The 70,064-nt window shown below is 43.3% G+C and overlaps 6 protein-coding genes across 8 annotated transcripts; 3 read left to right on the top strand and 3 right to left on the bottom strand.

The window, feature by feature from the left end:
* The first annotated feature begins 8,126 nt into the window (after positions 1-8,126).
* On the top strand, positions 8,127-22,261 carry LOC307070665 (RING finger protein 122-like). 3 transcript variants are annotated; one of them, XM_079729235.1, is made up of 6 exons: positions 8,127-8,435; positions 19,294-19,447; positions 20,242-20,284; positions 20,577-20,618; positions 20,918-21,000; positions 21,516-22,261. In XM_079729235.1, exons 2-6 carry the CDS (start codon positions 19,314-19,316, stop codon positions 21,637-21,639), a joined length of 426 nt encoding a protein of 141 aa, XP_079585361.1. In that variant the 5' UTR covers positions 8,127-8,435; positions 19,294-19,313; the 3' UTR covers positions 21,640-22,261. The 3 variants fall into 3 exon arrangements, with proteins under 3 accessions (XP_079585361.1, XP_079585360.1, XP_079585362.1); XM_079729234.1 differs by lacking the exon at positions 8,127-8,435 and adding an exon at positions 17,645-18,061; XM_079729236.1 differs by lacking the exon at positions 8,127-8,435 and adding an exon at positions 17,664-17,735.
* Positions 22,262-31,237: 8,976 nt separating this feature from the next.
* Positions 31,238-37,556, top strand: pcgf6 (polycomb group ring finger 6). The gene is made up of 11 exons (XM_079729233.1): positions 31,238-31,665; positions 31,779-31,879; positions 32,169-32,268; positions 32,493-32,589; positions 33,069-33,124; positions 33,758-33,817; positions 34,119-34,236; positions 34,853-34,880; positions 35,590-35,688; positions 36,568-36,654; positions 36,831-37,556. The coding sequence occupies exons 2-11, from the start codon at positions 31,793-31,795 to the stop codon at positions 36,879-36,881; spliced, it is 783 nt and encodes a 260-aa protein (XP_079585359.1). The 5' UTR covers positions 31,238-31,665; positions 31,779-31,792; the 3' UTR covers positions 36,882-37,556.
* Positions 37,557-38,182: 626 nt separating this feature from the next.
* LOC307070660 (alpha-internexin-like) lies at positions 38,183-40,837 on the bottom strand (the record flags this gene model as incomplete). The annotated part of the gene is made up of 3 exons (XM_079729229.1): positions 38,183-38,408; positions 38,948-39,072; positions 39,761-40,837. The coding sequence occupies 3 exons, from the start codon at positions 40,835-40,837 to the stop codon at positions 38,183-38,185; spliced, it is 1,428 nt and encodes a 475-aa protein (XP_079585355.1).
* Positions 40,838-44,399: 3,562 nt separating this feature from the next.
* Positions 44,400-46,555, bottom strand: LOC307071061 (glutathione S-transferase omega-1-like). Its single transcript, XM_079729928.1, has 6 exons — positions 46,421-46,555; positions 45,875-45,983; positions 45,560-45,782; positions 45,157-45,258; positions 44,907-45,013; positions 44,400-44,657 (listed from the first exon to the last, which is right to left on the bottom strand). The coding sequence occupies exons 1-6, from the start codon at positions 46,446-46,448 to the stop codon at positions 44,507-44,509; spliced, it is 720 nt and encodes a 239-aa protein (XP_079586054.1). The 5' UTR covers positions 46,449-46,555; the 3' UTR covers positions 44,400-44,506.
* Positions 46,556-46,709: 154 nt separating this feature from the next.
* On the top strand, positions 46,710-67,683 carry cfap43 (cilia and flagella associated protein 43; the record flags this gene model as incomplete). Its single annotated transcript, XM_079729085.1, has 38 exons — positions 46,710-46,738; positions 46,930-47,183; positions 47,507-47,603; positions 47,692-47,859; positions 49,790-49,940; positions 50,057-50,195; positions 50,481-50,563; positions 50,896-51,027; positions 51,261-51,371; positions 51,693-51,770; positions 52,174-52,322; positions 52,678-52,778; positions 53,090-53,212; positions 53,618-53,778; positions 54,401-54,529; positions 54,870-55,000; positions 55,661-55,832; positions 56,446-56,547; positions 57,297-57,374; positions 57,878-58,003; positions 58,375-58,479; positions 58,790-58,906; positions 59,592-59,780; positions 60,429-60,635; positions 60,925-61,014; positions 61,311-61,391; positions 61,766-61,894; positions 61,997-62,116; positions 62,258-62,365; positions 62,629-62,715; positions 62,818-62,906; positions 63,167-63,371; positions 63,767-63,879; positions 64,957-65,122; positions 65,864-66,028; positions 66,209-66,283; positions 66,407-66,539; positions 67,520-67,683. The coding sequence occupies 38 exons, from the start codon at positions 46,710-46,712 to the stop codon at positions 67,681-67,683; spliced, it is 4,857 nt and encodes a 1,618-aa protein (XP_079585211.1).
* Positions 67,684-67,768: 85 nt separating this feature from the next.
* On the bottom strand, positions 67,769-69,512 carry sfr1 (SWI5-dependent homologous recombination repair protein 1). The gene is made up of 3 exons (XM_079731117.1): positions 69,272-69,512; positions 68,514-68,876; positions 67,769-68,036 (listed from the first exon to the last, which is right to left on the bottom strand). The coding sequence occupies exons 1-3, from the start codon at positions 69,365-69,367 to the stop codon at positions 67,848-67,850; spliced, it is 648 nt and encodes a 215-aa protein (XP_079587243.1). The 5' UTR covers positions 69,368-69,512; the 3' UTR covers positions 67,769-67,847.
* Positions 69,513-70,064: the final 552 nt, after the last annotated feature.

The raw sequence follows: 70,064 nt of genomic DNA, 5'->3' as shown, positions 1-70,064 counted from the left end.
GGTATATTTTTGAAAGCGATATGTAGTTGAGACAATATCGCCATACCCGTATATTATATATTATTTTGATGTTGCCTTGCGAGCGCTATTTTATAAAGCCGACCGCTGCTCTCTGAGCCTACAAGCCATGTTCAGCTGCTCAATCCCGCCCCTTACATGTACGTAGTGTTCTCCCAACCACGTTACGCACATGGACCTATCAAAAAGGTTACGCATCACAAACTTTGAACCAAAACATGGCGGACACGGTGGTAGAGAGTGAGCAGTTGGTTACAAAAAAAAGAGTTTTTGTAACCAAAGGAGTTATTTGGAGTTATTTCGGGTTTAGGATTCAAGACAAACAGCAAAGCGACGTGATTTGTAAAGCGTGCAGGAAACAGGTTACGCAAAAGGTGGAAACACTACAAATCTCTTCAGTCACCTGCAGCAAAGCCACCGACTGCTCTATGAAGAGAATGTAAAGCTACGTGGTGCGGCTGCTGCGGCCAAAGGCTCGCAGTCCCAGAATGTCTCTCTCCTGAAGCAAAGTTGCAAGCTTCATTAATCAGTGCCGTGCCTTATGACCGTAAAAGTAAGCAGTGGCGGATATAACTAATTTGCTGGCATTCCATATTGCCAAGGACATGGTCCCTATAGCCGTGGTCGAGAAAAAGGGTTTCATCAATTTGTTGAAAGCAATTGTGCCACGGTACCAATTGCCCAGCCGCAATCATTTTGCTCGGGAGGTTCTGCCAGAGATGTATGCTAAACTTGGCGGAAAGACTAGCTAAAGTGACGCATTTCGGGCTAACAACCGACATGTGGACAAGCCGCACATGCAAGCCGTATATGTGTATAACCGTGCACTTTATTGAAGATTGGGAGATGAAAACAGCGTGCCTCCAAACAAGCTATTTTCCAGACAACCACACGGGTGAACACATTGCAGAGGCTCTTCAACATGCCCTTGTTAACTGGGGGCTTGAATAAAAGGGACTCGTAGCTATAACGACAGATAACGGGAGCAACATCATCAAGGCGGTGGAGCTGAATGAGTGGCTGAGGATGCAGTGCTTTGGTCACCAACTTCATTTGGCTATTGGTAAGTGTCTCTACAGTATTATTAAAGAAATTGTTTTGAAAAACTATTATTTGCAAGCGCGTATAGACTAGGGCTTTGACTTTTGCCCAAAAATCCTATTCGAAGTTTGTTTGTTTATTAATATTAATATTCAAATATATTCAAATATTTATTAATAATATTTTGACCATTAAATGCCTTCAGTAAGACCTGGATTGGGCTTTGCAGGGTTTGTTTACCGGCGTTGCTATGGTTACCGGTCGTGCACGTTCCAACGGTTTATTAGGTATCTAATAAATCGCTGTCTAATCAATATTCACTGCCTCTTCCGTGGTCATTACAATATTGTGAATAGACTGATGTCTCTCCCTCTTGGCCTGCCCATAACAGGTTCGAATATTAAGGGCTGCCTAATATTCGTTTGAATTTTGATTTATTTTTTGATATTCTAATTATATTCGAATAACGAAGTTCGGAGTCGACGCATTCTTAAGTTGGCTGTCTTTAGCTGATTCTACCAAAGCGCTATAAACTTGGAATGGTAAATAATCTCATGGTAAAAACTAAATCACTATTTTAAACCACTTACAAGGCTAGAAGTAGCTTGACACTTCTTTGGTAGTATAATAAAGGGTCTTAACATATAAAACGAGGCATTGATAACTTTGTAAGTGTACAGATTGTTTATTAAAGAGGACATTTTATACACACAATACCATCAGTAGTTCACCCGTCTACGCCATCTGTGTTAGAGCTTGCGGGTTGACTGAAAAGCAGATCAACCATATTTATATTTTTAAGAAAGCACTCTGCTGATAAAGTTATGATTCTGATTCTCACAGGTCATGGGATGGATGACAGCCGCATCACAAGAGCCATTTCCCTGTGCAAAAAGATTGTCAGCAGCTTTTCCTACAGCTGGCTGAGGAGGAGGGTGCTCTCTGAAGTCCAGCAACAGCTTGGCCTCCCAACTCATCAGCTCATTACAGAATCTGCCACACGTTGGGGATCAAGGCAGCTGATGATCGAAAGGATCCTGGAACAAGAGGCGGCTATCACCAAGGTCCTCTCCTCTGACAAAAAGAGCCGGCACCTAGTCCTCACATGGCAGGACATTGAGGTACTGGAGACGGTCCAGAAGGCTCTAAAACCCCTCCAGGAGTTCACGAACGCTTTGTCAGGGGAGGACTATGTGACCCTTTCCTATGTCAAACCTGTCCTTCATCTTTTCAGAACGAGTACCCTGGCAGTGGAGGAAGGTGACACTGAGCTGTGCAGGTCAATAAAGTCCACCATTGTGGACTACCTTACTGATAAGCAGGGACGGCTGGTATCAATGGGCTATTGGGGCTAAGCCGTCCCTATCTTTTAGAATAAACATGAGAACATTATTAAATTAATGAAAATATTAAAATATAATAATTACTACAACTTAGAATTGGTTGATTTTGGTGCAACGGAGAAGCAACAGCACCAAATAATCACAAAAACGCAGGAGATACATATAGATATGTTGTGTGGGCTTAGAAAAGTCAGCCCAGACGATCTGTCTGGGCAAATTTTTCTAAGCCCACGCTTAAGAAAATCAGTATCCAATCGGTGTCGTCCAATCGTGATTGACAGGTGTTATGACATACCCCCTTGATTTAGAGACCATTTGGGCTAAATTAATATAGCCCAGACCAACAGTGACATTGACTCTCACTGGTGACGGTCACTGTTAGAGGCGGGAGAAAAAAGTGAAAAAAAAACCTGACCAAAATGGAGAGCGCTAATCAACCTAACGAAGTGGGCTATCTACTGACTCATCCGTTTTCGTTGATGTCTTTAGAAGAATAAAAAGAAATAAAGAGACTGGGGGCACATCGGCCAAACGATGTTCAGATAAAACAAAAGGACACGCGACAAAATCGTTCAGTTTGCACCTCTTAGTTCGAAAGGAAAGACGGCTAACGGCTAGCTTAGCTAGGAGCGCTCTCTTCCGTTTCCCTTTGCGTGCTGTTCGGAGGAGACACAGGCTTGGACCCAACAAGGGGTTGCGGATTTAAAACATGTGTCCTGTAAAATAAAGAAACATGAATGCAGTGCAACTCTACTTGGAAACTGTGTGAAGCTTTCAAGGTTGGGCAAAGTAAATATTGCCTGTCAGCTGGATGACGGCCACCGCATTTCCGTACACAGAGACACAACGAGCAGGTGAAGAAAAACTAGACATTCGCTGTCACGGATTGTTGACTGCATTAGGTTCTGTGGGGCGCACAAGCTAGCTCTCAGGGGCTCTGAGGAACCGGCAACTTCACTCCAGCGGGCCGTATTTTTGGATCTCGTTGACCAGTTCTCTCTTTTTTAAGACAGCCAGTTAGCAGATCACCTGTCAAACGCACATGTTGCCAAGTACATGTCTAAGACAAGCCCAAACGAGTTGCAACCCCTATGACATCGGCAGAGTCAAGAGAGGTGCTCCAATACACTGAAGAGGATCGAAACATTTCTCCCAAGTGCCACGGGACAAGATGGGCTTAACGCCCTAGCGATGCTGTCTGTTGAGCGGGACCTCATCCAAAAATCACCGGACTTCAATGACATGGTGATTAACCTGGTTGCGACTCAAAAAGGCCGTCGATGTGAGCTTCTCTTCAAACAAGGTGGGCCCAAGCTGCCCTGATATTGATTGTATTCGGGACATGATGCTTGCTTCATAATGTTTGTGATAAAAACAGTGCAGTTGGCAATCGTTACAGTGCGAACACGTTTTGTTTGTTTGTGTGTGTGCGTGTGTGTGTGTGAGAAACTTTTGCCATCAGAACATGTTTGTAGCGTACTTATCTAATTGTTTATAGAGCATTATTAATTGCTGTAACTTGGTGCTGTATCTCTGGACTGTACCTCGGATGTGATTTTGGAAAATCATTTTGTTTCTCCATTACCTGTATCTATCTAAAAAAATCTTCGGGGGAAGGATGCCCCCAGTCCCCCCTACAGGGGGTTTGGTTTACAAACTTTTAGCCCCCCCCTAAAATAAAATTCACCAGCCGCCGCTGCTGATAAGTACTCTGATCCAGCCACAAGTGACCTCTTGGACATGGCCATATTTGTGGATCCGCGCTTCAAAGATGTATACATTCCAAGAGACAGGGTTGATGCCTTGAAACAAAAAGTTGTTGAGGAGGCAAAGCCTCTTTTGGCTGAAGGCAGTCAGCTGCCTCTGTCTGAGCCTGTAGAGCAAGAAGTGTCAATGGCACCATCCGCAGCAAAGAAGAAAAAGTCACTAGCCAGCTTCTTCAAACGAAGCACAGTGACCAGCAGTGGCAACACACCGACACAGCAGGAGAGAATTGAAAATGAACTTTCAAGCTACTTGCTGTCAGCTAGGATTGAGAGTGATACAGATCCTCTTTAATGGTGGAGGGAATTTGAAATGATCTATCCAGCGCTTAGCAAGGTAGCAAATAAGTATCTTTTAGTACCAGCAACCAGTTCTCCTTCAGAGCGAGTTTTCAGCTGCAGTGGTAACATTGTAAGCCGTTACAGGGCATCCCTGAAGCCTGAAACAGTTGACGGGCTTGTTTTCCTAGCACAGAACCTGTAAGAAACAAGTTTACATAGGAAGGCTTAAGACTAAATATTCTGGTTAAAGTTTTGGTTCAAAGACTAAATATTCTCAGTCTACTTCAGTGAATATTTACAATATAGCTAGCCATTTGAGTTTATTATGGCTTATTTATTTTCTATACATTTTATTTTCATAGTTGACTAATTATGCAGCTGTATATTTTCAAACAGGTGAGGCCTGCACTACTGTTTACAATTTTGTTATTTGCAGGGGTATGCCTGCCTATTAGTTCAGAATATTGGCTTATGTATGCCTGTGTTTTATTATATTTCTCTGTTTTGAATGTAATACTGTGAAGCCATAACACCACTTACATGTAGTATTTAACATATTTTAGTAACCTAATTATAATGTTTGAAATTAAAATTTCTAAATGCAATAATTTGATAGAATATTGATCTTAAGTTTACAGTAGGCTACAGCTTAACTTTTTATTTATTCTTTTATACATTTTCAGAGATAAGGGCAGAGTCAGCATACATAGATGCAGCTGCCAGTGATGCTGCTGACCAGAGTGAGGACAGTGCAAGTGCAAGTGCAGGTACCTGTAGGCTATGTGAGGAGTATCTATACCAATATCTCTAGTCCAGAATTGTATAATATTCAGCAGTGTATCCCAGTATACATCCTTGCCAGTGCCCATTAATTGCAAGTTGTGGATAGCAGAGTTTTATTTAATCATGTTTAAAAAAGGGGGGAGAAGGAGGCCATAGCTTTATTTCGCTTTTTTCCCCTTTTTGGAAATACAGGTGGATCAGGGTCAGGGAGCACAGGGAACCTGTTAGGAAAGAATGATTTAGGGACACGAGAAACAGGCCCAAAGCAACCCAGACGGGACCAGCACTCCTCCACTAGTTTTGGAAAGCAGCAACGGTCTTTCCAGTACAAATGGTTTGAATCTTTTGACTGGCTGGAGTATTCTTTGAGCAGAAACTCTTCACACTGTTTCTCATGCAAGCTCTTTGGAAAACACAACCCTAGAGCCAGCAAAGATGCCCTCCTCAGCACTGAGGGCTTTAATAACTGGAAAAGGGCCTTGGATAGCTACTGAGAGCATGAGGCAAGTGCTGTCCACAAGTCATCTATCCTGGTCTGGAAGAATTACAGAGCTACGCTAACAGAAGGCGATGTTGTCGACCAAATGAATGTTGGAAATTCCAGTCAGATTAGTGAAAGGAGAGAATACCTGCGGCGCATTGTGGCCGTCACTAGCCTTTTAGGGAAACAAGGCATTGCTTTCCGTGGTCATGATGAAACCAGCTCCTCCCTGAATCAGGGAAACTTTTTAGAAGTAATGAAGCTCCTTGAAACCTTTGACCCCTTCCTCCAGAACTACCAGGCCCCTTCTCATTCAACATATCTATGTCCTGCCTCGCAGAACAGCATGATCGAATGTTGTGCTGATGAAGTGACTGCAACCATCGTAGAAGAGATTAAGGCATCGAAAATGTATGCAGTGATGGCTGATGAGGCAAGAGATGGCCACGTTGAACAGCTTGCTGTTTGTGTGCGCTATGTTACAGCTGATGGCGGAGTCAAAGAGCGTCTCCTTGAACTTGTCACCCCTAAGGGATTGAATGCACAGTGCATCACTGACGCAATTGAAAATGTATTGGAGTCGAATGGCCTTAATGATCTCCTGTGTGTCGCTCAGGCTTATGATGGAGCTTCCGTTATGAGTGGTTCAGTAAGTGGAGTTCAAGCTCGCTTTCGTGAGAAACACCCAGAAGCAGTGTACGTACACTGCTATGCTCATGAGCTGAACCTGGTTCTCTGCCATACGTGCAGGGCTGTTCCAGAAGCCAGTGACCTGTTTGAGACATTGGAGAGTGTCTACTGTTTCTTCAGTGTATCAATCGTAAACCATCAGAGATTCTCTGATGTCCAGATGCTCCTGGGCTTGAAGAAGAGTGAGCTTGTCCAGCTGTCAAAAACCCGATGGGCATGTTAGGTGAAGTCTGTGAGAGCAATGCTCAACAATCTGCCAGCTGTTTTAAAGTGCCTGGAAGAGAGTGCAACACCTCTGGCAGTCGGATTACTGTCAAAGCTGTCCAGGTTTTCAAATGTCTACCTGCTGGTCATGTTCCGGAGTAGCTGTCAACTACAGAGGGGCTGCACCTGTACCTTCAGAAGGATTCTGTGGACTTGGCCCAAGCAACACTCTTTAAAGATGCAGTCCTTGACACACTGAAATCCATCCGAACCAATGAAATGGCAGACAAGCTTTACAATGAAGCAAAACACATCTATGATGCCAACAACATTTGTGAGAGTCACAGTGGTCGCAGGCACAAGCAGAGGGTGATGGAGGACTTTACAATAGAGTCCACCTTGGGTACAAGGGCTCATCTGGGCACAGAAGACCAGCTGAAACAAACTCTGTTGTACCCATGTCTTGACCGTATGGTAACTGAGCTAAACAGCAGATTTTCTGATGTGGGGGCAGAGCTAATGCGAGGCATTCAAGCTTGCAACCCAGCGGCCGTTGATTTCTTCTGTGAGGATTCCCTAGAGCTGATTGCAACACATTATAAAATGTCATTGAAAAAAGAGGAGATCCTGGTGGCAAAGCAGTTCCTTTCTAGAAGAAAGAGAGAAGGTGCCGTTTCTGACATGGGCAGTGTTTACAAGCTACTTCACCCAGACATGTTCCCAACCTTGAGCTCAGTTGTCCAAGCAGCCTTGACAATACCTGTCAGCAGTTGCACGTGTGAGCGGTCATTCAGTGTACTGCGCCGTGTCCACACCTGGCTGAGGAGAACCATGGGCCAGGAGAGGCTACATCATTTGGCTATTATGGCAGTGGAGATGGATGCGCTTTGTGGCTTAGACCATGGTGAAGTCATTGACCGGTTCGCCCAAGTCAAACCGAGGAGATACCCACTTGTGCTCAAAGGACAAAGGTCCAAAGAAAGGAGCAAGAAACAGTGAAACGAGTGAAAATAAAAAGTTCACTACAAACAAGAAATGAACAAAGAAAGACAATACATGTAGAGTAACAGTTAATAATACACAGACAAATGTACAAGTATACACAATATGGAAAGTGTAAAGTAAAGACAGATATACTGTAGAAGAAAAGAAATGAACTAAGACAAACGCATGACTACAGAAAGATAAGATGTTTAAAAGGCTCTTGCCTTTTAAACATCTTATCTTTCTGCATTTCTGCATTGTATACTTTTTCAGACATTGTTTACTATTGTGAAACTAATAAAAATATGTGAAGAATACATATATGACTATGTGACTCATTTATTATCTAAATGTTTAATGTTGGTGCTTATGAATGAGGCACTTTTTTGTTAAGACAAAGGGAAGTTTGTGAAAATCTATATTTTTACCATTGGTATTAATAAACTGCATACATTGTTTATTTTGTTATTTGTTATTATTTTCAAAGATTGCATGCGCAGTTACGTTTTGGCCCTGGGCTAAGCCCCGGATCTTTCAGAAACCTAGAAACGCCCCTGGGTGAGGAAAACTGATCGTGGAGTGGATGCCCAGATACTGAAAAGAGCAGCAGAGGAAGTTATTCATGGAACATCTGTCAGAGCAGTGGCAAAAAAGCATGGTATCTGCCGTGTTACGCTTAATAGTTATTGGAAGAAGTTTAAACTTCTTAAAGATCAGGGATCCCGGGACCTTCCTCGGATAGGATACGTCAGTCCAAACCAAGTCTTCAGCAGAGAGCAGGAGGATCTATTGGTAGAGTACATTAGCCAGGCAGCTGATAAATACTTTGGACTAACTCCACGCAAGGTAAGCATGATAGCCGAGAACAGTGTAACAAAGGTAATTTTTCAATGTTTGTGAATGATAAATAAATTACACATAAGCAGTTAAAAGTTAAATAAATACCAACATATGAATTTAGACAATCAACAGAAATGTGTGTCCTAACTCAGACATCCTGTTATGCTTTTGCATATGTAGCGGACGGGACCTACGTCCGCTTAGTAGGGGTAAATCACTCTTCCCTGAATGGCTGGAAGTCAGAGGATCTAGGTCCCTTACACCCAGACCTATTAGTCTTGTGTCTACTCTACCTGCTAGGTTGAAGTACAATAGCTTAGGCTTTAGGATTTGGACCTGTCACGGTGAAGACCTAAAGAACAGAATATCAGTAAGTATCGGTGTGTGTGTCTTACCCTGTATTCCCCCTAACCACTATACTTCAGAGAAGATGGAAAATCTCCACAATAAAAGCAATAGTGTAACAGTTGAAAAATTAGTGGTTATTTATTATACTAAATACTAGTCTTCTTATACTAGATAAAATAGAAAAGTAAATGAAAAATAAAAGATATATGTATAAATCAAATGTAAAGCATATAGGAATAGTTTCCCTATCAACCTGTAACCACCAACGTGTCCACTCTCAAGTTCAATGTCCCTTTTGGTTCGGATTGTCAACGTTACGTATGTGCCGACTATTCACCAATTGAACATGTTCATCACGAGCGCGTTGCTGTCCGTTGAAAATGGTAGAGTCATGTGTGGCAGGGTAGCCTATTTACTCACCCACCGCACCGTGTATCAATGGCGTGAGAGAGGGAGGGAGAGCAGGTGAGATGAGCCACAGATACGTCCCGGGCTGTAGCAGTGAACTGGCTGGCTCTTCGTTCTCTGGCGTGACAAGCTTCCAACGTTGGCGACGGGCTAGTATGTATGAGGCTGAATAGACACTCTGCACTACCAAGCGAGGACGGTCGTCTCGCACTATGCGAACTATATTTGTTAATGATATGACACCGGATGAATCTTCAGCGCTGATGGCATGGAGTCTTCCGCTCTTCCACTCGCCACTCAAGCCGTAACTATTCTGTAGCTCAGATTAAAACATGTAGTGCACGCAATAACTAAGAGCTAAACTGTTCTTTAACTGATCTATCATACCGAAATCTCCTTCCGCATAGGTCCTCTCTGACCCGCAATCCACTCCCTAGTTTCCCGCCAACCTTCTCTTGTCTCGCCCTCTCCTCTCCTCCCATTCGCCAGTGCACATGCATGCAAGTCATTGATTGGCCGAGCCTATGGCCAAGTTCATGGGTGCAATTGGGTGAGGCTATTATGAGGGAAAGGTTATCGTAGGGGCTACATATCATAGCGATTTTCTCATTCAACAATGTAACATCAATAGAACAAGAACAGATGTACACATGCATTCATTTCTTTTAGATTTTCGTTAGTGTTGAACAAAATCACATAATAAAACAAAAGATAACAAAGGAAAAGGAGCTCACTTCAGAACATACCCCTCCCGATACGTCACAGGTAACTGACCCCTAGTCTTCCTCTGTGGGCGTCTCATTATTACAGACTCATTATCTGACTGAGTTATCCGCATCTTCAGATAAACTCTCAATTACAGTCCCCTCCCCAGAGCTACCATTATAGGTAGCTATAGATCATACACTTTTATGATCAGATACCTCCCCCAGGCTGCCACCCAAGACTGCCCCTGGCTCAACATCCCGCAACTCCCCTTGACCAGCCCCCCTACCCTCGCCTGGTGTTAGTGTGTTGTGAAGGGTGTAAGGAATGCAAACTAACCCTACAGAGTTAGCGTCTGAACCAGATGCAGCTCTCTTGCGCCTGGGAGCAACTGCTTCTCTAATAGGTGTCTGAAAGGTGCAATGTTTCATCTGATTTCAATGCACTACTTTTGACGGCCCCCCAGTTTCGGGCCTGACTGTGAAGACAGGTAAGTCGGGGTGGTTCTGCTTGACAACTAAATATGGATCTTGCTCCCACTTGTCCTGGATCTTGTTCCTTCCCCTTGGTCGATGATTCTTTAGTAGTACTCGATCACCCGATCTGACGAGTGCAGCGCGTGACTTCCGGTCGTAGAGACGTTTGCGTCGCTGTGACGCATCCTGAGCGGCGTCCCCAGCAGCCTCCGCTGCCACTCTCAGCCTCTCGTGGTGGTCGAGGATCCAATCATCGAGGTTGTCAATGTCACTGGGCTCCAAGTCTCTTCCCCCCAGAATGTTCTGAGGCAGTTGTGCATCTCGACCGAAGAGGAGATAAAACGGGGAGTATCCCGTCGAGGAGTGAACATGACTGTTATAAGCCATCACAAGCTCAGGAAGATACTCCTTCCAATTGCGCTTCCTCTCTGGTGTCAAAGTTCTAAGCATATCATACATCGATCTATTGAATCGCTTACATTGAGCGTTGCCCTGGGGGAGATATGGGCTTGAACGACTCTTGGAGATGCCATAGATACGACAAAGTTCTTTGATAACACTAGATTCAAAGCTGCGCCCCTGGTCTGAGTGAAGCCTAGAGGGGCAGCCATAATACACAAACCAGTGCTTGACAATGGCCCTGGCTGTAGTTTTAGCAGACTGGTCTTTCGTGGGCACAGCCATTGTAAATCGTGTGAACATGTCAGTCATGACTAAAACATTCTCATAGCCACCCACAGACATCTCTAATTTGGTGTAATCCATGGCCACATTAGTGCATGTCAATGGGGCTCGGATAGTTGTAAATATGTCTTTGGCAAGTGCACAACACTTACAATGTTTCACCCACTCCTGTACATCTCGGCTCATTGAGGGCCAGTAAAAACTGCGCGTCATCTGTGCAAGTGTACCCTTCTGACTAAAATGACCCCCGTGCTCATGCTCCATACTGAACACAAGTTTCCACATGGACTCCGGTCAAGGGCGTAGGAACCGGGGGGGACGTGTCCCCTCCAATATTGGAGACAGGCGCATTTGTCCCACCTAAAATTATACCTAGAGGAGAAAAATATTTTATTTTATTTTGAAAGTGCAACACAGCGTCTTGTCACCGCTTCTTATTCTACAAAAACTGGAAGATTGAGCGTGCAATTAAAGAATTGATTTGATATTCATCAGTTCATTACTGCCATTCAAAATGTGTTTTCCTTTACATTTATAAATTTATCTTTTTAATATGTGGCAACCCGACCCCAACCCCCCGGGCTGGACGGCCCAGGGGAGAGGTTGTAGAGGGCGTGTACCGCCTATATCCAGCAGGTGGAGCCAGAGCACGCCCCCTCCACCCCAATAATCGGCGAAACAGGGAACACCTGCGGCGGGGAGCGAGGAGGGAGAGGTAATCCTTAAAAGAGATTGTCACCTGTCCCACAAACAGAGTTGGAGCCGGGTGAAAGCGGACTAAACCCAGAGCTGCGGATGCACGAGGATCAGGAAGGTGAACCGAGACGGCCCGACAGGCTCCCAGCCCCCGTCCAAGGACAAAGCCGCCGTGCACCGGAGGCCGGCCCGACCGACCCCCCCCCCCCCCGAGAGGATAGAACATTGGCCCCTTTTTCCCCTGACTCACGGAGTAGGAGTTTCATTTTTCGTTTCTCCCGTTGGGTCCTGTGCCACGGGAACCCCTTGATTTTCCCCGAATAATTGCCCTCCAGGGCTGTAAACCAATTGTGACGTGTGGTATTTCCCGTTAGACAGAGACATTCCTGGGTCCAGGTTGCCACAAGTAGAATAAAATATATTTGTGAATTTTTTCAGTGTAGTTCATTTATGACATATTTCTGTACAAACCATTAACGGATCTGTCAGGTTTCCGATATGTGTCCCCCTCAATGTTAAACTCATTCCTATGCCCCTGACTCCGGTAATACCAACTGGTGCACTTCTTTGCCGTCTCTGGGATCATAAATGCTACGAAATAGGACACCCTGACGGATGCTCAGTCAATCCCATTGCGAGGCCAGCTTTTTTAGTTGGGTTTTTTTTTGTATTTCCTGTAACTGGTTCAACGAAATGCCGAGTGTTACATTTTGTTGCCCTTGCTATAGGGCCCACGACAGGATCATCTGCCTGAAGTTGCTGAACCTCCTCCCAGCTATACCCAGAAACCTTTGCTGTAACAGCAGCTTGGGAAGTCACCTGCACACTGGGCTTTCTTTCATTTGCTTTCGGTCCAGGCCATAGACAGGCACGCACTTCCTCAGCCTGAATGACGAGAAAGTCTTTATCAGTGTCACTGACCTCAGGCTCCTGTGCTCGAGGGAGCCGAGACAGTACATCCACATTTGTGTTCTCCCTCCCCGGCTTATAATGCACTTCAAAATCATACTCGGCTAACTGGGCGACCCACCTCTAGTCCACCGCCCCGAGGTTAGCTGTCTCGAGATTATGATCAGTCACTACAACAAATCTAGACTACATTGAGAAGTCCCGGAATTTTTCTGCTATTCCCCATTTAAGGGCTAGTAATTCGAGCTTAAATGCACTATAGTTCTTGTAATTTCGCTCGGAACCCCGAAAGGTCTCGACTAGCAAAGGCGACAACGCGCTCCCCCTCTTGCCGCTGGCTGAGCACTGCCCCCAACCCAAGAAGGCTTCCATCAGTGGTAGGGGTGAAAGGGAGTGAAAAGTCAGGGTACCAAGCACCGGAGATGACATAAGGTGCTTCCTTTGTGGGGCGAGGGGACCCAAGTGCTGGACACAGGGAGGCAGAGACGGGGTAAAAGGAAAGAGGGTTTATTAGGACACAGGGTAGATGACAAGCTGGGGCGAAGCAAGCGGTAGTCAGGCAGGCGAGGGTTCGGCAACAGGGAGTGAGTCAGGCAGGCAAGGACATGGCGACAGGCGGGTAGTCAGGCAGGCGGGGGGTTCAGCGTCAGGCAGGCAGTCAGACAGGCAAGGACTCGACGATAGGCGGGTAGTCAGGCAGGCAGGGGTTCGGCAACAGGTAGGCAGAGTGACGGACAGAGAACTAGGGAAGAGGAAAGAGGGTTAGCAAGAGAACGGGAACACCGAACTGGGTCTAGAGAATGCTGGTAGGACTGATACGAACTAGGTAGTTATAACGACGAACTGGTGCCGGATGGATGGAGATCCCCGGCTGAAGTTGGAAGTGGAGATTGCTGATTGAAGACAGGTGTGACGGAAGAATGGGGTACAGTGGCGGCAAGTGGCCACTAGATGGGGGTGTTGGACTGCGTAGCAGGACGCGGCATGACACCCTTAGCTTATCAAAAGCCTCTTGACACTCTCTACCCCACACAAAGAGAACAGACTGTCCTCCACTCTCCTTCTTGCCCTTTCCCATTAGAGAATGTAACAACTTTGCTAGCTGGGCGAATTTCGGGACGAAACGCCTGACATAAACCCGACCACTTGCCGCACATCTTTTGTACTCCTGGGCACCGGCCAATCACGGAGTGCTTTGATCTTTTGTATGTCTACTTGAACACCCTCCGCAGAAACAATATGGCCCAAGAATTTGACCTCTGATTTTAGCAGGAAGCACTTGCTTGGTTTTAGCTTAAGCCCATGTACCTTCAGACGACTGTCCAGGTATATCAGTAACACGTCAAATGCCAGATCGCCTAGGACTACCTCAATTAGCCTCTGAAATGTGGCAGGGGCATTGCAGAGACCAAATGGCATTCTAGTCCACTGGTATAAGCCAAATGGGGTGGTAACAACCGTTTTCTCCTGATCGTCTTCATGAACAGCCACCTGAAAATAGCCTGCTGTCAAATCTAGCATCAAGAAGAGCTTTGCCTTTCCAAGGGCATCCAATGACTCCTCAACCCTTGGGAGCGTGTAGGCGTCCTTCAACGTGACACCGTTTAGCTTACGGCAATCACAACAGAACCGTACAGATTGGTCTGGCTTAATGGCAATTACCGCAGAGGAGGCCCACAAGCTGCAGCTTTCTTTGAATACCCCCTGTGCAACCAAGACCTGCACGTGTTTCTTAAACTCTTGAAATATGTGTGGAGGTATACGCCGATGCCTTTGCTTAATTGGCCTTGCATCTCCAGTCTGAATACGGTGGGTCACCGTGGTGGTGTACCCAAAATCACTTTTATGCTCTGAGAACACATCCCTGTGTTTCTTGAGAAGGTTGTCCAGCTTCTGCACCCTCGAGATTGGCGTGTACCGGAACAGACAGTAGTTCATCCCCCTCTACTGACTTGACCTCTCCACGGCTGACCTTCCTCACGTACACTTCTCCATTCTCCTCCTCTACGGACACTACTTCCCTTGGTACGATCACATCGGGTTTACTCAACTCTGCCACTCTGCATCTTGGGAACAATTTGATGGGCTTCTCACTTGAGTATGTGCACTGGGACCTTCCTGCATGCACCATGTGGCCTTTCTGATTGATAAACTTTCACTAAATATTAACATGATTCATAGCCATGAGCAAATTACCAACAACTATTCCATTCATAACAGATGTGTTGACCATTGTTCCACCCATCTGCTTCCAGTGTGGTACCGTTCTGTTACAAACCTGTCTCTCATTCTGGATTCAAGGCAGGCCTCTCAATGGATACTGCCCTCCTTGCCGTCAAGGATAAGCCACACAGCATTGGGACAGCCTCCCTCTCCTTCTTTGTCATTGTGCTAGACTTTTCAGCAGTCTACTGGGTAACTCAGGGTTCTATTGTGGGTCCTATCCTCTTCCCACCAAGATCATCCTTTTTACCCTCCAAGAACTTGGAGTTTCAGGCACTGCACTCTACTTGTTTTCATCCTACCTCAAGGATCACACTTGAAGCTGTGTCTCTTCCTTATAGCCTCTCTGCTGGGGTCCCTCAGGGTTATATTGGAGGTCCCATCCTCTTCTCCCTGTAAACTTAGTCACCGGATCCTGTCATTTGGCTTTTTCCGATCTCTTGAGTGTCAAGTCTGGACAAGACTGAACTTTTTTTATTCCAGGGAAGGCTTCTCCCATCCATGAGCTCTCTATCATTATTGAGAATTCTGTGGTGTTTGTGGCTTGACGGCAAGGCACTAGGGGGCAACACTGGATGACCAGCTGCCCTTTGCTGCTAACATGCAGATTCAGGTAGAATGAAACATCCGTTTCTCACCCTGAGAAACGGATGTTGACCAAACCCAAGACCACGCTGGGTTTGGTCCAGGCTCTTGTCATCTCTCTCTTAGATTCATGCATATCTCCTCTAGCTGGTCCGCCTGCATGTCTCATTCAAACTCCGCTACTCATCCAGAATACAGCAGCCCTGCTTGTCCATCACCAAGTTCTCCCACAGCATATAAATCCTACGCACCATGCAGTGGTTACCGGTGGCTGCTCGAATCTGATTAAAGCCTCGGGTACTCGGCTGCCCTGCTGCACATGGCTCAGGCCCATCGTATGTCGAGGAATGGTCAAACCTTAGCCCGTCAACTTCGCTCTGCGACTGCCAAACAGCTTGATACTTCCTAACTGCGAGAAGGCCCCAGCTGCCGCTCAGCAAAATCTGGATTATTTGCTGTCCTGCCTCCACAATGGTGGAACCAGCTCCCTACTGACATCATGACAGCAAAAAGCCCTGAACATCTTCCGTTTCGGACAAAAATCTTGGCCGCGGAAAAATAATGAAGATCTTCGCTATCTATATGAAGAATGTTAAGCATTAATCTTGCAATTTGTGGGTTGTATCTTCATGGTTAAATCCACTTATTGTAGGTCAATTTTGGATAAGAGTGTCAGCAAAATATTTGTAATGCAATGTAGCTGCACACTACTTAAGTGTATCATTTTGGATAAGCCATATGGATATTTACAACATATACTATTTAACATTTTAGGATACGATTTAAAAGCATGCATGATCCTCCTGTTCACTTTTCCTGTTCTTCACTTCAGATAGCAGTATTAGCAGTCCAAATTAAAACATTTAGCTGCCAAAACAAGATACCCTCCATCTGGAAGACTAGTGACTCTAAATTCTATTTTATCAGATTTGAGGTTTAGTGAAGATTTCTGACCACATAATGTGTAATTTCAAAGATATAAAGGTCATCACGGGCTCAAATTAAAGCTTATGAATGTTTCTGGAAAAGTACTGATTATTTTTTGGTTGAGAATTTGTCAAGCGATTAGGGGATTTAGGGAAGTGCTTAAGATATACTCTCTCTTCATGTATGTCTCTCTCTCTTTCCCTCTTGCTCTCTTTCTTTTGCATTGAAATGGTGGTTCAAGAGATTTAACAAAGGAAGAATAAATAGGTACAAGTATAACATTTGGACAGAGTCTGCATAGGAGGGAGTTAATCAAAATGTTACTCTCTCTGTCAACCTTTTCCCAGTCATCCTATATCATCCATATATCATTTTATCATCCTAACCTCATAATACCTATACATAATACATCCTATCAAACATTTTTACATTTAGGTGAAACCATTATCAATAAGATGTATGCCCTCACTACAATCACTGTGCTGGACCTGCCCTCCTTATATCAGCACTTTGAATTGGTTAATTAACAATAAGAACAACAAAAACAAGCTTGGCGAGCGAGACCGAGGGATAGAGCGAGGGAGAGAAAGAGTGAGAGAGGAGAGGGACAGACAGTATATCACACGTAATTTGCTATTTATGCCCTAGATTTAGTTACACTCTATCCTCTCTGTGATATAACTTCCACAACATTTTGATACAATGAATGTGTGTGTGTGTGTGTGTGTGTGTGTGTGTGTGTGTGTGTGTGTGTGTGTGTGTGTGTGTGTGTGTTGGTTGGGGGGAGTGTAGCTAAGACAGATGATCATATGAGATCTGTTTACAAAACTGAGGCTGCTCAAGTGAATTTGGCACCACAGAGAGGTAGGGAGAGAGACACATACGGATAGAGGTGGAGAGGGAGGGGAGAGGCAGAGAGAAAACGAGTGAGTGAGAACGGGGATGAATCGATTTAGGCCTTTGAACTGAACGCACTCTCATGAGAAATACTGGAAAATCTAAACCTTGTGTGTGCGTGCGTTGTGGATACGACGGCAACTCCAGGGTCGTTGAGGGCAACGCGGGAGTCTGTAAATGACGTAAATGAGAGAGCGTGAAGGGTGTGTGTGTGTTTGTGTGTGCGTGCGTGCCTGTGTGCGTGCGTGTGTGCGCGCGCGTGTGTGTGTGTGTGTTGTAATTAGAGAGCAAGGAGATAACCCCCACCCCCCATCCAAACCACCTTTCCGCTTCTCCGCCTTGTTTGCTGTCATGGAGTGTACCGTGTTCTCTTAAGCACAGTGTGCCCTCGGCGAGACAGGACACGAGCAGCAGGCTGCAGTATTTTACAAAACCCACAGCACTTCTGGTGAGGAGACGGAAATACAATGACACAGAGAGAGGGACAGATGTCGTCTTGGCCGCATCGCATGTCTTGTAAAATCGAAACCTTGCTTTTGGTTTTGGATCGTCACAATCATCGTCACACCTCGAAAGTTGCGCTGTAAATAGTACAATTAGCAGGACATTCATAAAGTATTCTTGAGGAATTGCAGGTGACGACTCCAGGACTATTTTTCCCCCGGCATATTAAAAGTTGAATCGCTGAAAACCGTTTCTTGGCAGGAGTAGTGTTTACTCTCGTCTCCCCGGGACTACTTGCTAGTTTCATGCATCCTGTCAAGTGGTGCAGTGGTGAGTAGTCTACTCTAGACGCTTAGACTAGTAATCACACTGAACTGTATTTAGTTATAGATATTGTGTACCACAGTAAGGCCGTTCAAAGCGTTGGGAAAGGGCAGGGGACAGGGTTTGGACTGCAATTTGAGTTGTTATGGTTATTGTTGTTGTTGTTTGTACTGTTAATATGTGCTCAACATTGCCTCGCTCTCATAAAATCACAGTGGTAGTCCAAGAGGCATCGCTTTGTGGCCACTGGCCAAGTGTTCCACTATCAATGATTTACCCGTTACCTGCTTCTGACACTACAGCTCCCCCCGAGCCAAACACAAATAACTAACAAAACAACAACACCTTACAGTTCACACGACGACACACAGCAATGTGTCGTATGATTGTTTTATCATAGAAGTTTGACCATGCTTGCATATACTCTGTGTAGGTGACGTCTTGTACCCTCTGCTCGACCCCTGCTCAGGGCGGGGGAACGTAACATTTGAAGGAGAAATAGACACTAGGACCTGGAATTTGGTGGGGCAGCGACTCTGGTTACTATGAGAGAGAGAGAGAGAGAGAGAGAGAGAGAGAGAGAGAGAGAGAGAGAGAGAGAGAGAGAGAGAGAGAGAGAGAGAGAGAGAGAGAGAGAGAGAGAGAGAGAGAGAGAGAGAGAGAGAGAGAGAGAGAGAGAGAGAGAGAGAGAGAGAGAGAGAGAGAGAGAGAGAGAGAGAGAGAGAGAAAAAATCTACATCTACTTTCGCACGTACGCACACACAGACAAAAAAAAGCTTAGAGCAAAACAAACCACTAGAACTGGTTATTCAGTAGAAATTAAGAACAACATTTACAAACTATGCTAAACCATGTATGCAAATTCAACCTTGAGGTTCTGCAAATTATCTGTGAATAACAAAAGCACTGGAATTCTCACTCAAAATTCAGCTATTCAAAGTTCACCTCACCTTTGACATGAAATACTGAGACTGATTATAATAATGCTTAAGGACTGCTATATGTCATCCTTTTCCGTCATCTTTATACCTGTCATTTCAGGTACCATTCTAGTATACATGCATATACTATATGTGACAGTTTAAGGAACCCGCCTGTAAGAAACTGTTCACCTCCATCACAGAAACGACCTTAGTACGCCTTTCGTTTAGTTAACAATAATTCATATTAGTGTATAAATTGGCAATATCAGGAAACAAGTTATTAATGTTGTGTCGACGTGATCCTCTCCCAACCAGGGTGTCTGTGTGGATCTGGAATGCAAAGCTCAGACTTCAAATGCAACATGACTACAGAAGACTACCACCTGCCCCTCAACATCTATGTCATTATCCTGGGCATAGCCCTCTTCGTCTTCATGCTCAGCCTCATCATCTGCTGCTACATGTTCAGGTATAAAACAGGCCAAACCTCTGCATGAGATTCTCCAAACTTCCACCCTGCTTTGAACGCCTCGCCCTATTAAACGTGTTTTCTCATGTTTTCATCCAAGCATATGTATCCTGGATAACTATCAGCATCAGCATTTTCATCTGCTACAGGCAATTTTAGGAATTCAGTTTTACTATTTACTATAGTTATCAAAATCAACGTAAAGTGAAGACAGATACAGGACATTGAGGAGCGGGTTGGAGTAAGGGCCTTTTGCTTAAGGATCCCTACAGGTTAGACGATGGGTATTTGGGGATCAAATCCAGTATTTTCAAGCATCTCCAACCACTACACATTCACCTGCCGCATACTTTGTTTTCTATTAGTAAAGGATACTTTTTTCTATGCTCTTCAAAAAAAAGGTATTATTAGTAAGTAATGATTCAGAGTCTGAGGGAAAACCTAATGTGTGTTTCTGATGAACCTCTGTTGGTCGTTCTTTAGTGTTTTGGAATCCTCCAGTTCTCATCCTGAAAAAATAAAACCAAAACATCTGTTGGGTTTTGGTTGTTGTTACTTAATACCAGTGTGGCGGCAATTTTTCCTGAAGTTGCTTGCAAACTGGGAGTCTTGGTTCAAACCTTTATACCTAAAGTAGGTAGACCTGTAGGCATCCGGCCCATGAGAGTACATGTTTCTGCTTCTTATGTACATGTATCCGGAAGTTTACGACAAGTTGCTTGTATAACTTATTAGTGAATAGAAATTTAACATGGGAAAAAACTAATGTTGATCTTTTTTTTTATATACTACAGACTACGGCGACAAAGCTCTAGAGAACAGTATGGATATAATCAGGTAAGATGTGAGCTTTGCCTTAGCCTAACTTACTTCCCTTTTAAAGACTATAACACAATAGAACAAAGACACATCCCTCTGAGGAAAATGAGGAAGTTAGTGCTATCATTGCTTGTTTGCTAAATCTGGTACCCGATGAATGTGTCTTACGATGACAAATGAGACCTGACACTAATTCAAAACAAATGCACCCATACACTTTACACAAATATTATACAAATCATATAATTATCCGCAGACATATTATTTACATTTAAATGTTCAAATATGGTATACATTTTTGTATTAACAGGTCGTTTTGAAAGAAGCAGGAAATAAACTCCAGCTCATTGGTGTAAGTTGAATGTGATACATAAATATCCAAATGAATGTTAAGTCATAGGCCATATTTCAAAGCATGATATAAAAGTGGTGATTTTTGTAGTTGCACCTAAATTAGGTAATTCAGAATTATTATCCTAATATTATGCATCATGTCTTCCTAGTAAATTCCAAATGTAATAGTCATAATACATCAACATACATGCATTTTGAGTCGTGACCACCAAAACGATCGGGTCATAATTAGTGAAATCATGAATTGTGATTTTCGAGATTACCTTCTTGATACTCGTTCTTTTTCCAACATTGCAGCAAATGTGCGCCGTATGCTTGGAAGAATTCCGCAGCTGTGATGAACTCGGAGTGTGTCCCTGTTCCCACGCCTTCCACAAGAAGTGAGTACTCAGCTCTGGGTGGACACGAAACAACAACACAGTTTGAACATAGAGCAGTGTTTCTTAAACTACAATTTGAGAAAATCCTTTGCGATACAGTTGGTGGTGGGTTGTGCGTCCTGAACATAATTATGTTCAGGATGATTATTTAATTTAATTCCAGGTTTTATTAAAAAGTTAATAACACCAGAGATAGAGGATAGGAAGCAAATTTTCTAGGGTTCTCAACCTCAAAAAACATTTAGCTTTCCATATATATTTCCGAAATTTGGACAGGAATGTTCATCAGCTTCTGAAACATGTTATTCAGAACTGCCGTCTGTTATTGTCCTATGTATTCCCCTCCAGCGAGTGACGCCAGGCTTGAGAAGCTAGCTGACCAACTGACGAGTAAACGTATTACAGGCTGTTAAACCCCCAGGCCCTGTAGCCAAGTGGTGTTGTTGACTAATGTTGCAGGAACACGACGTATGAAGTCAGCGTATCGAGTCACCACTTCTCCTTCCTCTCCTCAGGTGTCTGCTGAAGTGGTTCGAGATCCGCAGCGTCTGCCCAATGTGCAACAAGCCCATCTCCCGCCTTCTGCCTGAGGCCTCAGTGCAGGGAACCCAGGCGCCCCAAGACCCCCCCGAGGTCTGATTGGAAGGAAAACAAATTTTTATTGCCACACAGCTAGGCCAGTGAAAGCCTAGCCGTGTTTTTTTGGTGTTCACCACATCCGTAGGACTCCAGTGTAATCGAGTAGGGAAAGAACTCTTATGTGCGATGATCCACATAAGACAATCATTCAGAGGGTGCATATGATGACATGTTGAACTTTAAGGAGTTGGAAAGAAGTGTGTTCAAGTTTGAAGCGCTTGCTCGTGGATAGAACGGTCTTTCAAGGCAATCTCTGTCTTGTCCCTGAAGTAATCTTTCTCTACTCCCTGAAGTCAGGAGCTGGAATAGTGATGATCCGGGTGGAGAGGCTGGGGTTTGGGCAATCGCCCTCCTTCACCCAGAGACTCAGAGACTCCAGCCATGTGTGGGAATGGTGTATTCCCAATTGAATTCCCTCCCCTCCTGATTCTCACTCCTCTAACATCACTGACAGGGCCCGGAGAGGGTGGCTCTGCCCAAAAGAGCCCAACCAAAGACCAAAGGAGAAGAGGAGGCCTATAGGGAATGTGAATGTGAATGCGATAGAGGAGGCTGCAATTTAAGAACTACTTTCTTTCAAGGTAGTACTTATAGTTTCCAAACCACTTATAGTTTATTCAATATTCTACTGAAACTGCAGCTTCCTCTATCGCAGAAACATACTGCTCGTGTTGGTTCTGTCTCACAAGATGGCGCCTGGCACTAACTAGACATTCCCTATACAGACATTTACCGGACATAGGAAACACTGATCATGGCTTCACAAGGAGCGATGGGGACTATATTGTGTCTGCAATATGTCTCGGCTTCATTGGCAGGTTCCCTCCAATAAGCAACAAAGAGTCACGGTTTACACAAACTATCCCTTAAGGCAGCATAAAGACTCAACAAGGTTACAAGGATGGATGTAATGGTGTTTCATTGGATTGTCATGAACGGTCAGGTGAAAACTTCTTCAAAAACCCAACACCAGCTATTCAAAAGAAAAGAAAGACATCAACTCCCGCTTTGCCTCTGGGGTGAAGGCATGTATACAGCAATGAGACTGAGAGTTAAAAGGACTATTGCCTTGACTTCCAATTGAAAACTGGGATAGAGGTTAAATTCTTGTTTGGCCGGTTGGTTGATGGGAACACCTGTAAGCACTGCCACATGTTTCACTCGCTACAGGGTTTGGAATATAGAAGGAAATATAGTCAATGAAGATGGTTGAATAAACATATATAATTTCAAGTAATTTTCTAGAGGTTTTGTATCATAAATTGCTTTTAATAAAGAGGTAAAGAATTTCGGTGATCCTTGAGGAATGGAGTATTACTAAAAATATTTTGGCAATTGAATGTGATTCATCTGTATACCAACCAGTGACTCCTTTTATATGAAGAGTCACTGGTTGGTGTACAGATGAATCACATTAAATTGCCACTGGCTCACTGGCTAGTAATTGTATGTTTAAAGTTGAGGTTGAAAATCATTGGCAAACTTGCTGAAGGATCATTTGCTGTAAACAAAGATCTTGATTGATTCATTTAGTTGTTGAAAGACTTACTAGATGGTTAGAGGGCATTTTAAAAGCTCACACCCTAATAAGTTATTTTATTTCCAATTAAACAATACACCTTGTATTTGTAGAATTGCATGCAATTAAAGGGTATCGATTTTTCAGCCCTGAGATGGTCGTTACAATGCACAGTGTTCAGATAAAGCCAAATGTTTTCCGGTAGATTTTGGCGGTGGTTACACCTCATCTGCTGCACTAAGAACCCAGTTGTAGATATTTGGTGGGTGGGGAAAGAATGCCAATTATACCTGTTCAGACCTGCTGTAGTATCAGCCGTGTATTATTATGGGCCGTTGTGTGCTTGAAGGGTGTGTCCTAGCAACGTGCTGAAGAGATCCTTGACTGTCTATCCGGGATATACCATGTAAACTCAGAGCGGGATACGTGTTTGCTGAGGACAGATTTAACTTAGGCTAATATCTGTTATGTCTGTCATGTCTGAGTTTGGACAAAAGTTTGACCCTTTTGTGAACTCAAATCTACGAAGCATCATAATTGTAACTTGTAGGGTTGTTACTGGGGTTTTCCTTGTAAAAAACAAGACAAAACTAAACAAATATCTTCAGGAGCCACCCCACCCAAACCCATACTGGATGGCACTGTAAACTGTGGATTTTGGTTGTAATCCAGGTGTCTGACAAGGAAAAATAAATGTCAAACTTCAACCCAAAGGGGAATTCCCTCTTGGCTAAGAGGCTGGTAAATAAGGAGATTACCTGGGCTACACTATCCACATAGACCAAAACCCATTCATTAATGGCAAAGACAAAATAGTTTGATGTGACAATAGCATGATATGCCGATCTTATATGCCACTCTATGCCAGTGGTAACAACTTTTATCCTTAGGTGTACCACTGAATGGTCATCAAGACCTTTTTGGGACCAGCTCATATAGGAATGCTTAAAAAGGTTAATCGTACAAATGCAGTGGCTGAGCACTTTATACACAATTATAGCTGCAAGCGGGGCATGGCCAGTGGGAAACAGTGGTTAGTAAATTCAGCAACACTGCTTAGTGTGTTCCACTGAAAAAATGCCAGTGGAAAACATGGGATGAAATGCACGCTAATCCATAGCGACACTATTATTTGAAAGAAGTCATAATACTTTATTTACTGAACAATATTTATGATATATATTTATTTTAAATTATCTATATTATTATTTGTATATTATTGTAAATGTCTGTCTTTCAAGAATAACATCTGACACACCACATTTGGTACCCTCTCCCACCCTGGTAGGGTGGGAGTGCAGTGGCGGACTGGGACAATAATTCAGGCCGGGAATTTGATGCCATTCCAGGCCACCCTTCTCATGCAGACCACCATACCTCTAGTTGTGTATTCTAACACTATTTGATAGTTAAAAGAGATTTAGGAGTGACCGATGAGTTATCTATTTGAATATATGATTTTCATTGAAAACCCTGTTTTCAAATGTTATAGCAATGGATGAATACTCAAAAACTATTGAGGACAGCAGCCATAGGATACACAAATGTACAAGGCAAGACACACAAAACAATGGGCCTATATTTGTAAAAAGAGAGACAAATACTAGCTTGGATGTTCAATAATTAACTTTACTTTCAAGCATCAAACATATAAAACATTTATCAAAACTGGAATATATTAATTTCTTTAAATTGAACAAGCAACAATGTAAGAACAACAAAGAAGAACTTAGAATACAATATTCACTCATTAGTGTCAATAAAGTAGATCACTAAGAGTAACCAGTCAGCGATTATCCCTAGTAAACCAGTAGGCGGCGCAGTAGCTCACTGCTCTCTGCCATCTTGTCAATAATGTCATCTTTGTCAAGTGCCATTAGAATCTCCTTCTCTGTTGCCATCAGCATGAATGCTTCTAAGTTCTCTTGATTGAGAGAGGTTCTCAGGCGATTCTTCACAAGTTTCAGAGTAGAGAAGGTCCTCTCACAGGCCACCTGTGAGACTGATAGTGTGAGGATGAACTTGTAGCCCAAACCAATGATATGATATGCATCTGTGAGCAGATTGTACTGTGACAGGAGTAAATAGCAGCATACCAGGCAGTTTTTACAGGTTGAACAACTTGTGCTCACAAACTCCACACTTTCATCAAGATCCTCTCCAGAGTCATCACTGGTGGTGGCAGCCCTGGTGTTGTACTCCTCTTGTAGTGATTGTTTGAGTCTTTCCCAGTGTTGTGCAAGGCTGGTCAGTTCAGCCTGCAATGCTTCAACAGTGGCACGGTCATCAAATTTCAACAAGCATTTGCTGAGCTCCTTCATGGCTGTGTTTGGAAGGCCCTTTTCTCTGATTTCAGGAAAGCGTTTAGGATCCATGCAGGAGACATCTGCACAGAGCACTGCATTTGCTGCATAACGATGGTGGATACTTTCCACAACAGTGTCCAGTATCACATTGTGGATTTTGATTTCATAATTTTTGTCAGCATTAGCAATGAGGTCATCTTCTGCCAATTCACCTGGCCTTCTCTTCTTTATTTTTGTTCTCTTCTCTGGCAGAGCAGTTTGAGCTTCAGCATCACAGTTCTGCTGTTCTTCCAGAATGCCATTGGCCCACTCAACAAAGTTGTCTGCTGCCTTCTTCACACTCTGAAAGTCTCTTGCATACTTTCTCAGATTATCCTCTGTTCCAGTCACTAGGTGTTGTGCTGTCACAAAATCTATCCCACTTGTTTGCAAATATTTCGAGAGAGGGGATGTGTTCTCAAAGATCCTAAGATAAATCTCAGCTGTGAGAATCGTCTCATACCTTAGCAGAGCATCTTTGTACCCTTGGGCCTTGCTTCGGATAGAAGGTTTTATGGTCATGTCCTTTTCAATTTTCTCCATAGTGATGATGACATCTGTGTAGAGTGCCTGGTTGGGCTTTGCAAAGCCTCCGAAGACTTTCTTCAATGCTTCATCTTTAGCCCACCAGCGTGTTTCACCAATGACACCTAGCCGCCTGCGTCTCTTGTCCTCAGTGGTTTCCTCCAATAGGTGCATGCGCTTATAGGAGTCTCGAATTAACACTGCAATGTCATTCAGGAGACAGAAAAGGGATTCGCTTGCAACAACAACCCGAGTGGTCACTCAGCACAAGATTTAGGATGTGTGAGTAACACCAAATGTGGACTTGGTTGGGAGATACTTCTGTAATCAATGCAGAGAAGCCTCTGTATTTTCCCTGCATATTAGCTGCTCCATCTGTTGCATTGCCAATGCAATGTTTGATGTCTATGTCCATCTTTGCGAGTGTCTCTTTTACAAGGTCCACAAAGTACTGTCCAGTTGATGACTCACAGTCAATGACAGCAATTAGTCTCTCATGGACAACAGTAGTGACATATCGCAGAACTACTGCACATTGGTCTTTGGATGTCAAATCCTGTGTTGTGTCCAGTTGTACAGAGAACATCCCTGCCCTTTTCACTTCAACAGCAATTGTCTGCTGAATCAATGACCTGATGACTTCAATAACTTTATTTACTGTCGTTTTGGACATCATTGTTACCAATGACCCTCTTCCTTTACTTCCCATCTGTTTTTTACTCTTCTCAATACAATCCTTAACGTGCTCTTGTAGGCAGACATCATATTTGCTCAGCAACAACATTAGTTCAAGAAAGTTGCCATGGTTGCTGGCGATGTTTTCCAATGTATACGCAGCTTCTTGGCTGTGTCCTCTGTAGCTAAGCCCGCATTTACCGATAACTTTTACTACATTTATGACACGTTCCATGACCTGCCTCCTCTTTCTGATCTGCTCTCTTTGAATAGACATTTGTTTGTCACTCAAAAGGCTACAAATGTCTGCCCTGCTGGCTCTGAGAAAAAAGGCTTCTGCACTCTCTCTGTGAGTCTTGCTTCTCTCATGCTCCTGTACCCTGGCGATGTTTTCCAATGTATACGCAGCTTCTTGGCTGTGTCCTCTGTAGCTAAGCCCGCATTTACCGATAACTTTTACTACATTTATGACACGTTCCATGACCTGCCTCCTCTTTCTGATCTGCTCTCTTTGAATAGACATTTGTTTGTCACTCAAAAGGCTACAAATGTCTGCCCTGCTGGCTCTGAGAAAAAAGGCTTCTGCACTCTCTCTGTGAGTCTTGCTTCTCTCATGCTCCTGTACCCTCTGATGGGCATGTTTCCAATCATGCATCCCTCCTTTGGCAAATGTACTTTCACTGGCAGAGGGTTTTGCAAATGCTAGACATACTGAACAGAACAAGGAGTGAGTTCCATCATTGTATGTCAGCCATTTTCTGTTGGTGCCATCTTTGGAATTGAATACATTAGGGATGATTCTTTGAGTGGTTTGTTTTGGGTGGTTCTTAAAAAATAAGTCATAGTCCTTGGGCTGAGGGCGGGCAAAATAATCAAATGAATGTTCTGTTTTCTCCCTTTCATTTTCTCCTGTGCTGGACTCTGAACCTGTCTCTCTCTCTCCCTCTTCCTCAACTTCAACGTCTGGTTGCTCTGCAGAATGAGATTGACAAGTATAGCCTGATTCTAAACTTGTATTACATACTATGCAGTCATCAATTGTATTCTTCCTGATTACACTCTTACTGATAGTTTCATTAATAAATCACCTATTAATCTAAAAGCATACTCTGTGTGCTCTTAAGTGGTACCTGGGAGGTCCTGCTCTGTTTCTGACTGTGTACCAACACTCTCCAGTTCTGCAGGAGCACTTGGGGTACCAGTGCTGCTGCTGGTTCCTTCTCCACCTTTGCAAGGAAAAACCCAAGAGCAGGCCATGTTTTAAGTTTATTGCACTGTTGTTTACATTCAAACAATGTGTATTGCACACACAAACCAGAAAGACAGGTGTCTGTGAACACAGCCTATAAAGTTTATAGTCATACCATATAGAGCCTGTATATATTATTATGATAGTCAAACTATCATTTATGGTGCAGAATTACAATAAAGAAAACTGCCACAAAGCTGCAGCCTAATAGATTAAGAGTAAACAAAAAAGCTAGCTGTATTTAATAATGCTTTATTATTTCAGCATGTATAAACTATCCTGTAGTGGCTCAAACATTATGCAACATATTTTTCATTCATGTCTAGGTATTCTGGATTGATTGTCGGGCCGTGTGCCTGTGTCAGTGTGTGTATGTGTTTGTGTGTGGAGGGGGCTGTGTTGTAAACTCTGAAACCATCATAAGAAATAGAAGGATCTCTTCTTTCTTCTAGAAAAAAAGTTTGTTTCTACCCTTTACCGTTCCTTAGTAATTGGCATTAGCGCGTCTTTCGCTTCGCCATTTAATTCCTATTATCGCATGTCTTCTTCGTGTAATAAAAACTGATAGCTCATCCTCAAAAAGCACTATAGCTGTCCCAAAAGATTATTTTTCTAACGACTAATCTAGCGATTATTTTTTCGATTAGTCGACTAATCGAACGACTTTCTTTTTTTTTTTTTAACATGACAAAAGTTCTCTTTTCACCAGAGTATAAAATCCGAACCCGACAAAGTCTATTCATATTTCATAATATTGTAATGACCACGGAAGAGGCAGTGAATGAAGTGATTAGACAGCTTAGATACCTAATAAACCGTTGGAACACGCAAGATCGGTCACCATAGCAACGCTGGTAAACAAACCCTCGGAGCTCGGCTTTAGGCCGAGTTCCTTTATATGGTTTCACCATATAAAGGAATGAAGACATTTAATGGTCCAAATATTATTAATAAATATTCGAATATATTCAAATATTAATATTAATAAACATACGAACTTTTATCTTTGGTATACTACTGTGACTGCTTGATAAACGAACATTCCAGGTCGGGGAAGGGGGAAAATCAACAGAACTTGCGGTGGTTTGCGGCCATCCTGAACCAGAGCTCCCGGGTGTTTTCTTTTTAAATACTCGTACATTGCCGTAGTGCTGCTGTGGTACGCTAATGTAAATTTGCATAGTCTGCAAATAACCACCTTGTTGGGAGCGTTGAGAGTGAAAAAATCCCACACTTTTGAACACCTCAGTCGTGTTTTTTTTTGCTGTTGGAGCCTCTGTGCTCCCGCTACTACTGCTTGCCGCCGCCATTGTTATGATTAAACGATTGGCGATGATCGTTTTTGACTGACCTTCCCTTCTGGTGAACATGTCACTTATTTTGCAACATTTTGCTCCGTCTGTGGCGAGGGCTTTACGTTTTCTGTCCCTCTCTCTCTCTGCTCCACCTTTCCTCTTTTTCTGACTCTCCATTTCTCTCGACTACTGGAATGAAGACAGCGGAGCTAATTGGTTGTTGTGTTACGCCGACAGGTCGCCGAGCGGCGTTATTACGTAACTACATGGATCGATTTGATTGGCCCGGGCGTCAGTCACTCAGTCCGGTGACTGTTCAAGTCAGGCCAGGAGGACCATCAGGCCACCGGGAAACGTCCCGGTGCTCCCGACGGCCAATCCGCCACTGTGGGAGTGCCATAGTGGTAGGCTACCACAGGTCGAATAGCACTGCCCTAGGTCTAGTAGAAGCTATTAAGGTTTAAAGGAGACATATTATGGTGTTTTTTGCTTTTGCTGGAAATATCTCACCTACCGCTATTCCCCTCTGTTTCAGTCCCTTCAGAATGCGCTGTTTCTGGTGTCTGTAGCTTTAATGCAAATGAGCTGCTGCCAATTGACCAATGAGCTGTCAGAGTGAACCACAGCATGGAGGAGAAGTGATTGTTGCCGTTTGCGGACTCCTGGAGCTCTATATGTATATAATAATAATAATAATAATAATAATAATAATAATAATAATAATAATAATAATAATAATAATAATAATAGTAATAGTAATAATAATAATAATAATAATAATAATAATAATATATTATTTATAGGTATTTATATAATATATCTAATATCACCGCCAAAAGCTATGTGCGCCTCGGATGATATTATGAATCATAAAGACTGCGTCTGACGTCTCTGGTACTTCCACAACAAGTAAAGACCCGTAGTGGGGGTTATGTCGGCCATGGTTTAGGAGAATTGGGGGAAAGAAACTTTGGTCTTGATTCCCCGAAGTCCATAGGAAGCGCGACATGGAGGAGAAAAGGATTGTACTCCTGCTGCCGAGCTCCCCCCGCCGGAGCTGCCGGACTGCTGCCGAAGCTTCGGCGTTCAGCGGAGAACACCTGCTAGAGCTGCCGGACAGTCCGGCGGGGGGAGCTCGGCGGCAGTCCGGCAGCTCAGCTCCAGGAGTACAATCCTTTTCTCCTCCATGTCACCTCCTTCGGCGGCAGTCCGGCAGCTCCGACAGGGGAGCATACCTATGTTCCCCGGGTCCTATGTTCCCCGGCTCCTATGTTCCCCGCTTTGTATGTGACCGGGGAACATAGGATCCGGAGAGCGAATCTTTTTTTCGTAGGATGGTAGGGGCAAGTACCGCCTTTTTCGCCTCTGATTCGCCTGTGATTGGTTAGAATGGCTCTCCTCCTAAAGGGTTATGGTTAGGGTTAACCCTCACCCTAACCCTACCAAAACCCTAAACCTGACGCTAACCATACAAGTGTTAAAACCATGCATATCTCACTCAAAAAAATCATGTACAGACTTTTTTCAAAGTTTGTATGCGTGTGGGAGCACCAGAGACCCAAAACAACACCCCAAATCCCAGGAAAAGTGTTGTTTTCATAATATGTCCCCTTTAAAACATCTTTGTATCCCTTTTCTAGGTGAAATATTGCACCTCCTGCTGGACAAGGACGCATTAGTGTATAGATGCCGCAATGATTTCCGATTTCTTTCAAAGAAGAGCTAAGGGGGGATTTTTTTTATCCTCCAAGATCTTATGTACTACACTGTTGATTATTCATACCTTACCTTTGTACATACCTTTATTCATATAAGATACGGCATGGCTTTTTCAACGATGTGTGAACAGTTGATAATTTAGCCGACGCTTTTATCCGATGCGACTTTTTGATGGTTTTCAGAATTTCCTCAAGAAATCTCTTGACAGAGCGCTGAGTGGCTACATAAATCATGTTCCGATCAGGTTTCGCGCATTTTGACTGGACTTGAAGGTCGCATAAGATACCGCAGGAAGACCAAAGTACCCAGCGGGAAGATACATTGGTCTTGGTTGTTTTAACGAATATGAAAATTACAATTACACTAAATTAAAATTACAAATACATACGCACCTCTAAAACTTAGATTAACCAATGAATAATAAATCAACTCGTAGTCGTTCACCATAGCTTAGAGTCAGTTCGATGTTTGCAAGTGTACAATCCTCCTGTCTTTGAACGTCTCATTGGGCGCCTGTTTACACACATCCCGGAAGACCGTTGCACCCGGCAACTCGTGGGAAATACAACCGGGAACTATCGAGTAAACAGCAACAAAGACAAGCAAAGACGATATACTTGAGAACTAACCTTTGAACCCGAGTTACTTACGTAGCCTAGACACCACACATTTGCTCCTCTAAACCAAACGGCCGACCCGGTAAGAACCAACAACCATCACCAATGTGAAACGTTGAGTTGTTCACTTTTGTTGTAAAGCCAACGGGAGAGTCCACCACACGCGCTGTGTTTTAATTGTGAATTGTTTTCTAGTCCACAAGTTGAGAATGTTCCTGTCAACACACGAAGTCGAAGAGAGGCATCAAAACAAAGATGCTTCGCCCTACATATCAGATACCGACTCCGAAGATGAGGTAATTCAAAGAGACAACACTTCTATCATTGCAGCAAGTGTTTTACTCCTTAACCGTTTATATTGCATAAAACGTTGGATCAACACGTCGATGAGAGCCTTATTTGTTTGTATTCATTTGTACTTTTTTAAAAATATATGTTTTACAAAAGGTAATGTGACGTAAATACTTTGCTCCTTTTGCTCCATGGATTGATGGTCCAACTTTCAGGAATAAGGAGTAGTGTAACCAGTAGACATTTTGATTTAATTATTTTATTTAAATGTTTGCATCTCTCTCTCCCCCATAGCCCAAGCTTCCTCTCAACCAGTTCTATCCATACATCCGTTGTGGTCTGTGCTGTGGCTTCCTTATCGATGCCACCACCATCACAGAGTGCCTCCATACATGTGAGTCCACCTATCATCTAGGAACGCAAGTCCCAAAGATAGAGGCCCTTATGCTGCTTATTTACATTTTTCAGTTGAATTTGATGACTCTGTGATGTATATCAACAACAACATGAGATCTAATGCAATAGTCCATTTACTTTATTGAATGGAAATTGTACTGGTTTTGTGAATTTCTTAATTTGACCATTAAAGAATTTTATCACTTTCTCCATTTCTCACAGTTTGCAAAAGCTGCATCGTGAAGCATTTCTTCTATGGCAACAGATGTCCTACCTGCAGCATTGTGGTCCACCAGACACAGCCTCTCTACAACATAAGGTAATATTGATCCTGAGGGTTATCCTCAGGCTGTCTGGAGCACCTTATTTACAAATACTTCAGCCATATGTCTGTAGTACTCTAGAAACAACATTTTAAAGAACCAGATCCATTTCATAACAGCATCAACACTACCTTTTGTAGGCCAAACACTATTTTTCCAAACAGGCCGATAAGAAACCCTTTAATGAGATCATTGTTGTGTTTCCTCCAGAGTCCCCATAGGGGCCCTGGCTTGGGAAATGCACTGATGACGTCCTTGATGACCTCACCCAAATTATGAATACACAAAGCTAGTGTAGCTATCGAAAAACACACAAGTAAAATATAGCCCCCATCCAATTAATCCTAATCAGTTTGTCGTTTTCACACCAGAAGCTGATTTTTGTTTCAAGTCATATTTCACACGTAATAATGTATATCTGCAGCAAAGGCTCAATTCTATGCCCTAATTTACGTTTCCTCTATTCTATTTACAGACCTGACAGGCAACTGCAGGATATTGTCTACAAAATGATTCCCTTTCTGGAGGAATGTAAGTAGTACAAATAATGAGTGTTACATTTATAACATGTCACGGCACCAAATGTTAGATTTCTTAGTGTTCTAAGCTGTTTGTATAGACTCTGCCTTGCGTATTTTCATCGTAGTGGTAATTCTAGAAGTGGACAGCATGACGGCATGATGATAAATCAGAGGATCGAATAGATGGTTTATTACAGGATGTAATACAGAGAGGTATTACATCACACCTACACTATAGTCTATAGTGTAGATGGGTGAGGAGCTCCTGGAGGAGATCCTGCTGCTTTTCTGTTGATCCCTCTTCTCACCGAACCAAAGGTTCGGGGCAAGTATTATACTAAAGAAGACATGAATCACAAAATAACAGTTGCGGTGTCTCCTTTGATAAGGTATATGGCCCTGGCTATGACCCAGAAGGCCAAACAAATAGAGGATTGTTTGAAATAACACCTTGTATCAGTTGGAAAGGCACTGGCCTGTCCCAACACTATGAATGTGAACACAGAGAGACACTAGAATACACCAACATTCTATATTAGTTATACTATTTAGTTACTTCTTACAAGACCCTTTCTTTGATAAAATGTTGTATTGCAGAATAGATATTGAACTTTAATATCATGTCTACTATGATTCTTTGCAGTAGAGCGAGATCAAATGTGTAACTTCTACAAACAGAGAGGCATGGAGGTGCCAAAACCAGGTAATACAAACTTTGCACTTTTATGACCTGACAAACCTTATTTTGAGTGTTTATGCAGACTAACATTTATTTTGTCCATCCTGTTTCATGTCTTCTGTTTCTTTCCCTCTCCCTCCTCCTCCTCTGCTTTTTTACCCCTCCTTCTCCTTCATTTTCTTCTTTCTCCTTCTTCCGTCTCTTTCTCTGCCTCCATCTCATCTTTATTTTCTTCTCTTCTCCTTTCTCTTCCTCCTACCCCTCATCTTTATCTCCTCTTCTTGATCTTCCTATACTCCTTTCTCCTCCACCTCATCTTCTTCAGTGGTGCTGTCCCCCCCAACTCCCACTGTTGCACGTAAGCCCAAGAAGGACACGTCCACCCACTCCGTGTTCACCATCCCCCCAGAGTTGGACGTGTCTCTGCTGCTGCAGTTTGTAGGGTGAGCCTCTGCTAGACTGAAGGGGTCTCAACCTGGGGGACAGCATCCATTAGTGGGTCACAGCTGGGGACAAGTTGACTGTGGGATTTGACTTTTTCATACATGTATACGGTATATAAAATTTATTTTGAAGAATGTTTGCATATTTTACTGCACAAAACGATGTATTTGGCTTGTCATTCCATTTGTTGCCAGATAGTGTCTCTCTTGTGTTGCTGCTCCATGCAAAAAAGCAACTAGACTTAACTTTAGCTATAACGTGGTCATTGCCCGAAATGACTGACTGCGTTATTACCGAGATCGAGGTGTAACGAGAATCGAATTATTTCATTGTTTTGCCTAAAAAGAACATGCATAGTTATTTTCGTAGGTTATGCTGAAACAGCCACTTTCACGCTTCACAATTTGATTATAGGAAATACAACATTACTACATGAAATAAGCATTGACACATTGAATCATGAAATAAACATAAAAAAAATAATAATTAAAAAGTATAACTGACTTAAATTGGGGTCAAGGCAAGAACTGCATTACATTGGAGGTGTGCTATCAATGCATGTTATAGTGAAGGTAAAGTGTAATACTAAACATTTTATTTTGTTTTTTCCCCCAGTGCTGAGGATGGTATCAAAAACTACAAGGTAATAATTAATTTAAGGTCTTGTATTTATGTGGAACATTTAAACCTGATGCTATCTCAGTCAAAACAAAGTGGTAAGACAGAGATACCAGAGTTAACCTGATGATGACAAAGTATACCGCTACAATGAAATGTGACCGAATTAGTAGGAATCAAACCAGGTTGATAATTTCTGATAACTTCATTATTAGTTATTAGTTGTACTGCAAAAGGGTCAAGAGGCAAAAAAAATAATAATTTTGAGCTATCCTATTGGTCTAAAAAAATCTATTTATTTCACTCCTTATTTCCTTATCCTTATTTCAAAAAAAAAATCGTATGGAAACGGAATGAAATTAGTTGAAAATGCTGTCTTGATATCAGGCTAAAGCTTAACTCAACCGAATCACAACGTTTAAATCGGTGCATCAACCGATTCTCTGTCATTTTAAACTGATTCAGGGGCCCACGTATCGATGTAGTCGCATCTGTGTTAATCCAACTGGTTACTGTTTCGTACCGGTGAACCGTTACACCCCTAATAAATATATACGATTGTTTAAAATCTTGTAAAATAAAATTTTGAATTTTCTTCTATTGTAGAATAGGGTAACCTAAACACTTATGGCTGAAGGTGTCGCCAAAGAGAACGGAACTTAAATCTGTGAGTTTGCCAATTTCAGAGGCGAAAGTATAAGTCCTAAATAACTGCGACTTGTCTCGTCCCCCAGCCGCTGGAGAGGCGCTACGTTCGGGTGTCTGGAGAAGCCACGGTGCGCCACGTGGAGCTCTTCATCAGGAGGAAGATGGAGCTCAGCCCCACCTGCCAGGTCAGTGTTTACAGGTCTCTTAAGACAATGGTGTGTGTTTGTGTGTGAAGAGTCATACGCCTGACAATGGAATATGAATAGACTTATTAGGGAACAATTATAAAAAAAGAAATTATGTCAGAGTTTTATACTTGGCACAATGCTTAATGATAAAATTATCTGTCCTATTTAACCATGTAGCCGATCCCAAGCAGCCAAGCTTTGGATACTAGATAGTATCTAAAAATAGTAGTATCCCTGGCAGTGCACAACTCTAGGTTATGTGGAGCAACATTACTCTGATATAGATGGAGATGTTAATACATTTATTACAAGGTCTGAGATTGCTTATTGATTAGCACAGCAATCAGCTTCCATTTTGGCTGATGGTATATTTTAGTGTTATAATGTAGGTCTACCGTTCAGCTCTACTGAGGATTCCAAGCCGGGCTGGGCCTCCGGGTATTAGGGGCTGCAGGTTTACATGGATCAGATTAAGAGCTCAGGGTCAGGACCAAACATAGAGCAGAACAGGAAGTGGGCAAAGGACAGGAAGAGGACAGGAGCATGATCAGCTGGCATTCAGACACTTAATGCTATTAGAAGTCTTGGTTTTTCTCAGTTCCCGCTTGGGAACCGGGAACCGCTGGGATCATCAAATTATTTTTATTTCCAGTAATTGTCCCCAATGCCAATTGCCAACTCTTTAATCTGTCCTTGATTCAAAATACATGCTCACAGTATATCTTACTGTTTTGTTGACCCTCAGCAAATTATTTAAATGTACCTATATTTTAAAAGGTTCTCCAGGTCTTGTATATACAGCTGCCTTATGATTCATAGCCCAAAGTAAGTGTAGTGTTTGAAGTTGTGGTGTGAGATGTGCTTGTGCTCCTCCAGGTGGACATGGTGTGTGGAGATCATCTCCTGGACCACGACCAGTCCCTCAAACAAATCCAGAATACCATGGGAGAGGAGGCTGTCCAGGTATGTACACTTGGTTTCTCAATCACACTGTCTCACAAGTTGGTCCACAAGCCGTAGAGACAAAGAAGAAGACTTAAAATAATATCAATATAGACACTCTGATAACTATCTGTATCCCAGAGCGGTGTGTAGGAAGTGTTAAAACTATTTTTAAATCATTGCTCTCCCCCCTGTAGGATGGCCTGTTGGTGCTCCACTTTGGCCTCGTTCTACCAAACGAGTCCTGAGCACGAGACCCACCTACGGTCATACACTCAGTGGGTGTGCCCCCTCATCTCAGGCTCCCGGCACCGTCACCTACTGGGCAGACTGGGTCCTGCTGGGACTAATGATGTAGTTTTTTTGTGGGGGGACAAATGTATTAGAGACATTTGGGAGAGCAGTAGGAAACCTGCCCTCCAAATATGTAACGTCGGAGGGAGAAACGGACAAACCGACATAATGCCTTCCTAGGAGAGGTTGTCGTAGGAGCGCACCACTACTCAGGAAGTTCTTGCACCCAACCCCATCCCTGTTCCCAAGGGATCGACCCTCTGGACCATCACCCCGTGCCTGTTGATTGCCATGGAAATGTCTTTATTTCCTCCACCAATGGTCATGCTGATGAGGTTGTATGTTGGGACAGAGCACAGCGACTTCGTTATAATTGTATGCGTTTGTTTTGCGTTTAGGTTGTGGGATGGAGAAATTGATTATTTAAAAGAAAAAAAAGGGCTCAAAATGCAATTACCTCTTACTAGCACAGTTACCAAATTTATTTTTAATTTATTAGGATTTAACTTACTTGTACATTATCTTCTGAATCGATTGCTTCCACGTTGAGTGACGCACATCATCTCCCAGCTCCTCACTTCTGTACAAGCTTTTTTTTGTTACCGTTTGAGACCTGAAGGGAACTGTTCTTAAAAGTACTTATTTGCGATTTTAATAAATATTTGTGTGAAACTGAGCTCCTTTTTAATTCATTGTTTATTCAAGGCATTTAAGTCTTAAAGGATCAACTCAATCATTAACTTTATTAATCATTCACCTTAATCCTGGTATATTTTAGAAACAGGGATTCGAGGCGGCCTCGTCACAAAACAAGACTTTTCTTGTGTCTATTAGCGATATCCATCAACAGTTGGGTCAAAGTACCATTTGACATGTTTACAAACACAGGAATAACCATAAATTAACTATTCTATATTCCGGTATCAACAGATTAATACTTACATAGGTACATAATTAAGTAAGTTACATAAGTACTATATTTTCAGTAAGTAGATTTAGTAATTGTCTATCGATTGAGAAGGAGGTAGACAAATTCTCCCACCGCCCATTCTCCCACTAGACCAGCATATACTCGTCTAGTATATGCTCTACTAGACGAGTAGAGCATAGCTTATTGGTAATAAACAGCATAGTTAAATAAACCTGAACACTCCTGCCAAACATTTAAAATATCTAGAATAACTTAAAAATGCAACCGGAACAGAAAAGAGCAGACCCAAAGTCGAGTCACCCAAAAAATTCTCTGTGGGTTTGTTTAGCTGTTGGAGTTGATGTCTGCGTCATCATCGTTCTTCATCTCCCCGGGCTCTTTGGCAGTGTTCCCCTCTGGGGAGGCTTGTTTCTCTTTGCGACTGCTCCCGGTGGAGCTCAGAGAGGGGCGGGGCAGGGGGAAGCCATAGCCGCCGCCCATGGTACTGTGGTTGGACACGCCAAACGAGACGCCCGAACTGAAGTGGGTCTCCTCCCCTTCCAGCAGTTTTCTTTTGGACCAAGAGGGAAAGATATTAATATTCAGGAGATGTAATGACTTACTATCACAGGAATAAAGACGGCAGTTGTGTGGTGGAATGTATAAAGGTTGACTTCTCTATTCTTTAAATTTTCTGTCTCCGTTAATTATACAGTAAATTTGTTCGGTCATGTTTTAGAACTGTAGCACAATGGCTTTAGTGTTGTCTAGTGGCTGCCAACCGGTTTCGGCCTGTGACCTCATTTTCATTAGAAAATTATTGCTATCACAACTTGCATCTGCTTCGAACACAACTTTTTTTTTTATTCTTTACTCTAACATCAAACCACAATACGTTTTTAGTTTGATTTGGATACAACTCATGTATATACTTTGAGGTATCAAAAATTTATCATCAAATATGTAACTTATAAGTTAGCCCCAAAGACCACAAAGTTGAGGACACATTCTGTTCTATATGTTCGTCAGCCATATAGTATTCGTCTCGATAAAAGGATTGTAACGATGGGGGCTGCCAAGCTGTTAATTGGTTGGTCTGCTAGCTGGTACCTGTATGCTGCGATCTCGATGTCCAGTGCCATCTTGATGTTGAGCAGCTCCTGGTATTCCCTCATGTGCTGCGCTGTCTCACTCTTCATGTTGCGCAGTTCACTGTCCAAGTGGCCCATAGTGTCCTGGAACATGCAGAAAGAGAGGCTGAGTGGGTGAACGCCAACCCTCATCTCAAGGCTAACACTTTTCTGTAATATAATATAATATACAAACATACAATATAATTGTCTTATTCAAGTAGGCTCCTTTTTGCCACTTTGTTTACATATTTTCTGATTGATATTGCATTAAACATATCACTTTTCTTTTTCTATTCAAATGTTGTCATCTTTTGTAATCTTATTTTAGAAAGAGATAGCGTTAGTGGGTGAATGAAAGTGAGAAAATGGCCCTATTATACCACTAGCGGTGAGAAAAACGTCTCATTACAATCCAATTGAAAATCTAGTGTCCAAGATGAATGACCGCTAGATCGCTCAATCAGGCCTCAATTTAGCCTTGTGACTCAACACCTTCCATTAAGACGGATTAACCATGCCATCTTTAAGGCCACGACCTACTGATCCAATAAGGGTCCAGGGTGGCGGTTGAGGTGGTTGATGATAAATTAATTTAAAGGTGAATCGTTTGGGTTAGTAGTTGATATAGTAGCCGACGTTTTCAGTGTTATTGTGCAATTATTATGGACGTTAAAATGTGATGTGCAATCGATCTCCAGTAAAAATCAAACGTGAAATCTTAATCTATTCAAACGTTCCACAAAATAATGCAATAATCAATGTAATCATTGTTCCTGGTGTCTGCTCTTGCCTGCATGGCGGCTATCTCCGCACTGTGTGTGTCCTCCGTCTCCCTCATCTGTCTCTCCAGAGACTCGTTGGCCCCTCGCAGCGTCTCCAGCTCCAGGGTCTTGGACTGCAGCTGCCTTCGGAACTCGTTGATCTCCTCCTTGCTGGCGCGCATCGCCTCGTTGCCCCGGATCGCCTGTTCGTTCAGGTTGGCGAACTTGGACTTGTACCAATCCTCGGAGGACTGGAGGTTCTTTGACGCCACGGCCTCGTACTGGTTCCGTATCTCCTTCAGAGCCAACGTGAGGTCGGGCTTGGGAATCGCCACGTCCACGGACGCCACCTGCGCCGTGGCGTGCATCATCGCGCTCAGCTCGTGCATCTCCTCGCCGTGCACCTTCCTCAGGAAGGAAATCTCATCCGACAGCGAGTCCACTTTGCGCTCGAGGTCCAGGCGTGCGAGGGTCGCGTCGTCGACGTCTTTCCGATACGACTTGAGGGTCTGCTCGACCTCCTTTCGCGCCCTGACCTCATCTTCATATTTGGCGCGGAGCTTTTGGTGCTCGTCCTCCAAGTTATCCCGCTCGATGAGCACTTGGTTCTTCTCGGCGTTTAGCTCTTCCACCTGGGCGCGCAGGTTGCGCAGCTCCTCCTGGTAAAGCTCGGCGACGCGCGACGGTTCTTGCTGTTTGCGTTGCAGTGTGACCAGCTCGCTCTCCAGTGCACTATTCTGCTGCTCCAGGTGCCGGACCTTGTCGATAAAAGTGGCGAAACGGTCGTTCAGCCCCTGCAGCTGCTCCTTCTCGCTGGTCCGAACCAGTTTGAACTCGCTGTTGACCGCGGAGACCTGGGTTGAATCCACAAAGTCCGCGGCACCCGGGGTCCTCCTATAGTAGCCGAAGGATGACGCGGACGCGCTGTTGCGAGACGACGACCCCTGCAAAGATCTCAGGGATCTGGTGTCAGCTGAGCCGCGAGACACACTTCCAGCGCTTCTACCGCGCGAGGAGGAGGTGGATGTGTTCGAAAAACGCGGGGAATCCCCGAAAATCTTTCGATAGGATGAAGAAGAATAGTGTTGGTCTCCATAGTTCGTCATTGCGGCGAGACGACAACGTAGAGGGGGAAGGCGAGAGACTGAGTTACTTAAGAGATTTAGTGGAGCTTATAAAGGACTGCGGTCACGCAATCTACACTTCGGAGTAGCGCGCCCTCGCCGTCTAAACTTAAAGGATCGATTGCGCATCTAGGTTGCCTTTTACGGTAAAGCACTTAATTGCGCCGAGAGGGTGCAATCAAGTTCACCTCATTAAGTGAGAAATAGAATGGCCACGAAAGTAGTTTAAAAGGGAATTTAACATTTAGAAAAATTAGGTGTAGAAAAATGGAGAATACAAATTATATATAGAAGGAGGTCTATGGAGCGAATACAAATTATATAGAAAAAGGACGTATATCCACCTCATTTTATTCTGCTTTTGATTCCCCATCGTGTGAATGCTGTATCAGCACTCACTCTAAATATTCAAATCTTTATCATTATTCTTCCGCCCGTATTTTTGGTCTTCTACTCCTGCATACTTTCAGCTACAGAAACAATTTAAGCTATCAAAACGTGCACCACTTTAACGACATGATTGCATCATTTATACTATTTTCCAGAATCAGTTTAATTTCATACCGGCTTCGTATATTTTCATTTGGTCTCATTGATTTACGTTGAGGCTAGAGGTTGAAGACGTTCTAGTAGTGTTTTGGGTGGGTCTTTGGTTGGTTGGGCGGTTTTTAGTCTAGTTGGGCAGCTCTGCAAATTTTCAATCCGATCTGGCAACTGCGTTCCAGATGACGCTCGGGCCGCTAGCCCAAGTTGGCTTTAGTGGCCATCACAAAAGCGAACCATTGCGGACCCTTATCAACGTCAATATTTAACCTAGAAATACAATGTCAAGCTTAATTGGTTAGGCCCTGCGTAATTTCTTAAAATCACACAAACATACACCCCCACACACACACACAGATTCAAGAGACCCGCAGTGAATTCAACCCGGTCCACTTGACAGGTAGGCGCATGACAGAGTTTATTTGGCTATAGGCTATTCTAATGGCTCATTTTGGCAGCTGGTGTATGTGGTGCACTTTCCTGTTCTTTATGTAAACAGTAACCTACTCGCCAGCCCCGACGCGAGTCAGACATGACGATTGGTCTTTCCTTTCCTTCTCAAACTACGTTAAAATTGCATGTTTATCAGCCCGGGTTTCCACATTTCTCGTGGGAGAAACCCCCGAACCCCCATTTTAAAAGGCCTCTAACTCCTGGGCTACAGCCCCGAATGTTTTCAATTACTAGCGACGCTCCTGGTACCAGCAACAAGGCCCTTAGGTTCGTTTTACTGAGAGGCAGGAGACGGTGTTCCAGTTCCAACAATTATTTTTTTATTACAAAAGTTAAAATCACATAAAAATACTAAAAAACATTTACTCAATGGGGATATCTGGGACAGAAGCTCCAATTCAACAGCTGAGGCTTACCAGTTGGGAGATGGGTCAGCGAGGGGTGTGCGGGAATGCACACACGAACACACACTCACTCGATTATTTTAGAATAATCGATTGATTACATCTCATGTGCCGTGCACATGAGATGGGAAACCACCACCCAGGCCACCATCACCTTCGGCTCTCAACCACTGCAAGGACGAAGGAAACAATTAGGGGATATTGCACTCAAAAGAACAGTAATAATGATAACACAATAGTTCCCAAACATCCAACTGAAAGTGAAAAGGAATAAGCCGCAGCGAATGGGGCAGGCGCTGGATACAGCCAAACAAAAGTAAACATCAATTAACTAAATAAAATAAATCAAAACTTGCTCAAATCACCCAACAAAAGTATCCTAATGCAACGGATACAAAATAAATGATTAACAGAAATAAACGAGTCAAAATGGGAATAAACGAAGTAGGCCAACACAATTTAACTTAAGAAACAAAAACAATGAGGGGAAAGTAAGGGATTTATCTAGCATGCCAGACCAAGCTCAATCGTAGATTGCACGTAGGGCGAATTCAAATCGCCCGCAGAACGGGCTGGGGGTACCCAGTCTAGGATTTATCCCCGTCCCAGTTCGGGACTAGCGCGATCCTTTGTGGTATGGTCGTCTCGGGCTGTATGACTCAGAGAGTGCTAAATGTTCAACACGTGGTTTATTCTAACAGAGACACAAGGTAAACGAGCTTGGGTTCTGGAGCTGGTTCATAAAGCATCTTTCGAACACAGCTAAACGAACAGTTTTATTGGGAGTGGGTGGAATGGTAAATAGGCTAAGCCACGCCTACATGTTCTAATATACCCAGGTAAACCATTCGCCTGTCTTGGCTATAGCGGAAATGGCAAAATTGACATGTTTGTAGTCATTAACTTATCTACAAAATCATCGAAACTTATATGGTGTTGTCCATTATGTGGAGAAGAAACAATTCATAACTGTTAGCTTGAAACATATCATCAGAAATAGCAGAAGCCAAAGCGGTTTGTCAGCAAACAATCAGCAAATCAGTCTCCAAGCAAAACAAAAAATAGTCTCCCGGCAAAATAGCAGTGTTTCTTTCCGATCAGGCAGCGTCACAAATCACAGCTGAGGGAGAGGTACGCTCACGAGCATCAGCAGCAAACTGCAGCAATCGCGAGCCGATCTCACCAAGGGACGTGCCACGCCAGCAGTGTCTTCCCCACTAGAGTTTACAAACCAGCAAAAACTGCTGCAAAAACAGCCAATTTGATTGCTAATTTTAAATGCAAACAATTGCAGCTAGCCATCTACTGCTACATACCTGCTGTGCCGGTGGCAAATTGACGAGAGAACTGGCAACCAGCAAATGGGCGGGGCCTAAGTGCCAGAGCCAAGTGGGAGCAGGACGGACAATGCCTACCTTTGTAGGCTGGCCTCAGGTGGTGCTTGGCCAACAAGCACGGAGACACTTCAAGAATGGATGAAATATTTATCCAAGGAGGATGAGGAGTCCAACGGTATAAGTCTCATCATGCGAGCTTATTTTGATCAACAACTAAATGTGAAGGATTAAGGTCAATAACATACTTTTCCAAGTTACTAACACACACACACACACACACACACACACACACACACACACACACTTTACTCCTATTCGACTATAACATTTTGTTCAAATCACTTGATTTAAGCTATTCAACATTTCTACTGCCAACTACTGCTCCTCCTATAATTACTTCTACCATTACATTACAGCTATACCACTACTACCTCCTTTTCCTCAAAATTGTATTCTCTCCGTCACTTTTCTATGCTTCCATCTTTTTCATATTAATATTTATTCTTGCAAAACTTAAGTAGAAAACACTGTCGATAAGAATAAAATTACTCAAAATTATCAACAGGCAGCTCAAGTTAAAATTAACAAATCTGATCTGATTTCAAAGTGCCCCAATGGTATTGAGGCAAAATGTTTTGGACGATTGAATCCAATACGGTATATTCTAAATACAATGCTATTTCATTTATAAAATAGTTCAGTTTATCAAAAAAATCGTTTGATCAATGGAAATACTGTTAATTTTTTGTGCTTTGCATTGAGCGCTTTAGGACATCTGCAGGAGGTAAAATGACAAACACATCAGTGTAGTCTTACAAAACAAAGCTTTAATTAAAACTCATTGGAAACATTTAGGATTGGACCTGAATACAAAAGATCTCAATAGGCATGGTGCTCAGCTGCTCTCTTCCTCTCTACAAGCCATAGTCGTAGTCGGCTTTCCCCGCGATGTAGGATTTGTAGAAGCCTATGTGTGTGTCCGGAGTGTGCATGGTTTCTTTAACAGCAGGGTCCTCCAGCATGCGCTCAGTCCACTTCTTAAGCTCTGGGGTTCCATCCAGGAAGCTAGGGGAAAAAACACAATTGTATTTAACTTATTTTCTTAAAGGGCCCCTATTTTGGTGTTCAAATAGGTATGGAATATCTGGAATATCTATGTCCCAGTGAATGTATGCAAATACAAAAAGATAATTTCATCATTGCATTATCAAATATCTATAGTTTATGACAATCCTCTGTGACCCCCCATGCATACCAGGCCACCCCCGTGGTTATGTGTCACCTATAAGCCATGTATTTCTGCACAATACTTACTGTTTCAGCTGCATGCCTTCCATCCTCTCAAACCAAGGCCACATCATGTAATCGATCATTGTGATTGAGTCACCAGCCATGTAGTTGCTCTTCTTAGTCTTTAGATGCTGAAATAAGACAATGTTAAATATTTAGTTATCAACACTGGCACACTGATGTTCAATATAATTTGGTTTTGGTAAAAACGGTGCTAAAAACGGTGACAATACAGGTATTTATTGCTTAGCGGCACCGGTAAACATCGACTTGCCTCATTTAATTTGGCTAACTTCTCTTTCAGTTCCCCCTCAAGGGCAGACACATCCTCACCACTCCTTTTGCCCATGGGGATCTTGTAGAAGTATGGTACAACCTAGGGAAAAATAATGAGTGGGTTTTAATATCCATACATGATGGCAGACAGAGAAGAAACAGCAAACCAAATGAGGGCAATCGGATCTTCCCTTAAGCATAACTTTTTCATTTTTTTAAAGGTCATCAAAACAATGATACACTCTTTATTAAGGCAATTAATCTATTTTAATTTCTTTAAGGATTTAATGATTATCAGAATGTTATCAAATATATTTTATGTTAGGGTTAGTGAGCAAGGGCATTTAGGGCAACTGATTTTATGCACAGGAAAAAAATACAGGTAGCTTTTGTAGGCCTACCTTGGAATAACATTCCAGCATCATCTTCTGCTGAGCTTTCTCAAACGGATCCAACGGAAGCAGCTTGTTGTCGGGGTAAACCTCGTCCAGGTACTCGCAGGTGATCGGGGACTCGTATATCACCTGGCCGCTAGGGGTCTCCAAAGTCGGCACCAACCCAAGAGGATTCTTCTCCAAGAACCAGTCGGGTTTCTCCTTTAAGTTGATGTTGACAATGTCATGCCTGGGAAGGCATAGATTATTTTAAATATTGTAAGGCTTAAAGAACAGTGGGTTCCGTCAGTCGATTGATATAGGTCTATGTAATTGACTTACTTGATGCCTTTTGCTTGAAGCACTAATCTTGCCCTCTGGGCAAATGGACAGAATCTCATGCTGTACAGTCTGATACTGCCTTTAGGCACTGGGCCAGGCGCAGTGCTGCCTGAAATTCATCAAAAGAATGATGATGATAATATAATCATATTCACAAAGGAAAAGGTCTTGATAGTGAAACAATTAAGTGTCAACACAGCACCGTAGCCAACTACAGTATCCAGGTTTCCTTGTTCAAATAAAACAACTCGTGATTGCACAGGAAAGACGACAAACCATGACTTTGCATAATTGATATTCTTGCCACTCTGCATATATCGATATGGATTTTAATGAATAAACACTGGATGTGTAGAGTATGCCTTATAGGCCTACCAGATAACAGATATCATATTTTATAATAACATATTTTAAAGCATTTCAACCTCTTTCTAATCTAATATTTTCGGTATCTAAACCATAGTTTTTCAAAAATAATTTTGCAATGACATGCATAGCATATCCTGTTTATTCAGTATTCCGTCACGTTCAATAGATCATAATTACCTTTGGCAAAAGACTTTTGAGTAGACATTATTTTATCCGGGGGGACAGTGATACAAATCGAAGGTGTATAAGGACCAAGACGCAATTTAGAACAACAGTCGGCGGTTCTATTATATAAGCGCTCTGAACTTCCTGAATGGCATCGTCTCAGCTCAGCGCGTCATCATAGGGGTGTGTCTAAGTATTTCGCGTCATCTTGTGGCGTTCCGTTTGTTATTTACTGGTTGTCAAGGATACCAAATTACTCTCTCGCTGCATACAGAAAACGTCATTTTCATTTTCAGTTGAAATGGATAAGATTGGGAGTCTAGAAGTCAGGTACATTGAAATATTGACTGTTCAATTTATTATTTGTGAATGTATGGGTAATGTAGCCTTGTCATTATAAAGGAATGGCTACTTTTTCATCATTGATAATATTCGTAGTACTAGTTATTTAGTCTCAGGCAAAAGGAACTTCATTAAAATACATGAACAATGACTTTATTTGGGTTGTTTTCTCTCCCCAGATGGGCACAGGGGTTTGCAAAGCAAAGAGTGGTGTTTATTGACACGATAACAGCATGTTATACGTGTGGAAACCACATAGTTTTCCTTAACATTGACTCCAAAAAGAGAACTGTCCTCCAAAACCCTGGCAAAGGCATCGGTGCATTCACAGCCAGTGGGACTTCTAGGGTTTTGGCTGTCTCTGAGCAGAGGCTGAACCCTTCAATATTCGTGCTCAGCTATCCTGAACTCAAGTTAAAACAGGAGCTGAAAGGTAGTAGCATTATTTATAAATCAGTAATGTACAACTCAATAACTTACCTCAACTCTCACCCACGTTAGGCCATAACGTTAAATTATTCTTTATCAATTCTAGGCCTGTCTATTCTTGATCTTTATCTAATTATTGTTATATATATTTCTAGTAATCTTGGAAGTGTATTGTGATATTTTTTAGCTTAATTTCTTTTTAAATCATTATACTGTCCTGCCTACTTCCTCAGTAACTTCCAATCTGTGATTAAAGGAGTACATCTGTTTGTCTGTTCAATGCAATCTCATTGATTATAAAAACTACTTTTCTGATTTTACCATCAGGCACAGCAACACTTGACTATACTTCTCTGGCGTTGAGCGATGTCGGTCCATATTTATGCTGCTATTCCTCTCTGCCAGATCATACCATCACAGTGTGGTAAATTATGAACATTAATATTTATTCCACAGAATAATGAGATCAGAAATATAATCTGTACTAAATCTTATTGACAACTGTTCTGCAGGAACTGGGAAAACGCAGAGAGAATCTGTACTCAACCAAAAGCTGGAAAAGATGTAATTTCTTTGGTTTTCAACCCAATGAATTGGCAGCAGATATGTGCTCTGGGTTCAAAAACCCTTACAGTGTGGAACATCGAGAAGAGCGATACACATCACATCCTGATGAAAAGGTAGGTATGTTTAGTGGAAGGATAGGGGATAGTTTAGTGGCTATATTTGACTGCTTTTCTAAGGCTACTTGGTCTAATCCCCAATGTTCACAGCCAACCTGTAGACTAACTAGAGCATGAGGCCCTGGCCCCCACTGCAGTTGCTCGGTGCCCCTAGGTTTAATAATAAATTATAACAATTCATAATTCATATGTGTAAGGGCTGGGGACAACTCTAGCAAGAGGTCTCAATTTCCACAACAGCTGGTAGAAAACAAGAGTAGTCTTTACTTGAGAAAAGGTTTGTGTAGCAAAGTCGCTGATACCTGCCACACTCCACCTAGGTGACCTTTATTTTGGCCCCTCCAGACAAAGGACGCAGGGTAGTGATGTTTAAAGGCCGGTTTATTGTAAAGGTTTGAAAATTAGACATGGCCTGCTGTTGTTGCCATCTGGGAGAACTCCTCTAATACGTGTGGAGTTGGCTGATTTAATTCCCTCCAAATTATTTTTACATCAGTACCACAGGGTTATCATACCTAAAAATAAAAGCTCCCAACCATATGTCCCTACACCCCTCAGTGTGACCTGCCAACCCAACCTCCCCCTCCTTCCTGGAGACTGGAGGCCTGGGATGCCACCTTGCCTTGCTGCAGGTTCAACGGACAAGGGAGTGGCAGGGCTGTCTTGGGTCAAGGTTCAGCTGGGCTAGAGTGGTAGATCCTCGGAGGGCCCAGAAACAGCCTGTGGTAGGGCCACCCTCTACCCCATCTCCCTCATGGGGCCTGAAGAGCCGTTCTGGGTCCCCAGCAGTCTGGAGAGGCCCCAAATTGGGCACCAGTGTATCAAAGTCTCTGCTACACGCCGCCTAGGTGACTTCTATTATGCTCCTCCAGGCAAAGGATGCAGGGTGGGGATGATAAAAGACCGGTTTATTGTAAAGGTTTGATCATGATACATAGCTTGTTGCCATCTCAGAGAATTCCTTGAGTGCATGTGGCGATGGCTGGTTTAACCTCTGGCTGGTTTAACAGGTGTGCAGCCGCACCCAGCCCCAGAGTCCTATCCAACTGGGCCAGAGGCTGCTTAAACCAGCCATCCTCCACACACTCCCACAGACGGGTAAGGCGATCAGGCAAACAAATCCAGCACGAGAAGACAAAGGTGTAATCAGGAAAACTAGCAGGGATAAAAGAACAAAAGGAACACTAAACTCTAGAAGAAAAAAAGATGGGAGATTTGACATGAGGAACAGAGGCGAACTGGCACTTGGAGGGAAACATGCAGACTAGGCTGGTGCAAAAACTGGCAAAAGGACTCAATTGCACGACAGCTGGTAGAAAACAGGAGTAGTTTGTTAAGAAAAGTCCCGGCTGCATGCCACCTAGTTGCCCTTTATTGGGCTCCTTTAGACAAAGGACAAAGGGTGGTGATGAAAGAATGGTTAATTGTTACTGTTTGATAATTATATGGCCTGGAGTGGTTGCCAGCTAGGAGAACTCCTCTAGTGCGTGTGGAGATAGCTGGTTGAACCTCTAACACTGATTACTCAATGTACAAAAGTTCAATTAGAGTCCAATAAGCCAACCATCATCCACACACACACTCCCTTATACCCCCAACACCAAATTCGAAGTTGGGGGTAATCCCCAGCCAAAGCCGACTCAACCCGTTCCCCCCCCCCCCCCCCCCCCCCCCCCAGGTGGCAAACACAAGGGCAGGAAGTGAAGTATGTAAAACAAGAGTAGTGAGAACAACAAAGAATAACAGGAAGCGATGACTGAAACAATAAAAAACATAACTCAAGGAGCCAGTTGAGATGTGACAACATGAACAGAGTCATAACCCTCAAATGTTGCAGGTAAACGGTGTTGCTAGAGCTTTAGCAGTATAGCCGTTGGATTGTGAAATATTACCTACTATCATTAAACTTTGTTTGGTTGTCTTCCAGAGAACTTCATCTCCCAGCAGCCGATGGCTCCCTGATTGAGAGAGAAGCCCCGCCCTCACACATTGTGAACGGCAGGCTCACCTACTGGGGCCCTCAGATGCCAGCGTCTGCTATAGCCGGCCTTAAAGGAGTCAGGGCAGACGGCTTTCTGGTAGCTCTCCCGTCGCTCTGAACCCTAGTAATAGATTATATGGATAATAAAGGGAAAATAATGACTCATTTTGATGTTGTTGTGTGGTTTCGTTCGTTTATTTGCCTCTGCCACAGGAGCGTGGGACCCCCAGACTGACCCCCCTGGCCGCGTGCTGGACCCCCGCCGCTGAGCTCTACGTAGGCTGTCAGGAGGGGTACCTGCTGCTGGCCGACCCGGACGCCCCTTCTGTCCGCATCCTGTACAACCCCACAGGTACCCCCCCCACCCCTGGAAATAAGGCCGTTTTCATAGCGGCCGTATTGGTTGGTTGGGTGGGAAACCTTCTAGAATCTTTTGGGGAAAACATGGCACCTCAATGGAAATGCATTGTAAATGCTACCTGGGTGCTAACTAATGGATTGAGTTGTCATGTTTTCCACAGTTTCTAGAAGGTTTATTCACCCAACTAACCAATAAGGCGATAACGTTGATCAGGTGCATCGATACACCTGCTGTTGAAGAACACAGTCATGTTTTATTTCTATGTTGATACTTCAGCTCCTGATGCAAACCCTGAACTCAAAGATGGTGGTTTCCAAAGTTTGGCTCTTCACAGTGATGGCTTGTATGTTGCAGGAAAGGTAATTAATAGTATTTCCCTTTTTTAACAATATAGTATAGTTTGCAAAGTCAACTTAAATTGACTATACTATACTGTCCTGTGTTTTGGGATTGAAGATCCTATTTGCAATAGAATGCCTCTAAAAATACATTGAGGGGTAGGAAAGGTGTAGTGGTATGGGTGTTCGACTCCCAGCCAAAAGGTAATGATGTCCACAAACCTAATTTAGGAATCTTTAGGCAATACGGCCCTCACCCTCTAATACTTGTATCTGAATTCACTGTAAGTTACTTTGAATGAAATAGTGGGCTCATGAGTGCATTGATGACACCAGTGCTTTGTCTATTTCAGGATCGTCTCCTGCACTGCTTGAAGGTAAACGGGACCAGAGTTGAGATCTCCCAGACACTAGAAGTGGAGGAGGCCATCAGGACCGTTGTGTTTTCCCCTGACTACAATTCCTTACTATTGGTCTCAAGCTCGGTAAGCTTGAGACCGGTTGGTTGTCTTGAAGAACCAGCACTTTTCATCACAAACGTGTTTTCTGTAACATAGTTATACATAATGTTTAACCAAATAAATGATTATCATAAGTACAAGTATAAATGTATATATTAATTTAAGTATAAACAATTTGTATTTGTTTAAATACAAATACGAATTTCAGGATTTTTTGGTTTGTTTGTCAAACGTTAACATTGATAAACCTCCTCCAGGGGCAGATCTACAGACACCAACCGCTCAAGCCGGGTTCGATCGAAAACATCCTGGATGTCCTCACTGGAGGCTTTGTAGCTGCAGCTTCCATGGGCCAGGATACGTTTGTGGTGAGAAAATAATTCACCAAAAGTTAGAGAGTTGAATAAGAGAACAAGCAAAATGTGGCCTGGTGATTTATTGACTAAAACATGCTTTTGGATTCTGTTTATCTAATTGATCCCATACATTGTTTAAATTATAACAATTGATTGTCTAGAAAGGACCATATATATTTGATGAAACAAACTTCATTAAGAATATAATACCCAAAAGTAGAACAAGGCAATAAAAAACCTAGAAAAATATAGATATGCAGAAAAATATACATACTGTATTTATATACAGTCCTGTAGTATGTTGATATGTGTGTGTGATCATGGTGTCTGCAGTCGGTGAGGGAGTGTGGTGAACTGCAGCAGTGGTCCTCTGAGGGCGATCTGACAGGGTCACTATCACTTCGAACCCAGGTCTGATTCATCACGTCCCTACATTTTGGCCAATTCCGTTTAGAGACTTGACAGAGGGTTTGCTTATTGTGACAGCGTCGTATATGTCGTCATTGACAGAGTCACAATAACCAAACCCATGCACTTCTTTCTTCATTCATTAAGTAATTTTTCTTCATAGTATTCGTCATTCCCTCCCCTTGTTTTTGGTGTGGGTATATGTCTGGGATATGTCTCGTTTGTGTCACACTGTGCACACAACAAAACTTAATTCTAAACAAATAACCTTCAAATAACTTATATTTCAACTTTATTTATTTATTGCGTTAAGCAAAACGGCCTCACATGCACATAGCCTAGCTATACATATGATGCCCTGTGTCTGTGTGTGTGTGTGTGTGTGTGTGTGTGTGTGTGTGTTTAGGTCTCCTGTCTAGCCTGTTGTCCTGCTTCCCACTACGCTGCGATTGGAACCCTCTCAGGCCACCTGTTGTTTGTTGATCTGAGCAGCACGGGGCGACCGCGCCTTGTCCTCAAGATCCATCTGTACCGCAGACCCGTGGACTGCCTGGTGTACATACCGCTCCATCACGCACACACAGACACACACCTGCATTCACACACGGTCTGAGGTTTCACACATGTGTTCATGTCCTCTCATGGGCGAATGGAGTACAGATGTGTAGCTGTTAGATGTTATATGTTCACTTTTGTTAAGTTAAGAAATGTATGATGTACTGGTAAGGAAATGTGGCTTACGTTACCGCAACACAGTTATAAAACATTTTAAAAGGGATGGATATTCAAATTCTTTTATAAAACAAACATATAAAACCTATCAGTAATCGAACAGATATATACAATACATCAGTACATATGTTGGTGTGATATGATTGTGTGTTTGTGTTCCTATTGCTTTGTGTAACAGTTATGACAAAGGAGGAAACATTCTTGTCTGTGCGTCCGATTCCCACATCTTCCTACTGGACGCCAAACCGTCTAAAACATTTGCGGTCATAGGATACACAGGTAGAGCCCATACACGGGGACATTAACAATTTTCCTCTTATTTTCTTTGTCTGGTCTGTTACTAATATAAATTACCCATTCATAGACGAAATGATGGGTCTAGCTTCCTTTATGGTAGCCCTTTTAAGTTGTCTTCCATGTCACTGAGTGATTTGATTTTAATTTGCAGTTAGGGGGTAAGGGTACCCTGCTCAGTGCTTACAGGTATGGATGTATACATATGGTACAAGACCGTGGGAATCAAACACCCTGACCCTCCATCCCATTCCCACCAGCATTGTTAACACAGTTTACTTCCCCTGCCGTTTCAGTCGCTCCCGGCAGGCCCGTTCTGTCCCTGTCCACCCAACACCAGAGCGGTTCTGAGCAGGTGCAGATTCTAGCGCTGTGCCCCGGACCCAAGGACCCCAAGAACGGAGGAGGAGGAGGAGGAAGTCTTTTCCACCTGCTCTCTCTGTCTCTGAAGAAGCTTTCGGGTATTCCACCTGAGGACACCAGCTCACCTCTCTAAGTCTATCGTTACTTTCATTACTGCATTTGTTATCACTACTCTGCTCAATGTCCATTTGGTTATCAGAATAATAGGTTGTGCAGCCAATGACTAGGCACATACTAACAAATGGCATGCTCGATCATAATCATCGGACAACTGAATGGAAATGTTGGTGACACAATCACACATAAAGGATCTTTCTTTGTCCCTCCAACAAAAGATAAATGCCGGGTTAGTTGTGCTAAAGGTTGGGCTGGTGAAAGAGAGGCACAAAAGAAGAGTTGGAACTGGTTTGCATTTTTGACCAATGAGTTGTCCATGTTGTGCTCCTGTTCCCAAATGGCAGGTCCAAGTTGCGTGGACACACAAGGCCGTCTATCTGCAAACACTTTCCAGGCGAGCACCTATGAGGCGCCACGTGCACTCCAGTCATGCGTGCTGGGCGTCGGGGAGATCTTTGCGTGCTGCGAGGAGCTCAAGTCTTTGCAGAGATTTAAAGTGCCCCAGGTGGGGTTTTACAACAACACGCCCCTCTGTTTCCACATGATAGCCGTTGATCTGTGTGGTTTGCTGTCGTTTGTGTTTGAGGTGCTGCGGCTTCTCTCATGACTGATGTGTCGTCGCTTTATTAGTTTCACTGAGGCATGAAAAGAGACAAGAGTAGAATGGATGGGAGTATTTACAGGAGGATAATATTTATTTAGGAGTTATAAGTTGTTGTACTAAGGTTGGTTTATTGATTATTATTTGGATTGTTTATGTTTCTGGTGCACGCTTTCTTGTAATTATTAGAAAGCTTTAAACAGTTGGGAACATTTAGAGGGTAATCTGACCAAATATCATTATTTATAAAAGTGCCAGGCTGCACTTTATATATGTTTTTTAATGTATCTACCTCACACTAAGCATAAGTGTGTTGTTAAAGTTGAGGTGGTAGGGGAAATCCGGGCCGATAATGTTAAAAGCAACAACACAGAATCAAAAGGAGATTCTTCAAGTCAAAGCCTTGGCTCTTGGTACCCAAGAGACGACCCGTTGGCAAACAGTACATAGGCGCTTGGCAAACCGCCGTGATTAAAGTCTTATCTGGCAGGATGCAGGCGGTGTTCCCTGTCCAACGGTGTGCCAGCTGGGGCCGGAGGAGGAAGTGGAGGGTCATCCTCTGGGGCCCAGCCTCCTGGCCCTGTCCCCTCATGGCTCCTGGCTGGCGTCGGTGGGAAGGGACGGCCTGCTGCGACTGCGCACCACCGCCGCTCTGGTAGGGACAGGTTGATGACTTCCTGTTATCTGGACACACTCCTGCTGTCTGGGAGCAAACACACTGCCATGTTGGTGCCGTTATGAATCACTCTGCTGCTTTATATCATGGTCTTTCCGGATTTAATATATCATTTTTAAATGGGCGCAGTGGCTGCTTTTATTTAAAGTGTCCTCAAATTACCAGTTTGCATACATTGTTTGCATGGGTTGGGCAGCCCTTACCCTAACAGTTTTGAAGTCTTGCCCCATAAATAAATGTGACAGTGTGTGTCAGCAGGGTGTGTTTCATATTAATGTATGTGTTTGCAAAGCTGGTTTATTTCTGGTCTTCTAAACAGGATAGGTACGCTGAGATAGAGTGTCACTCGTGTCGCCTGGGAGGCGCTGGTGGCCTCTCCTTCTCTGCCGACGGCCAGACGCTAGTCACTGCAGGCTCGGGGGACGGTTCCCTTGTCTGCAATAGGCTGAGGTGAGGAGATTGATTTTATTTTAAGAGTTGAGCAGATGCTATACCGCACCACACCAGCAGAGGGTGCAGGTGCGCCCATGACAATGTCGGGCAAAGTCAGCGCAGACTCTCATCCTGTAAATGGCCTTTCTCACATGAAATCCATGAAAGTCTTTTGTTATGATATTTGATCCCCAAAATAGTGTAAACTTTATTGGAAACTCCAACAGTTTTTAGTGTATGTAATTGTTTTTATACTTCTGAATGAGAAGTTTCATCAGCGATTCAAGGTTCCAAATTTGCCAAGTATTTTCAATGGAATGTAAAAATCCACAAAGGAAATCCAATGCACTGTAGCAGCAGGAATGAAAACACACCATATAATCATGGATTAGTTCACCACAAGGGTGGTTTCTAGGGTGGGCTCTCTGAAAGTTTAAAGAAAATACTTTAATTGTTTTGGATACATGCCAAAATAATGAAATAGTATCTTATATAATAAAAACAACATGCATATTAATGACTTAAAATACTGCAGGCAGGAAGAGTAGCAATCAATAAAAACAACTCATACAATTACTTATATTTATTACTACTCCTACTGTGGTGACTAAAACATGCTTGAAGAATAAAGTGAAATGCATATGTTGTCACCGGATACAATGTATTTTTGTATTTCAGAACTGAAAGGTCTGGCAGCTTAGAGGCCGGGGAAGCCACATATTATTGCCAAAGTGCCGCTCGGCAATTGGAGAACGTCCTGAAAGTAGAGAACGCCGCGCTGGGGGCCATGATTGAGGGTCCCCAAGGGTCCTTATCTCCTTTAGGCTCCTCACGCCCAGGGACAGAGGAGGTAACCATTCAATACCACCGCAAAGTCAGATGTTTATGTCTGTAAATCTATGTAGATGAATCCCTTAGTATACAAGCATCTGCGTATATAAGTACATTCTCAAAAAGTATAAATGCATATATGCATTTATTCATTGTGTATCATTGATGTCAGGTTATTAGCATCACATTCATACTTTACGAATTAATCAGTGAAATGTAATCTCCTTATGCTCAACACTGTGCCAAGACTAGGGTGAAGTCAAGCAAACACTAGACATGACCACGGCCCTGCCTTAAACTATCCCAACTATATGACAGTAATCCAGGTTTCTGAGTGTGTATATACTTCACCAAAACACCGTGTCTTGTCCTGTCGAACCACTTGGAGCAGCCATCTAATTATATTCATAATACTGTGGTAAAGTCTGGAACATTCAAACCTCCTCCTCCTCTTCTCGCACCGTCCCTAGAAATATGTTTCGGATTTCATGCAAAGGCTCCACCTGTTCAACAGCTGTGTGTGTGTGTGTGTGAATGTGTGTGTGTGTTTGTGTGTGTGATTACAATTTACATTGTAGTTCATCGTATTCATACTGTCTTGTCTAACTCCAAGTGGCTCCTGTTTTTTCTAGATCAGTGAGGTCAGTGACGCCACGGAGATGTCACCAGAGCTGGACGAGGGGGACCCCAATTTGACCTCCGACCCCACCTGGCTGGAAACCAGAGAAGAGGCGGTGAGTGTTTAAACGGTTGTGGTATTTATGGACCGGGTGGAATGTCCCCACGATTATCAGACACATGTGTGTGTTTGTATGTGTGTGTGTATGTGTGTGTCTCTCTCATGATTCTCGCAATTTCTGGGTTGTTTCTTCATGGTCAAATGCACTTGTGCGTGTCTGTCTGGGAGTTTGTATGTTTGTGTGAGTGAGTGAATGTGAGAGTATGTGCACGTGTGTGTGTTGATCCACGCTTGGGCACACACATTTGAGCCGAAAAATACGAGCTGTTTCGCTCTGGGCGCATTCCTTCGATGATGTGCAATACTTTGATAACTCCCGAGATCATGAATCGGTCATCAATCAGGTACAAAACACAGCAGCGCGGCGAATGCCTACAGATCAAGATGAAAATCTGGAAACTCACTGCTGTGCAACAGTCAGTTCTGATAACAATACACAGAGGTGACACTCCCCGTGTACTGGGTTTCCTACATGTCGGTTAGCACCCTCATGGGAAACAGGCAGTCTGTTTAATCACCCTCCTGTGCCACTACACGCCATTCAGCTGGGCGCTAATCATTTGTCTACATTTCTGTGATGTAGGAGCTCCGTGTGTGTGTAGCGCACAGGTGTGTTTGCCTAGCACGCGTATCTCTGTGCAGGGAGTGATGACAGATAAGACGTTTGATTTATACCATCTAGACGAGGCTACTGTATGGAGTTTCTAACCTGTAAGCGTGGATGTTTCTGTTTGTGTCTCATAGGTTTTGGAGGCGGAGCAGCAACGATATTCCGAGAAAAAGGAAGAAATAAGAAAAGGCATAAAACAATTGTTTGACACTGTGAGTGGATTGAATTAGAGATTTTTGTTTGATGTTCAGTTAAAACGCTTAGAAACTTCAAATGAGGGCTGCGGCCTGATCACAATAGTGAACCATACACGCAGCTCCAACCCAACCCATAACACATGAATACAAAGGGTTAGATTTAGACTCACAGCTTTTTCCAACACATTCCTTAGCACCTCACAAACAGCGTTCAAATTAAAAACAGAAGGTAAATGGTTCGTGGCTGCAAAGTTATTTGCACAGCTTCGCGCTGAGTCACCTTGAAGGTTCATCATAGTTCACCTACTGTTCTCTCATTCCCTGAAATATGAATGTTATAAGAACCATGCAGGCCTTATAGTTATTACCATAAAGGCAGACTAAAAACATAGATTAGGTGTTGCTTTCACCGATCCCTACGTGGATTAGCGTCTCTCGAAGCTTTTTGGGTCGTGTTCCGTGATTAATCATCTTCCGAGGAAGTGGAGTAACGGTTGTCTGGACTGACCTCTGTCCAGAGTGGGGAGAGGATGCGGGTGAACGAGGAGCTCCCAGATATCTGGCGTCTGGACGGGCATGAGTTCAACCTGGACGTGGGCGAGCAGAGGAGGTTAGAGGTCGACGGGGAGCGGGAGGTCGCCACGGTAACGCCACACACAAGACGTCTATGAGTCATGCGCTTACTCACCATCTGGGCTTCTGTGTGTGTGTCCGTGTGTGTCTGTGTGCTTCCTTGTGTGTCTGTGTGCTTCTGTCTGCTTCTGTGTGTGTCTTTGTGTGTAGAGGGGGATATGGGAAGCTGTCTTACTCTTATGTTGTTATTTTTCCGATTTCCCGTGTGTGATTAAAAGATAAGAGAAGGAACTTAACTTATTTTGACTTGATATTAGGTGAGTAATGAAATCGAGGCCGGGAGCCCAGCCTTGTACTCATGCCACACCTAGTCATCCTTTTGTTGTGTGTGTGTAGAGATGGGAAGATAATTTCTATGTTGGTATGTTTCCCGGTATTAAAGGTGAGGGAAGAGATAGAGATGGGGAACCTGGCCAAATGCTACCTGCGTGAACTCCTCAAAAGAGACTGCTGGGACTCCATGAAGGTGAAAGGAAAGGCCATCAAGGTAGGAGGAACCAAGTCATTAATCAATCATAACGTCTCTACCAATTAAAGTAGAAAAATAAAATAACAGTGTTTGAATAATAATTATTAATATAGGACCCCTATTTTATCACCAGGTGTGATGTTGATCAACAATTACAAGCCATTTACTGAATCTACCCTCCAGCTACATCACAAGAGGGATTGCCAACCCAGATGTATGATGTATGGATCAGCCTACCAGTTGGTACAGCCAACCGGCTAGGCTGGGTTATAGGCTGATTTATCCATCATATTAAAGGTTTTTAAAGAAATGCAATTTACTACCACAGGGCTTCCATTCTGACCTTGAAGTGAAGAACTATCCAATGAAGGAGCGAACAGAGAAAGAACTGGACGAGCTCCTCAGGGTGGAAAGTATCAGAGCCATAGAGACGGCCAACCACATTGTAAGCAGCGTGCGCACGCACATGCAAACGCACACGCACACACACACACACACACACACACACACACACACACACACACACACACACACACACACACACACACAGTTTAACAAGAACACAGAGTCTGAGGGTTTGGATGCCAGCAAATGCTCCATAGCCACATGTGCTGATTTGGTCGAAATTAATCCAGATGTTTGCTGTTTTTAGATGCAATACAAAATGGCAGCCTGTGTTGATCCATGGCAGTGTCCTGGTATGACCAACATACAGCCTCAGCAATAGTTTGGCTTGTGTTTGTTTTCTGCATAGAGGCAACAAGGCAATTACATTTTAAGTCTCCGGTTGTTCCACTGTAATCACTTGGATGTGAGTTTCGTGGCTACGCCAATCAAGATGTCATAAACAACTTTATGAACGGAATGTTGTGTAAAACTTTAAAAACAAACATTGGGTCTGAACCTATGACCTATGAAAGGCCACAACGTTTTAAATGCTCGAGAAAGGCCCAGAGCTATTTCGGCCCCCACCATCTCTTTGGCCTCCAAAGACCAAAGGCTTGCCATTGACCCTGCATTGCACTGCAATTACTTCTCTATTTAAAGCCACAGGGTCGTTTTTACAAATACTCGTTCCAATTCCAATCATTCAAGACAGTCTTCTCTCCCCCTCCCCCTGAAACCTGCAGACCCATCAGGACGTCCCGCACAGGAGGCCCAGTGGAGGAGAGGAGGGAGAGGGGGGGGGATCCGACGTCCAGGCCGCAGCACTGACCGGGAGTTTCGCTGGCCAGCTCGGCTGCTTGAACCCCCACCTCTACGATCAGTTCAACCTGCACGTCACAGAGCAGAAGATCAACCAGATAACTCTGCTCCAGGTCTGGGAGCATTGGTACACTTTCTAGATCGATCCCACCGGTTCGAGTAATAAAACGATGTTAGGATTGATTTACTGCTTATTGTTTAGTTGGATGACGGCATCAAACAAGAAAAACAACGGATATAACAGTAAGCATCCACTGAAGTGAACAGATAAATAAAAAAATACATAGCAAGTATTTTATGTTTGTACTGCGGCCTATGTTTTATGAGCTGACATCGCAGAGCCTTGGGGGCAGTCGAGAAGTGGTTAGGGTAAATAAAACAATATTAAATATTACGTACATGTCCTGCCGGCTTCTAACCGTTTAATTCAGGCAGGATCTAGCAGTTAGGCTACCAGAAGGTTCTCGGTTCAATCCCTAATGTCTGCAGCCTACCTGTAGACATCTTTGAGCCAGATGCTTGAACCTCAACCAGCTCCTTAATGACGTTTATCTGAATCCACCATAGTTGCTTTGGTTTGAAGCGACTGCAAGACTAAAGTAGCAAAACTTAATCATTCATTCCTTGGAAGAAGGGGTGCAACTTCTGTGTTCCCTCTCTCGGTTTCTTCTCTCTGGGTTTGGGGGGACTTTTTCCTTGAAGCCCTGTCGAGAAATAAAATAAGGGGCTTCTAAATGAAACGTGACCTGACTTCCCCTTAGGATGTGATCTACAAAGTCAAGAAGGCGTTCAACGGCGAGTTCGATGGCGTGCGCAAGCAAAAGGAGCAGGAGATGAGCCGTGTCCGGGAGAAGAACCGGCGCATGGCGGAGATCATGGGGGATCTGGGGGCCCACCGGGAGCTGTGGGAGCCAACCCTGGGGGACAGCGAGCAGCCAGAGAGGGCCCTCACTGTGGAGGACTCAGAGGTAGGCCGCCCCTCCACTGAAGCACCAGGGATACTCCATCATGGAGATAGTGTCTCATTAGAGGCCTTGTTAGGAAGGGAGACAACTCATGAAACTTGACTTCACTGTTCTGTTTATTCTATTGAGGGGCTGTTATATAAACAGTAGGGTGGCTGGGTGGGTGAGTGAATGAGTGTGATCTTTTTTAAAAAGCTAATGCGATCGATGCTATGCCATAGCGTCAAGCTAAAACAAACCAAACTGATATGCACCATATTGATAACCTCACACCCCCCCTCCCCCACCTCAGATAACAGTAGAAAAGTACCTCACCCCGCAGCAGAAGAAGATTGAGGAGGAGAAGAAAAAACTGGAGGAACAAATGCTTTTGGCTGCCAAGGTATGCAACATTAAATGTGGTCTTACTTTCATTCCTGCCACCCTATCTTTTGTATATTTATCCCCCCCCCCCGCCCAAGAACATTAGTTCCAAATGAGTTTGCTTACTTATAAGTTATAGATATTTGGCAATGTATGTTTTTAAATGTAAAAAGTGGGAAAGTGTTAAAAAGAGTAAAGCCATCTTCTGCCACTGCATAACAACTTTACAGACTGGTGTTGCAACCATTTTCAGACATAACATTTGCATGAGTGCATTTGATTGGTGACATGATAGATGTGTTGTTGTCGTCCCAGGGAGATAACTCCAGAGAAAGAGCACTGGGGGACATGATGGGAGGGGCCATTCAAGTCAAGAAAGAAGACATCTTGAAGAAGGTTGGTAAAATTTCATCCAACATTGGTTTCATGATGTTGTTCTACTTTTTTTAATTAGTTTTGCGTTTTTAGTCATGTGTTTTTGCTTACTTTTGTCAAATGGTTTTACTTTATAGATGACTATACCTATCTGGCTATTAGACTAACTAACTCTGCATTACAAAAAATGAGAAAATAAAAATGCTTTAGAAAAGATGTACACATTTCCGGAAGCAAATAAAAAAGACAATCAATTTACACTTCCCTTCAGAGCTCGCTCAACAAAACAAACCTTCACGTCCTAATGAAGATTTTAGTCAAAAATGGCAGCTGGACAGAGAGAACCAGAGCAAACAGAGCAAATCCCAGTCCTTTAATATTCCCCACACCTGTAGGAAGTTATTCAGCCTGAGTTTGCTGTGAGCAAACCGGAGCTCCAGTGGAGCGACGAGGAGAAGAAGATCTACAAAGACTATGAGAAGAAGGCCAAGGATCTCAGTGAAGAGCAGGACAAATACAAGAAGGTATTTCATGCATCCACACATGGTCCTATCAACCTATTATCAGAACTGTTGGCTCCGGCCACTTCAATGAGACATTTCTTCTATGTTTCCATATCATCACAGACACTGGAAAGTGAAATGAAAAAAATGCAGGCGTCCATATTGGAGTCAACACAAGGGTTCGATGAAGTCTTGGCCAAACTGTTCGAGAGGAAATTGAAATCAGAGACAGTTATATACCAGGTGAGATAACTTTTACACAATACGTAGGTAGAGCAAGGCATTAACAGTGCCAGGGTTAGGGGGTTTATTCCCAATGGGGCCACCAACGGTTTTGTAAGACGGTTTGGATCAAAGCATCTACGTTTGAAATGGTTTCATTAGGAGGAGCTGAAGGTAGCCCACCTGGTGTACTCCATGCTGATAGAGGAGGAGATAAGGAACAGGGAGAGAGAGCTGGTGCTCAGCATGGAGAGGAGGAGGGCCGACAAGGTAAGACTGTTTATATAACCCTAATAATGCTGCCTATCACAGTCATGCCGCGTCACAAAACGTATTTACGACCGCTTCTCGCAGATCCGATTTTTATTTGGTAGGATCTTCCAACAAAGTCCTATAAAAGGCTTGCTCACATCTCAAGGGCAAGAACAAACTTGGCATGGCACGCCAAACCTTCACCTTTTAGCATTGCAATTAGCACTCTCTCTCATTCAACTTTCACTTGAGGTCTAAGAGCTGCTTATCCTCATGTGCAGAACGTAATCGTGGAGGAACTGAGGAATGTGAGCGAGGGTGTGGAGCTCTGTCGAAAGGCCTATGACAACATGGTGGCTGAGGACAGAGTGAGTGGCGTTAGAGAACCCAAAGAAATGCACATAAAAAGCCATATCGTAAATGTATTTTGGTTAAGCATGGATGTGTAATCTGTTGACGTCTCTGATAAGCTTCTGGACAAAGGGTTTAGGAAGCAGTTCTTCGATGTTCAAGCACATGTTGTGGATCATCTCTATAAGCTGTTCAAGCACAGACCCAGGTTAGTCATGCTCAGTAACTTGTTAGTCAATTATTAACGATCCACATTGTCGGATATGGCCAAAAATGAGAAGAAAATAAATGTGTTTTCAATGAATAAATTGTCTTTTGGATTAAGGAGGGGACATGAATGACAATTTTTCATTTGTATTAATCATATTCATATTTTAATCACTTATATAAAGCCAGAGGTTCCCAGCTATAGAGGCAGATTTAGTGAGATCCGGCTCTACTCTCAGAACGTTTCCCTCCCCCCTCCAGAGTCCAAAGGATGAGGGACCAAGCGGACAGCAAGCCTTTTAATAAGCGCTTCTCGCTGGGCGGGGCGGCCAGCGACGGCCTGGGCCAGATGCTGCAGGCCATGGAGGAGCTGGACTCCCCGGAGAACACCCCCGCAGGCCTGGAGCCGACTGTCTGGGAGCGCTTCTGTCTGGCCCGCAGGGCCAAGGTGGAGAGCGAACAACAGGTAGCGTCGGATTATCGTCTGAATCTTTAAGTGTTTAGATATTCAGACGATTGTGTGTGTTTTGCCGTTAGATTTTACATTCACTTTCATCTCGTATGGTGTGCATTTGGGAAAAGCAGGTGTTATATAAGGATGTTTATTGCTGGTATACAATTTCAGCTTATTTATATTCAATTTTTACAGCATCTGAATCTTTTTCTGGGTAATTTGGGGCTTCTGGGGTTTTGAAATGAAAGATCTGCTGTTTAAAGGGTGATATATAGGGGTGATTATAAATCATTAGCCAATCCTAGCCAACAATAACCAACCCAGATTAATCTGTACTTGCTGAAGTGATGGGACAATGATAGGAGCTGGCCATGCTAGAGAAACCACCTCAATGTGTCTGGCCCCAGGTGAAGGTGAAGGCCCTGACCCTGGCCGAGATGCAGGCCTTTCTCCAGAAGCGGACTGATGAAGACGAGACAGCAAAACATGAGATCAAAACTCTCATGGATGAAATCAACGGGTATGATTATGTGTTATTGATAAAACACGGACTCCATCAAGGTGTTCCAGTATCTAAATAAAGTTGAATAGGAATATAAATTGAATAAAAATACATGTGTTTTAAATTCCTCTTACCTCTGTGCAAAATGTAAGTAAGTAAGTAAAATGTATTTATAAGGCACATTTAAAAATAGTTTTCACTGGCCAAAGTGCCGTACATGGTGCAAAAAGGCATATAAAAGAACACATACCACATACATAGGGGAGACAAAAGGGGAGAAGAGGTGTGTTTTGAGCCTAGATTAAAAATTGGTGACGGAAGGAGCGTCTCTAATTGAAGGCGGCAGTTCGTTTCAAAGGCGGGGCGGCAGCCACAGCAAAAGCCCTGTCGCCCCTCTGTTTTAATCTAGTGTGTGGAACGTGCAGGAGACCCATACTACATGATCTAAGGGACCTGGGAGCTGAGGGGCGGTGGATGAGCTCTGTGAAATAGGGCGGGGCCAGGCCATTTAGGGCTTTAAAAACCATAAGTAGGGTTTTAAAATGAATTCTGTGCTGGATGGGCAACCAGTAGAGGGAAGCTAGGAGGGGGGTTATATGATCCCGCTTTCTGGATCCAGTCAGCAGCCTTGCTGCAGAGTTCTAGACCAGCTGAAGGCGTGAGAGGAGTGATTGAGGGAGTCCTAGGTAAAGGGAGTTGCAGTAATCCAGCCGTGATGCAATGAAGGCGTGTATTACTTTTTCCAGATTGTGAAATAATAAATGATAAGCTGTGTATTTAAATCAAACTGCATGAAGCATGATTCCCAAACACGTACAGAACCATGTAAAAATGCATTTTACTATAAATTGGTTAAGGTGTTCGACTCCCAGCTGAAAGGTTCTGGGATCAAACCCCAATCCCCACAGTCTACCTGTAGGCATCCTTGAGCGAGATGCCTTAATGTCAACCGGCTCCTTTATGTCATGTATTAAATAAAACTTACTGAGTATTTATAGTTAAGTTAAGTCGCGAGTGATATGTTGTTGCGCTATGCAATGCCTTTCCCTTAGCATTGTGGGAATGAGATGCAGCAGCTCTCCCCTTCCTCCTCAGCCTGCGGGAGCAGAAGGTGTGCTTCCAGCTGGACCTCCTGGTGCAGGTGCTGCTGAGGCAGGGCCAGGTGGAGGTGGAGGTCAGCCCTGCCCTCTGCATCCCCGACCACAGAGACTCTGTGATGCACCACCGCAGCGTGGTGGAGGACCTCAGCGCCAACATCAAGGTCTACACACACCACAGAGTCACATGACAACGCTGAGGCACATGACTCACCATTGAGTCACCCTGAGAGGAAGTGCACACTCGCACAGAAACACACACACTCACACACACTTGCACACACACACAGACAAACGCACAACCTTATAAGCGTATTGGAAGAAGTGACTGGAAAGAGAAACAAAATAAGGATGCTGCATAACTAACACAGACACACACACAGACACACACGCACACAAATACCCCTCCGATGCAGTTGGTAGATAATACAGATTTATTGCAAGGCAAATGTCTTGTTTATTTTTAGATAAACATATTACTCAATTGGCGTATCAAGAAGTGTCTTCTCAGTTTACGAAGCGTAGACAACGAATGAACGGTGAAACGTCTGGTCATTGTCTCTGTAGCAACGGCCCAGACTGAATCCACACGTATTTCCAGCAAACGAAAGGCTGTTAATTTTTTAAATGACGCATCGATGGCTTGAAAACCTATCCTAATAAGGCTGTTTTCTGACGTTCAGCCAAAAGTTCAGAGATCTAACCCCAACGTAGCCAGTCTAACTTGTAGGCACTTGTAGGCTTGATCAAAAGGCCCTACCTGCTCTCTAATGGCATGTATCTAAAATTCACTTTCAATATATTTGGATAAATGTGTCTGCTGGAGTCCTGGAAAGTATATGGTAATAGTGTCCATCAGCATTCAGTTTCCTCCAGTTCAATGTGAATCCCTCCTGGGCTCTCAGACACTGGGGGGGCAGAAGATCGCCACCATGGTGGAGTGCAAGGACTTCCGGAAGGGCATCATCCAGCTGGAGTGGGAGCAGCGGAGGATCCAGATGCAGACGGAGCACTACGATATGCAGACCAGGGACATCCAGAAGCTGCACCTCTCCAAGGAACAGCAGGAGGTCACTTCAGATGGGACTCATAGACATGAAAGATATCATATATGCATCCTTTTTTAATCATGGGTGTTTTATTGTACTCATATTCTTTATGCAGAATAGTCAGTCTGCAGTTGAAAAAAATGCCACGTTAAAAATAGTAGAGGTACAGGCCGAATAAAGGTGTGTATTTTCTCCCCACAGTATTTAAACCAGATGGATCTTGAAATGGTGGACCAGGGTTTTAGTCTGGAGAAGCACACCGCCTTTGATGACAAGGTAACAGCAAATATGTTACCTTGATATGTGGTGAAATCTTCCCAAACCAAATCTGGGTATACATATATATATTGTATCAGGTATCAGCATGTTTCATAATAGAATGTTATTAATGTTCGACAGAGTCCTCAGGAGAAGATCAGACAGGTGTCCATGCGGGCAGCGATCAAAGCGGAGCAGATTGCCGTGTTGGACCAGGAGTTGGCGGAGATGGAGGTGGCTGTGTCTGAGAGGAGCCATATTTATGACTCCACAGGTACAGTATCAACAAATCAGCGTTGTTATTACAGCTCTTAACAAGGGAAGCCACACTACAATTCAATCAAGTAAAATATTTAAGAATTTATGTACTTTGTTTTTCAATTTCTATTATCTTGAGCAGAGACATTTTAAGAGAAAGGATACACCAAAGGATCAATCAAGTAATTTTAATTTATTAATAAATTAGTTAAGTAGTAAGTAAATGAAGTAATAATAATAATAATGGATTGAATTTATATAGCGCTTTTCTAGACACTCAAAGAGGCTTTGAAGTGAAGTGGGGACCTCACTAACCAGCACCAGTGTGTAGCACCCACTTGGGTGATGCACGGCAGCCAATCTGCGCCAGAACGCTCACCACACACCAGCTTGAGGTGGAGAGTGAGGGAATTAATGAGTCAGCCAATTATACAGGAGGATGATTAGGGGGCGAGATTGAATGAGCCTGGTTGGGCCAGGACACCAGGGAAACCCCTGCTCTTTGCGATAAGTGTCCTGGGATCTTTTATGACCTCAGTGAGTCAGGTCCTCGGTTTTACGTCTCCTCTGAAGGACGCAAGGATAATGGGGTTCAATTAGATTTGTTTTTAGTTTGAAACATTCAAAGTTGATGGTGACTGCTCCACACACTAAAGCTGTTGTCCTGAGTTCTCAGTAACTTCAACATTAATATACTTCAGGACACATGGCGTCTTTGTTCTTGTTATGCATAATGTAAGATGCAATTACGTTTTTTCAAATACACTGCCGTTTCCTCTCCATTATTCATATCTTCAGTTTCAGATGATACACCTAATGATATTCAACAGATCTTGATGTGACTTGAAAATTCACACTTAATACTACTTGTACACACATTTCCTGCATACCATTGCTTTTAATGCCCCTGTGGCTTATTCATTGACAAAACCAAAGCGGATCAAATGTGCCGGCTCTGGTCTGTTGAATAATGAACACTCTGTGTTGTGTCTGTAGCCGCGGAGGCCGACCAGGGTGTGGAGCGGGAGGCAGAGCTCTACCAAGAGATCGTTCAGCTGAAGAACTTGAAGCACCTTGCCAGAGCCCAGGCCCAGGAACTGGCCCTGCTCCGGGAACAGCTGGAGGTCTCCAGGATGAAGAACTTTCCCACGCTCAATTAGTTTCAGAACAAACACAATGAAAACACAGGATGTATGACACATGGTCGAATTAGGAAAATAATTTATTAATACAGACAAAACAAAACAAATACTCAGCAATTAAAGCAACCGGTTCCCGAAACTGTCGTGTTGTATTGGTTTGGATTTTAATAATAAATATATGTTTAATCTGTAAATTCGTCTTCTAAGCGGTCAAAGTGCAGTATCTTGTCCTCCAGACCAAAGAGGTCTATGAGCTGAGCCAGGCCGGCTTTACGTCCATCTAGAGGCAGGTCTGTCTGGAGCTGGTACAGTGCAGCCTGGGAACATCCACGCCACTTATGGATCAACGCCTGGAGATGGGCCAAGTCGTTCTGTAAAGCGTCAAGACGCAAACAACTTAATAAACTGCATTTGTAGTAAGTCTTTTAGCAGACAACAATATCATAAGTGACTTACAGTGAATTCAGATTCATGTCATTAAAGGACGGGTAAGGGTTAGGGAATCTGGCTCGAGGATAAGATAGGTTAGGCTGTGGATACTGGTAGTACAACACCATAGACTACGCTAACTAAACTGTCCTGCCCAACGATAACAAATTAGTGTGTTATAAGATTAGGGGCAGGATAGTGTCATGGTTAAAGCAGTCAACTGGTTCACGGTTCCTTCCTAAACCAACTTGATCATCCGCAAGCTACAAGCATCCTTGAGCAATATGTTTAGATGCTTAGTCCTTGCCTGCCCCATTCTATAATTACCTGTATTTAAATTCACTTTGAGTCGCTTTGGCTGAAAGAAAACTCTGCCCAATAATTGTAATTGTGTAATAGAGCTGGAGCACGGGGTCTACCTTGCTTCTGTACACCTTCACCATGTTCAGTCTGCGCAGGTCGTCCATCTTCACCCTCAGCTCTCTCCTGAGCCGCTCTTTCAGGGTCAGCCCGCCTGCTGGCAAGGGTGGTGCCAACTCGGCCTCAGAAAGACCATCCGAGGTCCGTGACTGAACTTGAGTCTTCTTTTCGGCAACATACCGGTGTCCCGGTGTTTTGGTTACGATCACACTGGGATCTGCCACGACTTGCAGTCCATCATTCTCCTCACCCTCATCGTCAACGTCAACACAAAGCCGTTTGGCCACAGAGGAGGGTGTGGCGAAGGAGCGCCTTGATCTACTCAGTCTAGCCTTCAGTGATGCACTGAGATTTTGACGGGGCTGTTGACCATGCCAGAATATCTTAGTTAGAACAGGGTGTACCAAATGAGGGTAACATAAATAAGACAAGGACAATCTGGTGTGACAGCAGCAAAAAAGGACAGTGCAAACAAGAGGAGTAACGTTATACAAAAAAACTTTTTAATTTACTGTAGGCACAAATGCCTACAGTAAATACATATCTTGCAAAAACAAACACACAATATAATCCAAAACAATATATTAAAACGATCAACAGTTATTAGATGGAGGGAGATTTTTGTTTGCAAAGCAAAATCATAGACGGTTTTGCTTCGTAACGTCACGTAACAATTGGCGGAAGATGGTTTGCAGACATAAAAACAGAATTAGTATAACACATGGCTGACAGGTCACTAAATTGTCCGATTGCTTACCTTTTCACTTGTGACTTCAGTTGGGGTTGATTTGGTTGAATGTAAAGGTGTGAGCGACACCGTCTTGTCTGCTTTAGGAGTGACGTTACCTTCCATTTGGTACACCTTGTCTACACCAGGTCGTCTGATGAAGTTAACACTATTGTTAACAAACCAAGCAGTTTAAGTTGACAGTGACCGTCGTCTCGTCTTTAGACATATTAGAGCACATTGATTCAACTCATTAAACTATAATTTGAGAGTTGTGCTGTTGTTGTTGTTGTTGATTATAACTCACATTATTTCGCTAGTTCTTCATTTCTTCGGTTCAAGAAACCCGCGGAAATTACAATCTCAACATCCGGCGATTGGGCATTGTGGGTGTTGTAGTTCGGTGGTTTGTAGTACATTTGCATTTTAGGTTTAAGGTGCAAAGTAATTGTATACCGCCTATGGAGACGTATAGTCTATACATGTAGACTATAAAATATATCAAAATAAACCGTAAGCCCTTTTTTATTATATAAAAAACTCAGAAAAATAGAAATGTAGATAAATTATTAAATTATTTTTAATTATGAATTAAGTAACTGATGATGGAACAATGAACATTGGTCTGATGATGATTGATCGCTCCGAAACAACACCTTGATTCAAACGTTTAAAAAATGAATAAAAATGCTGACGTTGCTCCACTGCACCCTATTCAGTCTTTGTTTTGGATTATGTGCCAGTTCCTCTTCATTCGTTTCTTTGGCATTCAGCGGGAAGGTAGGCATCTTGCTGGGACTTGAACAGACCAGTGGACCTGCTC

The sequence above is a fragment of the Pollachius pollachius genome (assembly GCF_949987615.1).
Source record: "Pollachius pollachius genome assembly, chromosome: 2".
In the NCBI taxonomy this organism is placed as follows: Eukaryota; Metazoa; Chordata; class Actinopteri; order Gadiformes; family Gadidae; genus Pollachius; species Pollachius pollachius.
Note: the sequence above shows the minus strand (reverse complement) of the source record. Positions and strands in the feature narration are given on the sequence as shown.

Excerpts from the sequence above, each read along its gene's own strand:
- sfr1 (XM_079731117.1), bottom strand. The coding sequence starts at position 69,367 with ATGGAAGGTAACGTCACTCCTAAAGCAGACAAGACGGTGTCGCTCACA. Across the intron at positions 68,877-69,271 it reads CTGAAGTCACAAGTGAAAAG|CCCCGTCAAAATCTCAGTGC; the intron begins GTAAGCAATCGG and ends CATGGTCAACAG. Across the intron at positions 68,037-68,513 it reads TGAAGGTGTACAGAAGCAAG|AACGACTTGGCCCATCTCCA; the intron begins GTAGACCCCGTG and ends GACGCTTTACAG.
- pcgf6 (XM_079729233.1), top strand. The coding sequence starts at position 31,793 with ATGTTCCTGTCAACACACGAAGTCGAAGAGAGGCATCAAAACAAAGAT. Across the intron at positions 33,818-34,118 it reads CATGGAGGTGCCAAAACCAG|TGGTGCTGTCCCCCCCAACT; the intron begins GTAATACAAACT and ends CATCTTCTTCAG. Across the intron at positions 34,237-34,852 it reads CTGCTGCTGCAGTTTGTAGG|TGCTGAGGATGGTATCAAAA; the intron begins GTGAGCCTCTGC and ends TTTTTCCCCCAG.
- LOC307070665 (XM_079729234.1), top strand. The coding sequence starts at position 18,037 with ATGCATCCTGTCAAGTGGTGCAGTG. Across the intron at positions 18,062-19,293 it reads TCCTGTCAAGTGGTGCAGTG|GGTGTCTGTGTGGATCTGGA; the intron begins GTGAGTAGTCTA and ends TCTCCCAACCAG. Across the intron at positions 20,619-20,917 it reads ATAAACTCCAGCTCATTGGT|CAAATGTGCGCCGTATGCTT; the intron begins GTAAGTTGAATG and ends CCAACATTGCAG.
- LOC307071061 (XM_079729928.1), bottom strand. The coding sequence starts at position 46,448 with ATGTCTACTCAAAAGTCTTTTGCCAAAG. Across the intron at positions 45,259-45,559 it reads TGCTGGAATGTTATTCCAAG|GTTGTACCATACTTCTACAA; the intron begins GTAGGCCTACAA and ends ATTTTTCCCTAG. Across the intron at positions 45,014-45,156 it reads AGTTAGCCAAATTAAATGAG|CATCTAAAGACTAAGAAGAG; the intron begins GCAAGTCGATGT and ends GTCTTATTTCAG.